This window comes from Silene latifolia, chromosome Y, assembly GCF_048544455.1.
Source record: "Silene latifolia isolate original U9 population chromosome Y, ASM4854445v1, whole genome shotgun sequence".
Taxonomy (NCBI): Eukaryota; Viridiplantae; Streptophyta; class Magnoliopsida; order Caryophyllales; family Caryophyllaceae; genus Silene; species Silene latifolia.
This window is the reverse complement of record NC_133538.1, coordinates 409,777,059-409,849,147: the sequence shown is the minus strand read 5'-3', so window position 1 is coordinate 409,849,147 and position 72,089 is coordinate 409,777,059. Positions and strand designations below refer to the sequence as shown.

General features: G+C 36.6%; 1 long non-coding RNA gene, 1 other non-coding gene and 1 pseudogene across 2 annotated transcripts; all 3 read left to right on the top strand.

Annotated features, from left to right (window-relative positions):
• The first annotated feature begins 11,211 nt into the window (after window positions 1-11,211).
• On the top strand, window positions 11,212-12,291 carry LOC141632310 (putative purine permease 11; annotated as a pseudogene).
• Window positions 12,292-26,115: 13,824 nt separating this feature from the next.
• Window positions 26,116-26,222, top strand: LOC141635958 (small nucleolar RNA R71). The gene has a single exon (XR_012540606.1). It is a non-coding gene; the product is annotated as a small nucleolar RNA R71 (small nucleolar RNA).
• Window positions 26,223-30,923: 4,701 nt separating this feature from the next.
• Window positions 30,924-36,706, top strand: LOC141633079 (uncharacterized). Its single transcript, XR_012537887.1, has 9 exons — window positions 30,924-31,055; window positions 31,140-31,192; window positions 31,800-32,026; window positions 32,281-32,353; window positions 33,751-33,844; window positions 33,962-34,063; window positions 34,312-34,411; window positions 35,353-36,306; window positions 36,491-36,706. It is a non-coding gene; the product is annotated as an uncharacterized LOC141633079 (long non-coding RNA).
• Window positions 36,707-72,089: the final 35,383 nt, after the last annotated feature.

Sequence of the window (72,089 nt, the reverse complement as noted above, 5' to 3'; positions counted from 1 at the left end):
CACTTTCCTCCTATCCTTCAGTCGCCTCTTTCCCTTCCCTTCACCTCAAAACCTCCATGGAAGCCTTGTGAAGATCCTTGTGCCTTAGGAGAGCGTCACTTGTGTCGGGTAGCGGTCTCTTGCTGAGTTTTCTGCCTATAGGTATGTCATAATCATCATCCGTGTCCTTGTTCTCTGCAATTAGGGTTTGCTTGGTAGTAATAGATGATTGTGTTGTGCTTATAGGCTTTGCTTGATTGCTGGATATGCCATGTGTTTGCATGGATTGGTTGCAGTTGCTTAAAGGTAGGTTCGCCTACTCAGTTTCTGTAGATGGTCTAGTATGTCGGTCGTTGTGGTTATATTGTGATTGCTTAGTATCTTAATTGTATTGCGACGGCTGTGGTTGTGATTGTGGTTGTTGTCTCTGGTTCTCGAGATGCGTTCTCGACTGAGTTGAGTCACTTGCGGGAGTGGCTTCACGCCCTAGTTTCGCCCTTCGTGGAACCCGCCACGGAAGGGGATGTGCACATTAAAGGACAGGGTTGTCGCTCGATACGATGAGCGGGGATTTGGTGGGAACGGCTGCGGTCCCCAGCGGCAGGATCTGGTCCAAAGTGGACGATCGATGATAGAGTTGAGTTGGTTATCGTGACTGTGTTTGAGATTGATAGCATTGTGTCGAGTTAATGTTAGTAGTTGTTGTTATTGTGTCTTATCTCGGTACTGACCTTGTGTGGTTGTTTGTTTGTTATGTGTCTGCCGTGATCCCTTATGGTGAGCAGTTGGTCTTAGCAGGTATTGATATTGTTGATAGCTGAAGTCCGGGTAGGGATGAGTCTTCACGAGACATGATGGTCATAACGAGTAGTCTTTAAGTTGTATCTTTTATACCGTTTGTTGGTTTAAATCACTTGTAATATAACTTAATAGTTCTTTTATCGACATTTGATTATTACTAACCTCGGGCAACCGAGATGGTAACGCCCTTATATGCTAAGGAAGGCCTAGTTAAGGCTCCTCTGAATATGGGGGTGTTACAAAGTGGTATCAGAGCGACGATTTTGGAACCTGTAACAAATGAACATAATGAACGTAGGGAGTCTAATAAAATGAACCTGGTGTATGTATAATGGGAGCCCCAGCTGATGCTAGGTTTTGGGTGAGTAGGCGCCCTCATTTCAAAACCTTGGCCCCATGACACTTAAGCCAGTCGCCTGGTATGGGAATGTGGAGTCCGTGTGTCTATGTGTAATATGTATGTTAATTGTGCCGGAGCTAATTCCGGTTAAGACCTTGTTAGAGTTAATAGGGGTGTGATAGTGGTATTTGGGCCGCGTATAGTAATCGTTGGTGAAATTAGTGGAGTTTTTAGAATGATTAGTGAGTTTATACGATGGTTATGAGATATGTGACGGAAGTTTATGTAATAGAGATGCGTGAAAATGTGGAATTGAATGTTGTGACATGAAGAGTGAACATGTAGGTGTTTGCTATAAGTTAATGATGACGGGAGTCTTATACGAGTTTATAAATCCTATAGTAATTACTATGATGATAGTTATAGTATAGTTGAGTTATAATTCGAGACATAACATATAGTAATGCGTTTAGGCCTTATTTGTTGGTTGAAATTTTTCCGCTGCGTAGTATTTGATTCGTGCAAAATGAATTGCTTATGATAGAATGTAAGACATGATTGAGTAATTTGTTTAAAAAGTATGTATTTATGTGATAAGTGAAAAAAAAAAGAATTGATGTTAATTATATGCTTCAAATTGAAGTGAACACGAGTTTAGTAGTAACAAGTAACGTAAGTTTAAGTGTAATATGATGGTGTGATTATATTTATAGAAGATTAGGTAGCAGGTAAACCGAGTTGGGTAACTTGTATAGCGTAATGTGACGTACACCTTATTCGTTGAAGAGTTACGTTTTGTGTGAGTAGTGGTTGTAATCCGTGATGGAGTGTGATAATTCGTGCCGAATTCCGACCTTAGTTTGGAATCGACACGCAATGTTGTTTTGCAGGAATTTTCAAGTTACTTAGTATTTCTGACCGAGTACTTAACCATATTTGACCGAGTGCGAGTGCTTACTAGACCGAGTAGACCTCACTCGATCTAGTTAGGAAGTTAAGATGTCGGGATGTGGGAAAATTCCTGCAGATACTCGACGAATTAGCTCCTACTCGATCGAGTAGGGTGGTAGTCAATCGAGTACCCTAGGCACTCGATCGAGTAGGTTACTGTACAGTGAATCCTACGGGTTTCATAAAACCCCTATTCTTTCTATTTCTCCCCATTCATCCTCTATATTTCGAACCCTAGAGCCTTGTTTCCTCTCTAAATCTCTCATACTCTTTGGTTAGTGGTGATTCTTGGGGTTGATTTCCTTGCTTAATTTCGTCTCTTTACTTTGCTACTCAATCAAGGTATGCTATTCTTCCTAATGTACATGGTTTATTGATTTGAATGTGTTAGAGAAGTGCAACAATCTGAAATTTCGATTATTATGATCAATTTGGTGCTTTTAATTGTTGAAATATGATTCACATGCCTTCTTTCCATGTTTGTTGGCGATTAATTGTTGTAAATTAGACTCGAAATTGCAAAGATTGAACCCGAAATTTCTAGGGTTTCCAAAATTGAAATCGATTTTTGGTTGTTTTACAATGGTTAGATGGTAGAATTGAGCCCTATGTGTTGTTTATATCATGTTGAAGGATGGATTTGATGATTTCCACCTTAAAAAGTTGCCTTAAAACTCCGTCTTAAAAGTGCCTCAAATGGGAATTCGCGATTTATAATTGGAATTTGGTGTTGTGAATGACATTATAAGTATAAGTTGAACTTCAATATGATAATAGAAACGATAATAGATGAAAATATGCCAAAATTATCACAACTGTAAAGACCGTCTGAAAATTCTAAGTGAATTGTTGTTCATAATATTGAAGGGTGATAATGATATGTTCCAAGTTATTCTTTTCCATGAACTAGTAAGAATGCCTCACATGTGATTAGAAGTGTGTTTGGAATAACCTTAGAATCATGCTAGGATATTCGAATTTGTTGAGCATATGTAATCACCATGATAATTTCTTTCACAACTATGGCCTATGAGTAGTAGTAATCTGAGCTTGTATGTCAAATTTTGGAAACTGTTGGTGAATGTGTGTACATAGCTTAATATTCAAGGTTAATGGCATGACTTATGCGCTTTACATGTTGAAATTTGTTAAGTGAATTGGTGTACCTAACTGAATAAGTTAAGTTCAAGTTACATGAAGTATATGCTTTACGTGTTTGTGCAAGTTGCTTAAGTCATATCTTCAAAAGCAGATCCGAGATCGAACATAGGAACCCGCCAAAGTAAATGGGGGAGGGGTAATCCACCTGAGATGGGGGAAGGGACTGGACCTGTGGTACCCGCAGTTCCATAGTACCCTTCTATTGTTTTTGTTGATTTCAAGCAAAGAGAGCGTTTTGTAGCTTTACAAAAACGCAAAATGAGACCTACAAGGTGTATAGACACTACTTTGTTGGAGGAGTTGGAGATCGAGACGGATGTCCGTCATATATTTGAGACTTTGGGTCTTCTTGGGTTGTATAGGCTGAGGAAACACACTTATCCTTTTCTCACCTTGGAGTTTATGAGCTCCTTTATCTATGACCCCGTTGGCCAGACCGTTGAGTTTCGGTTGATGAACACTAGTTTCTTGCTTTCTATGGACCAATTTGCTTCTCACCTTGGGTTGGCCAAGCCTCCCAAGGACTCCATCACCGACATCCCTGCTGAGTGCGGTGTATGCCGCCTAATGCCTTGTCTGACCGGGAAACCAGCTCCTACCTCGAGTAACATGCTAATTAATGACGTTCAGCATGTCACATTGAGGATCTTTCTCCGTTCTCTCTCGAACCTTCTTTATGACAGAAAGGATATCAGTAAGCTGAACAACCATGAGGTGTTACTTCTGATGTCTTACTTGAACCCGGAGCGGACCCGGAAAGTGGTCTTTAATGCTCCTTCTATGGTTTGTGCTGCCCTTGCCTTCATGGCTACTGCCTCTTCCAGATACTTGAGTTGTGGCGCCATCGCCACTCGATTAGCTGAAAAGCTAACCTCTTTCGAGGCTTCTTCGGAGTACGTGCCTCTAGTTACCCCGGTGCCTACCATGGACCGTGACTACTATCTCGACCTGAAATGGTTGAGGATTTTGGCTGACGGTAGCCTAGCTTGGAGGGTGTGGGGCATGATTTGGATGAAGATTCCGGCTCCTGAGCACCTCCCACCCACGGAGCCCTTGGAGCCGACGGTAGTGACGGTGGACTCCGATGATGAGGAGGAGGAGGAGGATCATGATAGACCCCGCCATCTGCAGACCTACCTCATCGACGACACCATTCTCGAGGTGATGCCGGAGCCGACAAAGGGCGAGAATGCGTCGGTCGTGGTGGTGGAGAGACCTAGGTTGGGGAGAGGACCCCGTCGAGTGAGGGAGAGGACCTCAGAGACTAGGCCACGGCCGGTGGCACCACAAAGAAGAAGCGGCCTTTTCCGTGCTACCCTTACCTCGACACCCGGAGACGCGATCCAGTTACCTAGCGGAGAGAGTGTCATCTACCTTGATACTCCGGAACATGCACGAGATGGCGTACGCTCAGGGGATAGGGATCGAGGGACCGCATCCGGTGTGGTGGAGTGGAGTTGGGGACTACACAGGGGTTTTCCATTCCTACGAGGTGGATCAGTCGACGTGGGGGACACCTCAGTCCTTTGCCTACGGTGGCTTGACTCCATGGTACGTGGGCCCGGGAGCAGGAGGGGACGCGGGGATTGGGTCATCGGGAGCAGGTGCTTCTGGCGGTGGTGGTGATGATGAGGTGATGGAGGAGCAGCAGCAGCAGCAGCAGGAGGAGTGATACTCCTTGTTTTATCTTTGTTGATGGTAGTTGGTGTTAGTGGTTAGTAGTGTTGTTAGACTTTAGTAGTTGTTTTGTTGCGACTTTGAATTTGGGATTTGTATCGTTGGCCATAAGGCCGGATTTGATATTTTAACTTGTTGCAGGATGTTAGAAGTCGGGGAGTCGTCCCGACTCGATTTATATGACAAATATGTGCATGTATGTTGCCTTATGACAGGTTGTATAGAGGAACTTGGCCTGTAGGTACTCGACAGAGTACCCGTACTCTATCAGTAGCTGCAGGAAGGTGGGATAAAAAGCATTCGACTGAGGCTACTCGATCGAGTAGCCAAGGCACTCGATCGAGTAGCATGGCACTCGATCGAGTACCGCTACATACTCGATCGAGTAGCACTGTTACAGGAGGTTTTCAAAAAATTAAAAATGTTCAATTGTTTTATAAATGTAAGTTTGATGTTTAATGTGGTTATTAGTGCGTAGTAATACCTTTGAACCGTTAGTTTCATGTGTTGGAAGTCGTGTTTGAAGTTTTATAAGCGTATTTGTCACAATTAGTGAAGCGGTAATAGTTTCTTGTTACTTTAATGTTGCATACGACCTATTACGAGCTATTTATTGGAGTTATAACTTCTTGTACACTTGTGCATACCATATTAACATGCGTTGTCGACGGTGACTATATATTTTGGAGGTTTGTGTATGAATTCTAATTTAACGAGTATATAGTTAGTGAGTAATGTCCATAACAAATAACATGGTTTTCTTTAATGTTATGATGCAAATAATAGGTAATATGTGTTGTAATTTTGGTGGTGAACTTCGGGGACGAAGTTCCTTTTTAGAGGGGAAGAGTAATGTCGCGAAAATTATCGCGAAATAAAAGGCTGATTTCGAAATTATGTTTTGTTTGCCTATAAGGTTTTGTTGTTTAATTGCAAAATTTTCTAGTACCTCGGTTACTTTACTTGTATGAAGTGTAATTAGTTACCTCGGTTTGTGGAGTAATTCATGCGTTGAAGTGAAAATGATAGAATGAATTATAAAGGACCGTCATAAAGAGTCTTATCTCGGCGCGATGCGTCGTAATAGAATGAATTGAGTAACACGGTGGTGTTAATTGTGCAGTATGAGGTTGATATGAGATACGTTTCGGGTTGATAAATTGTTGTCACATGAGGAACGATGGTTGTTTGTGTTGGCTCATATGGAAAAGTCGATGTTTGATACATAATCATTAGTAAGAATTGATGCATACATGTAGAGTGACAATTAACGGTGATAATGCTTGCATGATAGTGGTAAGAGTCGATAGGTATAAAGTGTAGACGGTGATGATGATGACATGGGGGGGGATGGTATTTCCAAGGAGTAATGGTTTGAGCGGGAAGATGGGTGAGGTCGTGTTGTTTCCGTGTCTTGAGCGGGAGATAGGTGAGTTGAACTTCGGGGATGAAGTTCTTTTTAAGGGGGGAAGACTGTAATACCCGCCCTTTTTAGAGACCCTTTGACCAGCGTTGACTGACCTTGGGAGCGGGATTAGTCTTAGAATTGCGTGCCAAAACCATCTTGGGTTGCGTGTCATGAGTGGTACTCGATAGAGTACAGGCTACTTGATCGAGTAGCTTGGTTACTCGATCGAGTAGGGGGTCACTCGATCGAGTATGTTGGGTACTCGATCGAGTACCGAGTTTTCAGCGATGGTTTTATATCGCGTTTTGTTAAATCCGCAAATCACTTCCGCCACTTTCCTCCTATACTTCAGTCGCCTCTTCCCCTTCCCTTCACCTCAAAATCTCCATGGAAGCCTTGTGAAGTTCCTTGTGCCTTAGGAGAGCGTCACTTGTGTCGGGTAGCGGTCTCTTGCTGAGTTTTCTCCCTATAGGTATGTCATAATCATCATCCGTGTCCTTGTTCTTTGCAATTAGGGTTTGCTTGGTAGTAATAGATGATTGTGTTGTGCTTATAGGCTTTGCTTGATTGCTGGATATGCCATGTGTTTGCATGGATTGGTTGCAGTTGCTTAAAGGTAGGTTCGCCTACTCAGTTTCTGTAGATGGTCTAGTATGTCGGTTGTTGTGGTTATATTGTGATTGCTTAGTATCGTAATTGTATTGTGACAGCTGTGGTTGTGATTGTGGTTGTTGTCTCTGGTTCTCGAGATGCGTTCTCGGCTGAGTGGAGTCACTTGCGGGAGTGGCTTCACGCCCTAGTTTCGCCCTTCGTGGAACCCGCCACGGAAGGGGATGTGCACATTAAAGGACAGGGTTGTCGCTCGATACGATGAGCGGGGATTTGGTGGGAACGGCTGCGGTCCCCCACTGGCAGGACTGGTCCAGTGGACAGTCAGTGATAGAGTTGAGTTGGTTATCGTGACTGTGTTTGAGATTGATAGCATTGTGTCGAGTTAATGTTAGTAGTTCTTTGTTATTGTGTCTTATCTGCATCGACCTTGTGTGGTTGTTTGTTTGTTATGTGTCCGCCGTGATCCCTTATGGTGAGCGAGTTGGTCTTAGCGGTATTGATATTGTTGATAGTCAAGTCCAAGGCGGGGATGAGTCTTCACGAGACATGATGGTCATAACGAGTAGTCTTTGAGTTGTATCTTTTATACTGTTTGTTGGTTTAAATCACTTGTAATATAACTTAATAGTTCTTTTATCGACATTTGATTATTACTAACCTCGGGCAACCGAGATGGTAACGCCCTTATATGCTAAGGAAGACCTAGTTAAGGCTCCTCTGAATATGGGGGTGTTACAGACGGTGACTAAACTGGTGCCGGTGGAGATTGCCGAAATTGTCAACTGATGTTGGATCTCAAGTGGAGTATTAATGGGAGAGACTTGAGTGTATTAGTGTTTTGCGTGTTTGGTTTCTTTTTGTATTTGTATATATTTATTTTTTTGTTGGTGTTCGTCGCCGGCGACGATGGCAGATGGTAGTTAGGGATAACAGGTGATGATAGGTGACGGGGGGATTTAATGGAGCAGGGAAGAAGAAATAAAAGGATAAGGATTAAGGGTAGTGAGTTGGTTTTGGATTTTTGATGATCACACGTGAGACAGTGAGTTATTTATTAGATGAGAGTTTGTTCTCACCGTTTGCACCGAGTAATCGTTTTCAGGATCATAAATCTATATATATATATATATATATATATATATATATATATATATATATATATATATATATATATATATATATATATATATATATATAGATAGAGAGAGAGAGAGAGAGAGAGAGAGGAGTTCTAATGAGTCCAACATGTGTCATTGAGTCCATAAGTCCCTCTAAGGGCCATTGAATGGACTCAATGGATGGTTGAGATAAATTTGATTAAGGGCTATTAAAAAGAAAAGGTAAAAAATGTGGATGGTTGGATTGAGATGGGTGGTTGAGATTGAAAATTACTAAAAAAAATTACCATTAATCAAATTTCTATACACTAATTAATTTTTCTTTCTCTCTCTAGCCCCTAATTAATCAGTTTTGAGTTTCAGATTTCAGAAGTGTAAATGTAATGTTGTATGAGTTTTACAAGTGTAAATGTGATGTTTTACGAGTGTAAATGTAACATTTTAAGAGTGTAAATTTGAGTTTTTGTGACGGAAATTTTGAATTTATATAATTTTAACATTTTACAAGTGTAAATGTGATGTTTTACGAGTGTAAAAGTAACATTTTTAGAGTGTAAATTTGATTTTTTGTGACGGAAATTTTGAATTTATATAATTTTAACATTTTACAAGTGTAAATGTGAAGTTTTACGAGTGTAAATGTAACATTTTAGAATGTGTAAATTTGATTTTTTGTGACGGAAATTTTGAATTTATATAATTTTAATATTTTACAAGTGTAAATGTGAAGTTTTACGAGTGTAAATGTAACATTTTAAGAGTGTAAATTTGATTTTTTGTGACGGAAATTTTGAATTTATATAATTTTAACATTTTACAAGTGTAAATGTGAAGTTTTACGAGTGTAAATGTAACATTTTAAGAGTGTAAATTTGATTTTTTGTGACGAAAATTTGAATTTATATAATTTTAACATTTTACAAGTGTAAATGTGAAGTTTTACGAGTGTAAATGTAACATTTTAAGAGTGTAAATTTGATTTTTTTGTGACGGAAATTTTGAATTTATATAATTTTAACATTTTACAAGTGTAAAAGTGAAGTTTTACGAGTGTAAATGTAACATTTTTAGAGTGTAAATTTGATTTTTTGTGACGGAAATTTTGAATTTATATAATTTTAACAATTTACAAGTGTAAATTTGATGTTTTACGAGTGTAAATGTGGTGTTTTATGAGTGTAAATGTAGTATTTTAAGTGTAAATTTGAAGGTTTTAGAGTGTAACTTTAGTCCTTTGAGTGTGCCTTTGGTCCTTTATAAGTGTAACTTTTGTCCTTTAAGAGTAAGACTTTAGTCCAACTACCAAAAAACACCACCGCCGTCGTCCTCCACCACCAACTCATATCCACACAAAATAAGAGTGCAAATCTATATAATTTTAACGAGTGTAAATGTACAGATATACAAGTGTAAATGTAAAGAAATGTGAGTGTAAATGTAAACAAATACAAGTGTAAATGTAAAGAATGTGAGTGTAAATGTAAACAAATACAAGTGTAAATGTAAAGAAATACGAGTGTAAATGTAAAGAAATACGAGTGTAAATGTAAAGAAATAAGATTGTAAATCTAATAAATATGAGTGTAAATTTAAAGAAAGACCAGATCTGAAAAATGAAAAAGGGACCCAACAAAAGCAGATCTGAAAAAAATATATAACAAGACGATTTTTTATAAGACGAGATTTGAAAATTTATAAAACAAACACCCACCTTTTTATGTTATTAAAACACCACATTCTCAAAAAAAAAAAAAAACAAAAAAAGTAACCAAGTCACGACATCACGACAACAAACACAAACCATTATAAACACAAACAAACCCATCAACCTACCACCAACCTTTAAATAAAAAAAAAAGAAAGAAAAATAATACGACTACACTGCAAATAGAAGAACAAAAAACATAAAAAAGCAAAGAAAACATTTTGCACACGTTTTTTGAAGAACAAATCAGTTTTATAAGAAGTAAATACTCAGATTTAGAAATATGAGGTGACGGTGACGGTCGTGTGTGAGTGGTGTTGATGTGTGCTCAGATCTGGAAGAGGAGGTAGGTGGTTGTGGGTGACGGTTGTGGGTGACGGAAATAGAGGAAGAGGCGCGGGCCTGGGTTCAAGATCTTGGCCATGGTGGTGTGGGGTGTGGCGGATCTGGGGGCGTGAGGGAGAGTGAGGAAGAGAGGAGGTGGTGTCGGATGGTATTGGGCCGCTGAGATCCGACTTTCTGGGTTTTTTTTTTATTGTGGTTGTAGGTGGTTGTGGCAGAGGTGGTTGATTTGTGGTGGTGGTGTGCGTGGTGGTGGTGGTGGAGTGAGGAGGGAGGTGAGGGTGTGGTGGTGGCAGAGGGGGCGTGGCGGGACAGGAGGGCGGTGAGGTTGGCTGGGTGGTGTGTCGGGTGGTGGCGGATTTGGGGGCGTGAGGAGAGTGAGGTGGTGTCGGGTGGTATTAGCCACTGAGATGGTGGTGTGTGAGTGGTGTGTCATGGTTGTGTGAGTGGTGTGTCGTGGTGGTGGTAGCGGGTGTGTGGGTGGTGGGTGATGTGTCGTGGTGGTGGCGGGCGTGTGAGTGAATGAGGGGGAATTTTTTTTTTGATTTTTTTGAATTATTTGGTTTTTTATTTTTGTTGGATTTTTTAGAGGAATTGAATGTTTTTGATTTTTAGAGAGATGAGAGGAATGATAATTGTGTGAGATGAGAGAGAAGTGAGTGAAAAATAAATGTTATATAGTAAAATTAGTGGTTGATTAGTGGAGGTAGTGAGGGAAAGTGATTAATTAGCTTCAATCCCCTCCATTTAGCATTAATTCCTCCCTTTTCCCCTTCAATCTCAACCCTCTATCCTATCTTTTCAATGGCTCTTAAGAGGACTTAGGGACTCAATGCTTTTTGGTGGACTCACTTAATCCTTCTTCTATATATATATATATATATATATATATAGGGTCGAGATCCGGTGAGAACCATCCATATAATGAGAACCATGAGAACCACTCACAACCCTTAGATCTTAGATAAATGAATGCCTGAGATCCTACCAATGTCATTTAACAAATTTTCGTCCACCCTGTGTCATTTAACCAAATTACGTTCTCTCTCCAGCTACTCTCTATATTCCCACCATCAAACCTGCTTCCTAGAATAGAAGAACAAACTTCAAAAATCTGATGCTTTCTTCTTTAATTGAGACGCAAATCGAACTATACTTCACCGTACATCAAAATTCACTGAGGTTTGTTTAATTTCTCTTAATTCCCCTTAATTTCGAATTTTTGCGTTTTGAATTTGTTAATTCGTCAACAAATTAGGGTTAACGAATTGTTGATTCGAGTTTGTACACATAAAATTGGGGTTTTAAATTGAAATTGGTGAACCAATCTTGGAGAAATATAGCGCGCAATCTGAAACATAGATACTCCCTACTTTACAAACTAAATCGTTGGTAGTGGTGGCTTTTGGTGGGGATAAATGTTGTTTTCCTAGTTGCTAGACAAGCAACTTCTTTGTAATTTTAGGAAGATTTTATTATGATCAGGGTGGATCTAGCACATTTATGTCCACCTTTGTTCAGACAGTGGGTTTTCCTAACCTTTTTGTTCCGCTTCTGCTACTTCCACCCTCCCCTGGTTTTCTAACCCCTTCAGACACATTATCTGGGAAGTACATTTGCTTAATCTACACTGCTCTAGGAAATAGGAATACTTCTCGTTGTTGATAACTATTTGTACTCAATGGGGCTCTTGTATCTTTAAGCCTCTGCATATTCTCTCATTTGCGCTGCCCAATTGGTTTTCAATGCCATCTTTGCTTTCTTTATCAATTCACACAAGTTTACTCCATTGATTCTTATTGATGTGGTTGTTCTTTCAATTTCTGCTACTATACTCGGGGTATTCGAGGATTCTGATGCACCTGAAGGAGTAACTAAGTCACAGTACGTTGTAGGATTTATGTGCACTCTTGGGGCATCGGCTATATATTTGTTGTTGCTTTCAGTAATCCAGCTTACATTTGAAAAGGCACTCAAGAAAGAAACATTTGGTGTAGTCCTAGAGATGCAAATCTACTCTTCAATAGTTGCTAATGTAGCTTCTGTCGCGGGGCTCCTTGTGAGTGGACAGTTGAGTAGTTTGTTGGGAGAAATGGATAATTTTCATGCCGGGAAAGTTTCATATGTGATGACTCTAACTGCAGTGTATCTTTGGCGGTGGCCTCCGTTCTTATTCCATCGTTCTTTGCAATTCTAACTTGGCTCTCATGTCTGCTTCATATGTAAAAAAAGAATCCAAAAATATTTTGCTCATTTGTCACTTTCTTGATGTCGTTGCTTTTCAAGTAAAATACATGAGATCTTCTTTCTTCTACGTTTTACTTATTTCGAAAGCCAATTAGCTCAAACGGCAGAGCATTGTGCAATGCACAAGATGTGGGTTCAATTCCCACATTGGCTAGGAAATACCGGTGTTTCTTTTATATTCTTTTACATTGTGATTGCCAAGGACTGGTAGTTTCTATGTATAAGCCTAAAATGCCTTGAAAAGGCCGATAAATACATTAAATCTCCTTCACAGTCATTTCCCTTATTTCATGCACATAGAACCTTATTTCATACACAAAGAACTTTATTTCATGCACATATTATGAAAATTAATGTCCTTAACCAACAGTAATTAGTAACATAATATAACGAACTAGTGCAACTGAAGAACTTTTATGTACATAGAACCTTATTTCATGCATATAGAACCTTATTTCATGCACATAGAACCTTATTTCATGCACATAGAACCTTATTTTATTGCACATAGAACCTTATTTCATGCCCATTTAACACTTATTTCATGCACATAGAACTTTATTTCATGCACATAGACTCTTATTTCATGCCCATATAAAATTAATGTCCTTAACAAACAGTGATTAGTATCATAATGAGAACTTTTCATGCACATAGAACATTATTTCATGCACATAGAACCTTATTTCATGCACATATAACATTTATTTCATGCATGTACACGGATGTAGAAGACTGAGATCCGAAAATTGATTACAGTTTCAAGATTATCATAGATCATAGATGAAGCGAAACTTAGACTTTGAAAGTCGAAACATCACATACTAATACATCTTTCTCGATTATATGAGCTGCATCAAGAGTACCAAATTATGTGCACAAACTATCAAGGCATACCCAAGAATTACAGGAGCTTACTGTACTATTTAAAATTACCAAGAAGCATACAAGCTACGGAGTATGTCTTGCTGCAAGCTTATTAGGATATTAGGCCCATTAGGGCCACCGGCTATCGTCAAGTCTAATTGGGCGTTCTAACAATGGCTGCTCACTCATTTCCAGCGCCTTTTGAGCTTCTTCAGCAGTTGCAAATTCTACATGGCCGTAACCCTTGAGGTCGCCCTCGGGAGTGTAGCTAAACCTAACATCTACAACTTCACCAACTGGTTTGAAGAAATCACGCACGTGTGACTCTTGAATGGAGTAAGAAAGATTCCCCATAAATAGCGTTTTCGACCCAGTAGTTGCTGGAGTTGCTGGAGTTTTTGGCGTTTTCTTGAAAGCTGGAGTTGATTTCTCAGCATCAACCATTTCTACATCAGTGTCCTTTTCATGGGAGCCTTGAGCGACTTCTTTTCATCTTCTTCATCACTCTCGTCCTCATCAGATGAGTCGTCAGAACTGCTGCTTTTCTTTGAATCATTTGCCTTTTTAACAGGCTGAGCCTTAGCAGGCTCATCAGAGTCGTCATCAGAGCTCTCCTCAGAGGAGCTGCTGTCAGCCTTCACTTGTTTTGCAACCGGCTTTACCGCAGGGGTACCATTTGCTTTTTTAGCTGTTGGCTCATCCTCGTCACTATCAGAGCTATCTTCTTCCTCAGAAGAACTGTCACTTGATGATTCAGCTTTGTTTTTAGTGGCAGCAACAGGTGCAGTTTTGACGACTGTCTTCACATCTTCGTCTGAGCTCTCATCATCAGAAGAATCGCTAGATTCAGCAGGTTTCTTTTCGACCATCTTAACATCCTTAACAACCTTTGCAGCTTTCTTTTTATTGGCAGCAACAGGTGCAGTTTTGACGACTGTCTTCACATCTTCGTCTGAGCTCTCATCATCAGAAGAATCGCTAGATTCAGCAGGTTTCTTTTCGACCATCTTAACATCCTTAACCCTTCAAACTTTAGGGTTTTGCAAATCTTCGACCCTAATGGCCTAATATCCTAATAAAGCTACCTTGTTCTATTTGCATGTTTTCAGGAAATGCAACAGCATTGTCTAAATCGTACTACCTACACTAATCAACTTCCATGTTGTACAATTCACGTTCAGTTGGCCCATCCTCGAATTGAAACACCCTACAGGAACGGAGTTCGTACAGAACTAGGTCGCCAAAGTGATTTATACTTGAATCCAACAACCTTCTATGAAAACGATCCTGTCCCAACTAATGTTGCTTGCTTAATCGTAATTGTAGTCTATTGCTTGCTTTTTGACAAGTTCCAATCATGTGATTTGCTATTTAATAGGCTATATGGGACTCGAACCCATACCTTTGTGCAAAAATTGCACATCGCTCTACCATTAAGCTAATAGCCTTTAAGTTACGCTAAACAAAGATTATATAAGGGGCATACAACACATCAATTTCTCCAAAGAGTCAAAAAAAGGCACCTAATAGATTTAGTAAAGTACCATATTAGCATATCACTTATAAAATGTAACCTCCTCACTGTAATTGCAAGGTAATTATAAAATTGAACAACACGTGAATATAAAACACAACACTTTTCTAAATTTATGCATATCGACAAGGCTATTGTCAAAGAGACAAAGACGAGTTTTAAATTCAAACCAGCGAGAATTTACAGAAAAGGATCACAAATGATGAAACTAGGGTTAACATTATGGAAACAAACTAGCATAAGGTTTGAGAATAATTAATTAGCTTACGAGATTGAAAAACACTTACATGAATTAGCAGAAAAGTATAACAAAGGATCACATATATTGTTTTTCCATAAATGTAGAAGGTTGTTTAATGCACATATATTCGTTTTTCATGCATTTACAAGGCTACTTCATACACTGATAAGGCTATTGCATCAAAACTCTTGCCATTCTTTTACATAAGCAACAAGCACTACTCAGTATTTCAAACCACATAGCTAAGAAATTGAACATGAATCCATTTATAAGCACAATATAGAGTAGCAGTTTGTTTTTCAATTATACAAAGTAGCATATTGGTCATCCACTATAAGCATTTCATTATCCTTAATTATCAAAATTCTTCAAAACTTTGATAATAAAAGAGTATCCTAATTAAAAATTCTTCAAAACTTTGATAATAGAAGAGTATACTAATTAAAGTAATCAATTTTCGTATTGTCTTCCAAGATATTTCCCGCAAAGCTAAGAATATTAATATCACCTAACACTGTTGTTTAAAACACGAAAGCTCAAAAACACAAATATCGTTTTCTATTGCCATTTACTTCTCTTAATTTCAATTTCAATTTCAACCTAAAATGCTTCAAACTAACTCATTCTTTTACCAAATTAACAATCAGGAACTAATTCAGTCAACCCAGAAACCCTAATTATAAGCAAGATTTTATCCCAATTAACTTTCAACTACTATACACACTAAAACAAATCAAAAGTAATAACAGAATTAAAACAAGTATAGAAAACATACAAGAATCATTAATTAGGAGTAGAACCAGAAAGACGATTGGGGCGTGGCGTTTAAGATCGCTTTTGAGATGAACAATTGGGGGTGAATTGGAGTATCAGAAATGCTAGGTTAACTTCATTGATCTTCACTGATTTCTTCTGCTTTTGTTGTTCTTGTTGTTGTTGTTGTTGAGGAGGAGGGTGGTGGTATGAAAGAAGAGTAAGTCGCCATTAATATCGTCTCAAGCTCTAGAAAGATTGTGATAATTGAAGAGAGAGGAAGAAAAAGAGGAGTGAGAATGATATTTTTACAAAATGACGGAATAAGAAAGGATTGGGGGTGGAAATTTTTGGGACTTAATTAGCTGATTTAATCTCAGCTCTACATTTGTTTTTAGATCTAACGATTATAAATGGTTCTCACGGTTCTCATTATATTAGGGGTTCTCATAAGATCCCAAATATATATATATATATATATATATATATATATATATATCCTTACACTTATAAAAGTTTGGAATGCCTTGTACTGTAGCTACGAATAGTGTTCTCTAAATATCAGCCCTTAATTTCCCCCTCACAATCCTATTCCTTCATTCTAACTTTACCCATTTAATTCCCCTCCTTTCATTCTACGCCAGTACATCTCTCCTTTTCCTATCTCTCTGCTCACTCTCTAACCTAACTTCACCCCTTTAGTTCCCCTCCTCTCATTCTACATCTCTCCTTTTCCCATCTTCCTGCTCACTCTCTAGCCTACTTCACCCCTTCACTTTCAATGGCAGCTTCATCTTCGATTAAGTCTAGTTCCATTTTTGGGGGAATTTTTCATGGTTTGGATCCGTTATTGTTAGGTTTGTTTATTTACTTTATTTTGCTTTTTTAATGTGTTCTTTTTTTCCTTCTGATCTTATCTTATAAGCGATTCTGAATATTCGTTCTCTAATTTGATTTTGGTTTTCGATTGTGCACTGTTTAATTGTTAGGGTTTTCGTTCGGAACAGTCGGAGTTGCTGGCTAACGCCTGTCTTATGGCGATACTCAAAGGTAACACTATTTCTACCTCTTATTACTGATAAACTTTCATGAATGTGGTGTTAATTCACACTATTTTATAATTTGTGATGGTGATGGGGTTTGCCTTTAGCATGTCCTTTTTGTGGTTGTCAATTTGGTCTATGTGCTTACCTCATATTTTCAGCTGTGAACTTCGTTTCCAGGTTTTGATTTCCTCTTTTAATCATGTGCCGAATTCGATTGCTTAATTAGGGTTTTGATATGTTTTTAGACTGCCTAATTAGGGTTTTGATGAGGCATTATAAGAGAGTTGTAGTTGATAAAATACAATGAGTCCATTTAAGGATCCAATAGGTCGATTTCGTAATCGTGTTTGTTTAGAATTTGGCTGATTGTTTTGACAAAGATTGACCCTTTACTAACTTGGTCAGTGATAAGACGAACATGCCTACATTATGCAGCTTATAATGGGCATTTTGAATGTGTAAAAGCCATTCTTTCAATTGCTAGGACATCTCATGTGGCTATATTTTAGTAGTTTTATTCATCTGTTTGTTTGTCTCACAAACTCGTATCAGACGATCTTAATTGCATGTGAGACCGACCCATTAATTATAGAATTTGAGGAGGACTGTATTAGTACTTGGGGTAGTGTCAACTATCTCAAATATAAGACCGTCTCGTCTCTTAAGTCACGCCCATCTGGTGACAAAATGAATGGTAAACTAATCTATGATGGATGTCAGGGGATTTGCTCAATTTGTGAATATCAGAGATTGGAAAGGCCTACCAGATTGTGTTTCTGTATTACTGGTCGGTCCGTTTCGTGTTCACAATTAAAGGTGTGGTCGTTGGGTCACGTCCGAATCAAAACACAATTTATAGCTTCACAAACAACTCTACAATTAGTAAAGAGGCAAGTAAAGGTCGGATCCCAAGGGACGGGTATTGAAATGAGATTTCTATTGAAACTAGTGGTGTCTTGGGGGTGTCACAAATTGGGTTGATGTAGAAGGTCACTAACTAAAATAGCAATGAAAATAAACTAGCAAGATGAATTAAAAGGGGTGTAAACAATTGATTAAAAAGCACTAGGGTGTCATGGGATCATAGGGGAATCATGGGAATTGATCATACAAACATGTTCTCAAATTATAAGCAAGCAATTATTGTTGTGATGGATTGAGTTGGGTTATATCTTACAATCCTAGGAAAGTTTGGGTCCCGGAGCCGAATCGATTAGATTGTACAACACCTACAAGTCGACTTAATCTTCCCTACTCAACAACATGCATGGTCTAATGAGACTCGAGTTGGGTTATGTCTTACAAGTCTCATTGAAAAGATAGAAGATGGTAGTAAATGCAAGGATTCATAGGCTTAGCATTTCATCAAATATAACATGTGCATGAGTTGAGATCAAAACAAGCAAGCAAATAAAACATGAAAGCATATTAATTTAAGCATGAATCATTCCCCATGTTGGTTTCCCCTAATCACCCATTAACCCTAGCTAATAGACTACTCACTCATTATCATGTTGATCATGCTAGCAAGGTTGTCAATCATACCAACAAAATGAAACATGATGAGTAAATGAAAGTAATTAACAATAATTAAAAGGGATTAAGAGAATTATACCTACTAATGATTCCCATAATAAAGCAAAGATAAAAGAAGTACTTGGATGCTTGATTAAGAGGTTGTCAATCTCCCAATAATAACCCAAATAATCTTCAATTACCCAAAATAAAGGATGAACAAAAGAGAGATTAAGGAAATAAAACTTGTATTAGGACTTGATTAATTGTTGATTACAAAACTAAAGAGAGATTTGATTGGTATTAACTACTCTAATTGTTGATAAGAAGAACATGCTCCTCTAATTTAGACTAATGGGGTATTTATAGTGGAAATTAGGGAGGATGCATTAGGGTTAACTAAGGGCTAAACTAGTAATTACACTTTTTAGATTGAGCAGGGAGGAGCCGGTATTTTCCGAAGGAAGGGCTTCTTTCTTCGTAGCTTGGAGAAGAGGAAATCGCGTTGTCTTTGGAATCCGGGCGGATTAAGGTCGGGACGGGCGGATTCTGGCGATGGAATCCGAGCGGATTCAAGAGAATCCGGGCGGATTGTGGAGGTGGGATCCGAGCGTCTTGGTGGAAAGCCGCACGGATTCTGCAGCTGGAGGACGGCCGGATTGGGGACAATCCGCACGGATTGTGCCTCGGCAAGGCTTCTTCTTCTTTTCTTCCCTTTTCTTCATAAATTCCTTGGGGATTTCCTTGGGGACTCAAGGATCCTTTCTCAACATTGCTCATCTACTATCATATGTACAAAGGCCTTCTAATCTTGTCTCTCCTTGATGCTTGGTCATTGAATTCGATCAATTTAGTCTTGTTTTGCCATGAAAATGCAAAATTCTTACTCCTTTCCTACCAAGGGATCAAAATCTCAAAGAATATGCAAAACAAAGAACTAAAGATAATAAATGACCCAAATATGCACTAAAAAGCATGGGAACAAGGCTAATTCGGGGGCTAAATATGCGCTAATTATGGTCACATCAAATATCCCCAAACCGAACCTTTGCTCGTCCCGAGTAAAGAGGTGACAAAGACTAGGATCATTATTTAAACTAACCTAATAACATAGCCGATATGAGACAATTAGCGGGTCTCACTCCGCCCCTTCAACTCACAACAAGACAACCATGAGGTAGGATGTCTTCTTGCAAGGCAAGGTGGGTCTTGCCAAAATGGCGACACATCCAAACATTAAGCACACAAAATCACATAATGGATGCATCTACAAAAGGAATAGCCACTTCCTCATCAAGTGGCGGAGGCACTAAAGAGGAACAAATTTAAGAGCATGTAATCCTTCACAAATACTAGTTCAACAAATTACTAAGGCTAAGAGGATGGCACTAAATCACCTCCAAATGGTCTTAAACTAGACTACTTACGTCCTCAATTTCCAAATGCTTTCGTCAAGAGCGATCGGATGGTGGTGGAATGATGATCCCTATGATGCTAGTAGCATATGACATGACAAGTCTCGAATTCTCTACAAAGGTAAAGGTCATGGATCGTCCCAAGCTCGACCAAGTGGCTTGACAAAAGGCTTTTTGGGAATGAAATGCTCAAATCTTTATTCACAATGGGAGGATATGACTAGTATTCAAAATTGTCCTCATTTCACTTTCACATTTCAAAAATTTAAGATGGGGTTTGTCCCTTCCGGGCTAGTATCCTTTGCTTTCGCCAATCGCTTATTAGGCAACCGGTTAACCTCTAGACAATAGCTTTTCGGGGTGATAGTCACTCTGTCTCTGGGCGGCCGAATTCACAACCGTGTGGGGGCCCAATTCAATGGATCCAGCACCAAAGCACATCAAAGTGGTACGCCTCCATCAAAACAACTTAAATCTCTCAACATTCAACAATTCATAACATTTGAGGTTTCCTTGGCATTAAATTACTTCCACATGACAAAATTCTTTGAAATGAGCACTTCAAGCTTATTGATAGAAAATATTTTTGGGTTACCTTACCACAAGGTCAATCAAGGTCACTTAGACAAGTTAACCAAGTCCACATCGCATCACGGGGTTGGATAGGTGACTCACATGCAAACCCTTGACTAGGCCTTGGGTCATGGGTCAAAAGACACTAGTATGACACTATCTAGGGTGTTTTACAACCATTCTAGTAGGCAAAGTCTTAAGTTGAACAAGTATTTGTAATGGCTTAGTTGCTCTTGTCAAAGTTCCTAATTAAGAATTTTTCAAAACATTTCTAACATGCAACTACATGCCATGATGCAACTAATATAAACATCCTAATGCAAGTGATTCTATCAACTAATATGACATATAAACTAAATGCAAGTCCTAAATTCACATTGTTATACCGCATCAATCAAAATAAAGCCACATAGTCATTAACATAAAGAGGAAAAAGGAGATTGGAAAGATCATACCATGCGGTCTTCATTATCCTCATGTCTCGGATGTGGCGTAGTCAATCAATGTGAACAAGGATAGAACAAACACAATATATACAAAACAATATATACACAAGAATACAAAGGGAAATAAACATGTTTTTGGGTTTTTCAATTTTCAAATTTTTATGATTTTCGAAATTTTTCAATTTTTTTGGATTTTTTGAATAAGAGTTAAATGTTAGAATTCTCATCCCCACACTAGTATGGGCATTGTCCTCAATGGCCAAAGTGATGGAAATTATGCAAAGATGATGCATGATTTCTATACTAAATGCAATCTATACTAAGCTACACTACATGATGCATGGTTTTTGTTATGACGGAGAGGATAATTTAGATTACCTCCCGTTGTGTATGCATTAACTTCCCCAAACCGAGTTAGACACTATTGCTAATGTCCAAGGATGGGTGTAGTTCATGCACACACTATGCAATGTATGAAACTAATTTGTCATTTTGGATTTTGAAAATGGGAACAATAAAATGAGAACACCTCAATGGTACCGAGATGTGAGTCCTCTATGGTGCTAGGACTACTCCAACAATGATCAAAATTATAATTAAAACAAAGAGAGAAATAGACAAACCATGAGAGGGTAGGAGCCTCCAAAGCTTGCTAATCTTCCATCATATCATCACCATTATCACTTTCCTCATTAGAAGTGGTCTCAATGCCACTTCCCTCTTCATTTGCCTCTTCATCTTGCTCATCATCCTTTTCTCCTTCTTCACTTGCTTCCTCATCAATGTTATCATCAACTTCTTCATTACCAACAACCTCATTGTCACCCGAAACGACCCTAGGTGTACCCGGAAATAGGACTTCTCTATCCGCCCAACTAGGCAAAGGACATGATGGGTCAAGTAGTCCTTGCCTAGCTAAGTGTAGGAGGGGTGGATATTGAGCCAAGTAAGCATTTTTCCGGTCCTCAAAGGCTTTCTTGTGCATTGCTTGCATGAGGAGAGTCAAATAATCATTTCTAGCTTCAACTCCTTCCGGCTTGAACTCTTGATACTCAAAGGGGTAGGGTGGTATGATAATGGAAGAGGAGGGCATTTCAAGTTCACCCTTTTGTTGTTGAATAATATGCTCGGCCTCTTTAGAAAGGGGAAGTAGATAATTGGTCCGGTGGACGCTTAGACGACAAATCTTTGAAGGCAAGGTGAACGATCTAGCTTCACTAGTGAGCCATCCATACTTGGTATCAAGAGGGTTATGAGCAACCCACTTGTACTTGTGTATCATAGTATGCAAATCAACAAGATGACCACCCTCCTTTGCTTTATACTTGTTATCCTTATTGAAGTTAGGATCAAAGTACTTAGCTAGGATAGTGACTAGGCCGCCATTGACAATAACGGTAGTGCCCTTCTTCCCACAATCAATGTTGAGCCATCTATCTACCAAAAGCCTTAAAGAGTTGAAAGGCTTGGTGTGCACTCTTCCAATGTTCAAAGCCGATTCAAGAAGAATAAAATCAAGTTTGGTGAAATGGTTGGTATCTTTTCTTGCAATAATGGTGTTGCCTATGACCTTGTGCCATACTCTTATGCCCGGATGGTGGACTAAAAGAGCACGACTCGCATGAAAGTCCTCAAATTTCCTCCCGGAAATTGCCTCCCAAAGAGGGTCGGGGTCATACTTTCCATAGTTCTTAAAATAACTCGGTTCATCACTAAGACCCAAAATTGCACTCAATTCCCTAAAGAAAATGCTTCTACTAGCATTAGCTAGACGAAACTCGAGATTCTCCCTACTCTCAACTTTGGTGACTTTCAAAGAACTCAAAAACTCCAAGGTAAGGGAGGGGTATGTCAATTCTTTTGATTCAAACAATTTCTCTAACCTCATGGCTTTGAAAAAGGCTCTAGTTTGCTCAAGGACACCCAACTTTCCCAAGGTGTCCTCACAAATAAATTTGGTGGATTGAATTGATTTCCTAGCAAACTTGGCAAAAGTATCTCTATGGGTTTTGGAAATAAAAGTTACCTCCGGATATTGCAAAAGTTGATCGATTTCCGGAGTAGAAGATGTTGTTGCTCCCATAGAAGGTTGTTGTTGTTGTTGCACTTCCAAGTTTGGTGTTGCTACCACCATAGCCAATGCTTTCTTTGCTTGAAGAGCCTTTTGCCTTTGCGAAAGTGTCTTTGGTGCCTTTGTTGCCTTTGTTGCTCCCTTAGTCCTTGCCATTGATGAACTAACCAAGAAAAGAATGAAAAATCTTCAATTTGTAGTGCACCCAAATCGATTTAAAGGTGAAAGGCTTTGCCTTTAGGAATTCAAAAATCGACTCAAAGGTTGAAGATTTTGCTCTTGGTTTTGATTTTTATTGAAAAAGGAGTGATTGATTTGTTGTTAGAAGGATGATTTGATTTGATTTTGGTGAATGTTGTTGAGGGATTTTGTTTTTATGATGGAGAGGATGAGGGTTTTGATGTTTTGAAGTAGTGTTATGAATGAATGAATGAAGGTGGGAGGGATTTTATAAAGACCGAAAAATTCAAACTGCAGGGGCAATCCGTGCGGATTCTGCCCAATACGGGTGGATTCTGCACTTTCTGGGTTTGATAAAACTCGCCTAAAGACGGGCGGATTCAGAAGAAGATGCTCGGATTTTCTTGAAACGGGACGGGCGGATTTGCCTGAAGACGGACGGATTTGAGTCCAGGAAATTTTCCTTGTTTTCCTCAGCAGAGAAGACGGGCGTCTTCTGTCCAAGACGGACGGATTATCAGAGACGGGCGTATTTCAGTTCAGGACGCCCGGATTCTCTTACAGTCAAAAATCTTTCAAAATTTCAGCTTATAGGGACGTGCGTCTTCATCCCAGTACGCTCGGATTGCATGAAGACGAGCGTCTTCTCCCCAATCCGTTCGGATTCTTCCCCTTGTACCCGGATTCAGTTCCATCCGTGTACAGTGCATGTCCCTTATCAACCTCCTATTCTTCTTCAAATCTTGTTTTCTTCATTGTGGGGGCACTACTAAGGCATGGATAGCCTAGGCAATTGCCATCCCCACACTAAGCGAAAGCACTACACATCAATTTGAGATTGTTAGTCCCTCCCTCACTTCTCTCAAACATGACAAATATCTTGATCAAAGCAAATAAAAATCCAAAGATGAGAAAAATGCAATACAAGAATTGAAATGCGAGTTAGGGAGTTAGAAATATTTACAAATGGTGGTTTAGGGAGGACTCCACCAAACTCTCATTCTTGATGAGATGTCAAGGGGGCATGTCCAAGGTGTTGTTGATGTTGCTCAACACCTTGAAAAAGTAATCGAAAGCTTGTTCATTATTATGGTAGAGGTCTTCAATAGACCTTGGCCCTTGTTGTCGGTCTTGATCGATGGCATTACCAATGTAGGGATTAAAAATCCCTTCAAATTCGCCGTCCCAAAGACCACAAACTTCATTAAGTTGATCATTGAAAATCTCTTGATTTGATGAAAACAACTCTCCCAAAGTTTTCTCTTGGCCAATGAGGCCATCCTCTTCTTCTTTGGTTGATTTTGACGAGCTTTGCAAGCTCTCCTTGTCACAATTCACTTGCTCTTTGAATGGAGCATCTTCAATTTTTTCCTTCCATTGGAGTTCCGATTTCTTCCTTTCATCCTTTCGGCTATAATGATCAATCATAAAACATGGTTCATGCAAATGAGGAGCTCTCATAGTCTTGTCAAGATTAAAGGTTATGCTTTCATCTCCCACTTCTAGAGTGAGCTCACCATGTTTCACATCAATCACCGCCCCCGCGGTGTGTAGGAAAGGTCTTCCTAGAATGATTGGAATGTTGGAATCTTCCTCCATATCAACAATGACAAAGTCCACCGGGATGAAAAACTTCCCAATTCGTACGGGGACATCTTCCCATATCCCTAATGGTGTCTTTGTCGATCTATCGGCCATTTGGAGTGTGATGTTGGTGCATTTAAGCTCTCCCATCCCCAACCTTTTACTCACCGAGTACGGCATGACACTCACACTAGCCCCTAGATCACATAAGGCTTTGTTGATCGTTGTGTCGCCAATGGTACACGGTATTGAGAAGCTTCCCGGATCCTTTAGCTTTGGAGGTGAACTCCCTTGAAGTATTGCACTACTCACCTTAGTGAAGGCGATAGTCTCAAGCTTCCGGGTCGACTTCTTCTTTGTGAGGATATCTTTCATGTACTTCGCATAGGCCGGCACGTGATTGATTAATTCCGTGAAAGGAATTGAGACTTCCAAAATCTTCACAATTTCCATGAACTTTCCAAGTTGATCATCAAATTTGGGCTTGGCTTGACGACTTGGAAAAGGAAGTCTAATCACAATGGGCTCCTTCTCCTTGACCTTGTCTTCATTTTTCTTTGAACTTTCTTCTTTTGATAATTCTCCATCTTTGGAGCTTTGCACAATTTCTTCCTTTTCACTAGCTTCCACAACTTCATCCTCAACTTGCTTCCTTGGTGCTTCATACCTTGTACCACTTCTCAAGTGAATGGCACTAACCGTTTCATGTCTAGGGGGATTACTTTGAGGTGGTAATTGCCCCTTTTGTCTTTGTGAGCTTGAAGATGCTAGTTGAGTCAATTATGTTTCCAACATCTTGGTGTGAGCAAGGATGTTGTTGATGGTGGTTTCCTTTGCTTGGCTATCCTTTTGCATTTGAGTGAAAAATTCTTGTTGATTCTTTTGCATTTGGAGGACCGCTTTTTGGACATCAAAACCTTGGTCATTTTGGTGATTGTATGGATTTTGATTTTGGTAACCTTGGTTTTGATTGTAGAAGGGTCTTTGATTTTGGTTTCTCATGGGTGGTGGAGTGTATGTTGTTTGAGGGTTTTGAACATTTTGGCTTTTGTATGAGAGATTTGGATGGAATTTGGTGTTTTCATTGTAATAGTTGGAATAAGGGGTACCACTCTTGTATGCTTGGAAAGCATTCACTTGTTCATTTGTTCCCCTACATTCACCTTGGTCATGTCCCAAAGTTCCACAATTCTCACATATCCCACTTGGGATTGATGAGGATGCCGTCATGGCATTAACATGATGCTTTGGTGATTTTGAGACTTCTTCAAGTCTAGCCATAGCTTTTTCAAACTTCAAATTGATTGTGTCGATATGAGCACTAAGTTGAGCACCCAATTGAGTAACGGAGTCCACTTCATGATTTCCTCCTCTAGTGGCCTTACGAGGTCTACTATATTGTGAGTTATGGACCGCCATTTCCTCAATCTTGTTCCATGTTTGATTGTCATCAACTTCGGTGAACATTCCATTTGATCCCATGTTGAGAATGTTCCTTGAATCCTCATATAGACCATTCCAAAATTGTTGTACCAAAAACCATTCGCTAAGTCCATGGTGAGGACATGAGCGACAAATTCCCTTGAACCGCTCCCAAGCTTCATACAAAGATTCTTCATCCCTTTGTTTAAAACCCGTAATTTGAGCTCTTAGCATGTTAGTCTTCTCCGGTGGGTAGAATTTTTTGTAGAAAGCTAGAGCCAACTTCTTCCAAGAATCTATTCCGAGGGTTGCCTTGTCAAGGCCCTTCAACCATTGCTTCGCGGTGCCGATTAGAGAAAAAGGAAATAAGACCCATCTAATTTGGTCTTGAGTCACACCCGTTTGAGAGATTGCATCACAATAGTCGCAAAAGGTTTCCATATGAGAATGAGGGTCTTCACTAGGCATCCCCCAAAATTGGCTCCTTTCAACTAATTGGATGAAGGCGGATTTGGCAATAAAATTTCCGGTTAGATGTTGCGGTGTAGGAGTACCATTTGGTAGGTTCTCCTCGGTGGGTACGGAGTGTGACGAGAATTTAGGCATTGTAGGTTGATTTTGTGGGGTATTGTGTAATGGGTTCTCCTCTCCTTCTATTGCGAAAGGGTTGACGAACTCAATAGCTGGTTGAACAACTTCACTAATACCTCTTAAATTCCTCCTAACAAGTCTCCTATTGTTCGTCAAGGTTCTTTCGATTTCACGGTCAAAAGGTAACAAATCACCTTGTGACCTTCTAGACATGCAAAATATCAAACAACTCGAAAACAATTAGAACAAACCTTGAGGAGTTTTACTTCCCAAGGCGAAGAAAGACACAACTAATAACAATAAAAAGGAAATCTAAATCAAACAAACACCGTCCAAGCAACGGCGCCATTTTTGGTCGGTCCGTTTCGTGTTCACAATTAAAGGTGTGGTCGTTGGGTCACGTCCGAATCAAAACACAATTTATAGCTTCACAAACAACTCTACAATTAGTAAAGAGGCAAGTAAAGGTCGGATCCCAAGGGACGGGTATTGAAATGAGATTTCTATTGAAACTAGTGGTGTCTTGGGGTGTCACAAATTGGGTTGATGTAGAAGGTCACTAACTAAAATAGCAATGAAAATAAACTAGCAAGATGAATTAAAAGGGGTGTAAACAATTGATTAAAAAGCACTAGGGTGTCATGGGATCATAGGGGAATCATGGAAATTGATCATACAAACATGTTCTCAAATTATAAGCAAGCGATTATTGTTGTGATGGATTGAGTTGGGTTATATCTTACAATCCTAGGAAAGTTTGGGTCCCGGAGCCGAATCGATTAGATTGTACAACACCTACAAGTCGACTTAATCTTCCCTACTCAACAACATGCATGGTCTAATGAGACTCGAGTTGGGTTATGTCTTACAAGTCTCATTGAAAAGATAGAAGATGGTAGTAAATGCAAGGATTCATAGGCTTAGCATTTCATCAAATATAACATGTGCATGAGTTGAGATCAAAACAAGCAAGCAAATAAAACATGAAAGCATATTAATTTAAGCATGAATCATTCCCCATGTTGGTTTCCCCTAATCACCCATTAACCCTAGCTAATAGACTACTCACTCATTATCATGTTGATCATGCTAGCAAGGTTGTCAATCATACCAACAGAATGAAACATGATGAGTAAATGAAAGTAATTAACAATAATTAAAAGGGATTAAGAGAATTATACCTACTAATGATTCCAATAATAAAGCAAAGATAAAAGAAGTACTTGAATGCTTGATTAAGAGGTTGTCAATCTCCCAATAATAACCCAAATAATCTTCAATTACCCAAAATAAAGGATGAACAAAAGAGAGATTAAGGAAATAAAACTTGTATTAGGACTTGATTAATTGTTGATTACAAAACTAAAGAGAGATTTGATTGGCATTAACTACTCTAATTGTTGATAAGAAGAACATGCTTCTCTAATTTAGACTAATGGGGTATTTATAGTGGAAATTAGGGAGGATGCATTAGGGTTAACTAAGGGCTAAACTAGTAATTACACTTTTTAGATTGAGCAGGGAGGAGCCGGTATTTTCCGAAGGAAGGGCTTCTTTCTTCGTAGCTTGGAGAAGAGGAAATCGCGTTGTCTTTGGAATCCGGGCGGATTAAGGTCGGGACGGGCGGATTTCGCGATGGAATCCGAGCGGATTCAAGAGAATCCGGGCGGATTGTGGAGGTGGGATCCGAGCGTCTTGGTGGAAAGCCGCACGGATTTCGCGCACCGGAGGACGGCCGGATTGGGGACAATCCGCACGGATTGTGCCTCAGCAAGGCTTCTTCTTCTTTTCTTCCCTTTTCTTCATAAATTCCTTGGGGATTTCCTTGGGGACTCAAGGATCCTTTCTCAACATTGCTCATCTACTATCATATGTACAAAGGCCTTCTAATCTTGTCTCTCCTTGATGCTTGGTCATTGAATTCGATCAATTTAGTCTTGTTTTGCCATGAAAATGCAAGATTCTTACTCCTTTTCTACCAAGGGATCAAAATCTCAAAGAATATGCAAAACAAAGAACTAAAGATAAGAAATGACCCAAATATGCACTAAAAAGCATGGGAAAAAGGCTAATTCGGAGGCTAAATATGCGCTAATTATGGTCACATCAATTACTTGATTGTGGAGCTTTAGTGTGTGCCTCAACAGAAAGATATGGGTTAGTGTTTTTCGGATCACATTATCAGACTACTGTAAATTTCATGAGATTCATGCATTTGTGTTTTCTCAATTGACATCTTTATTTGCAGACATCATGCGAGTACACCTCTTCATTTGGCTGCCTGAGGAGGATGCCTTGATTGTATCCGTGAATTGCTGGCATGGGGTGCGGACAGACTGCAAAGAGATGGATCTGGGTATGATTTCTTATAGAATTGCTTGTTGGCTCTAATGTTGTGAATTTCGCAAGAATTATATGAGACGGTTTTACATGGGAGAATAACTCATAAATCATATAAGTAAATAAGGAGTTCAAAGTATTTGGGTTGGGCTCACTTGTAAGATAGTCTATACTAGACTCACCCTTTGTTATTTCATTTTGTTGTTTTCTTAGATTTGTATTTCAGACCCCAAAATACAAATTCCCTGCTTAGTTTCGTTGAAGATTTGATAAGATATGCTCCGTAACACAGCCAGCTTGCTCATGAATTGCATCACTTTTTCCATAACCAGGAAAATACCATATGTGGTGGTAGTAAAGTACAAGCATGGAAGTTGTGCTGCATTATTAAACCCCTCGACAACAATTACCTTTTCTTTGGTGAGTACTCATGTGAATATTTGTTGCCATCTTGATACTATATTTGTCTGAATTTGTAATGTTGCATTTTAGTCCGAGGATATTGATTATTTTATTAGATTCCTATGCATAGATGTGTCAGTTCGCTGTATTTCAAATTGAAAAGCGCATATTTATATCTAGATTTTCAACTTCTTCCTCTTTCTCATTTTATTTATTAATTAATTTTGTTCTTTATTTGTTTGTTCAGTTTATTTGCCTTTTTTTATCAACTTAGGTTTTTTCTTTTGTCCTTTTTAATTGTGTTTTTTTTTTAATATGGTGTTTTCTCATTTGTTTGCGATTTGGAAATTTAGGTTTTGGCTATTTTATATTGTGGTTTTTAGTTTGTTTTTGATTACCTGTGTTCTCTATTATCTCTTAGTCATTGCCTTGTTGTTCTATCACTCCATCTTTCTGCTGATATCGAATTTGTGAAGAGAAGTTTTGGATCATTCTTACTGTTTCTGGTTATGTTCTTATAATTGAATTTATTGTTAATGTGCTTTAGTTTTTTATTAACTGACTTTAATGTGATTGAACTTTGTGAAGCAGACTCTTTATGCCTCCTTTGTTTTAAGTGGTAGTGCAGGAATAATGGCCGCCACTTTCTAAAGACAGTATAAATCCCCACTTTTGTTAATGTGATTTTTTTTATTATTGATATATTTGAAGTTCTCATTGTTTTATTGTTATTTGTGGTTCTTATTAGTGTAATGACGATGATGATAAGTAATTGATGTGACAGCGATGATACTGCTGCGCGGGATGACTGACGGTAACAACCAGGTATTTTAACTTTCTGTTTGTTTCCCCTGGACTTTATAATAGGAATATTTATAATAGTTGGGCCTCAATCATCACCTTAAGGTTTCGGTTGAGATGGTTCATCTATCATGGTATCAGAGCCAGTGTGACCGAAGGTCACGGGTTCAAATCCTGGCAACCTCAAAACTCCTCAAAAACTCGAAGTGGAAACCCAGCACACGGTACGGGGAAGCCGGTGCACAACCAACCACTCTTCAAGCCCAATGGGCATTTGACTGAGGGAGCGAAATAAGAATATTTATAATAGTTGGGCCTCAACCATCACCTTAAGGTTTTGGTTGAGATGGTTCATCTATCATATTAGAGAATATATGATATATTAGGAAAGATATTATTATGGGATCATAATAATATCCTATAGAATATCGTATCAGTCTTTGAAGGCTTGTTGGGCAAAATTCACCACGGTAAAACTTATTGATTCCAACGCCATTGGAAAGTAGACTTCTTCAAGATTCTATCCGTATAAAGAACGTAATTTTTGTCTATGTAAAACTCCAGATATGAAGCAAACAAAATGACCCAATTTTGCGAATCAAGGGCATTTTCGTCGTAAATGTACAAAAATAGGGATTTGGGAGCAATTTAAAAATTTCAGCAATTTTTTGGGTGTAATTTTTAAATTTTTTTATAAAAGGGAGTAATTTTGAAAAAGTGTACTATAAAAGGGAGTAATTGATGATTTAGCCTATATTCTCTAATATATCACTTTAAGAACCTTATGTATGTGGAGCTTTTTTAACACTTTCGCCGAGTCCTCGTGTCAACTTGCAGCAGTGTCCCTGAGGTTCGTGCTTGCCTGGCAACAAGTTCGTTGCCTCTGCACCGGGTTCGTTGATGCACGCTAGGGATTTGCGGAGCATGGGTTTGGTATTACATTTTCCTCTCTTGCAATTGTTCCTTTTGTTTTACTTTTTTTGAGGGTTCTGACTGTGTTGGGTGCCCTTGATCTAGGGGTGCTTGATGTAGCTATTTGACCTTCTGGAGTGTTAGTTGTTTTATTTAAGGTATTTCTTTTAGTTTGTTGAGTTATTTCATTCTATTTCTCCTCCACTACTCCCTTACACTTCCTCTTTTGCAAAGAACATGGTCGTTTTAGATCCTGCCAAATATGAGAAACCTAATAAAGTTTCAAAGAAGACTTAACATTTGTCTGATATCTTGAATGGATCTCCAAGATCTTAAGTCTTCCCTGGGTGCTTTAGACCCCTTCCCTTCAAGATTTATGTGTTGTAATATTTTGAACAATGGATGCTTATATGTTTTTCATTTTCTTTCAATTCCTGAAAAATGTAGTGGAAATTGTTACTTTGGCTATAAGCTTAGATGCCTTGCATGTTTACCTTTGTTTTTTTTTTTCGCCCGAGTATTATATGTAATTACAATTCTGTGTATTACTCCTGGACTGGGGCATTTTAAAGTTTGGCAATTACTGGCATGTGTCTTCTCCTTACTCTGCTTTCAACGGCCTGTTATAAGCACATTAGAGATTGGCTAAACTTGGAGTACTCATTAATGTTGAACTATGTAAAGTGTATTTTTTTTCCCCGTTTTGATCCTCCGACTTCATAATTAATAAGAGCTGATTTTATATGTAACCTTTTCTTATAACAGTCGAAACTGGAAACATTTGATGGTCTCCCATGGTTGATCCAGCCTTCAATAGGGGCGACATAGTCGGTGAACTTTTATATCTCGGTGTTTCGAAAGAAAAGATGCTTCATGATGGAAGTCTAATGTTGTCTTTTACAAAACCAGTTCAAACCAGTATCTACTATCTATACACATTCTCGGGTTGTTCATAGAGGACAACTTCAAGTTTTTTCACTCCTCAATACAAGGTAGGTAGTTACACTTGTATAACCGCCATCACACTTAGCTTTTTATCTGCATTTAGTATTTAGAAAGGTGATCTCGTGTTGATATAAGATGAGACCAACATATGTAACTATGAACTCTACCCATACACCCGATAATCCACTTACTCCAAATAATGGTTATTACCTTATTATTATAAATATAGGTCATTATGATGATAATCCACTTACACCAAATGTTTGGTGCCTTGTTGATTATTGAGTACTTTAATTTACAGCTGCGAGGCTAGAGTTGGTCCGGGCGGCATTAATTGATGGGACCAATTTCAACATCAACACAGGATCACTAAGGTATGTCAAACTCTATCAATTTATGTTACTTTTAATTAGTGATGTTTATAGGGCTAATAGATTGAAGATTTATAGGGCTTGTGATTTGCTATAGTAATACTTGGAGCTAATAAATTGAAGCTTTATGTGGCTTGTGAATTAGTTACCTTTTATATTTCATGTGAAATTTAGCACAATATATGAGAGATCTGGGTTATTGAGTTGTGATGGAGCTCATGAATTGAAATTAGTTGGTCTGAAGTAGTTGGTCCTTAAATTTATGGCCCTTGCTAATTAGTTGCTCCTTATATTTCTTAATTAGTTGGTCCCATATTTGTTGTCCAATTGAGACAAGATCGAACAGTTGTGGCCTTGTTGGTCAGTAGGTGTTTTGATCGTTGTAAAATTCCCACCTTCACAGTCACATGCCTACATCGCCAGAATTGTGGCCTTCTATTTGAAGTTCTTTGTTCTCGTTTTCTCAACTGCTTGTTTGTGTGGATACGAGTCGTCTTTGGTGGCAGATTAATGAACTATGGGTGGGAAATGCACTATATGAAAAGTTCCTTCAGGATCTTTTAAGAATATTAGGAATAGCATTAGATTTGTTAATGGCCCAGTTTAGTTTCCAAGTAACTTTGCTCTTGCAGATCATTTTTTTTCACGATCTGGGAAAATGGGGGGTTGTGGTAAATTAGGGAAATTGGGGGAGGAATTGTTGTTGGCGCTTAGATAGAAGCGTCATGGCCGTCATCTAGGTATGTACACTTGCCTGACAATTATTAGCTGCAATGCCCTACTCGGGCACCTACTTACCCATGGTTATAGAAATAGAGATATTTTTTAGCTTTTGTTGTTGCCCATTACTTGCTCAACGAAGTGGCACACTTAAAATACGGGTTTGATCTAAAACGGGTTTAGAAACTGGTATTCTTTTAGGTGATGGAAGTTTAGTTTACGAGTGTTTGGTAGGATGAGATTGTTGGCGTGGTGACTTTGGCGTGGTGACTTTGATTCTATAGCATGGGGTTTGTACAGCCTTTACTATTGGCTTGGAGACGGGAGGCGGAAATATACATATATATATTTTGTTCTTATTTCATTCTGTATGCCATGGTCTCTCATTGACTCCTATGTCCCGGCTTATTCAACCCACCACCATTTAATAAAATCGTTAACTGCTTAGTGCTTTTGTTTCTTTACTGTTAATCAGACCTTAAAGTAATGGTTTGATTTGTCTCAAGCTGATAACCTCTCACTTTGCCATTGTCAAAACTGGCGATAAATTGACTTGGTCGATTGATTACCTGGGGTTGGTGCAAATAATGAAAATTATTAGACTTGAGTTGCTTATTTTTGCACTTTGATCAACTCCTTGATACCTATGAACTAAAAAAAGCTTGGTTGATGGTGATTAGGTTCGCCATGTGGTTCGGGGCTGATGTCTTGTATTACGATAGTTAATGGTGGTGAGAGTGATGGTGAGCAAAAGCAGAATATTGTACTGTTGTGGTATGTATACTAATCTGCTTTATTTGTGTTAATTTATTTTCATCTTAAATTTTCTTTTTGTTGAATAGCCTTCTCCATTTAATGATTATACCTGAGATTTTCCGTTGGTGGTTGCAGTTGTTGCTGAGTATGGTGGAAGTTGCCCCAAAAAGTTCAGGTTACAGATCGTGGCATTACAGATGTTTTCCCAAAATTGAAGTTTGGTCTTCACTATCTCAGGTCAGTGAAGTGTGAAGTTGTGATTTTGTTCGACAATTAAAGATTGTTGATAATTATTGTTCCTAATCATAGCATTTTAGATACTTATTATTTCCGAAGTTAAAGTACTCCACAATTTGTACGGAGTAAGTTTATCGTTTGATTTAGCGTCCTATGAAAGCTGCCCTGTTAGCTCTTTTGTTGTGTTGTTCGTGTTATTTTGCTCAAAGTGCTCACAACTTTGCCTATTAACTATTCGGAATTCCTAGGGGTGATATTAAAAGCTGTACTTTGCGGAACCTGCCTCTCCGTCATTTGGTTTACTCCTCTGTTGCCGGCGCTTTTTCCCAGCTTCTTTATTCTCCACCGGTAACTGATTCTCCGCTTTCCCCTTTTCCTTTAATCGTTCTGACCATTTTTTTGTTTTTCTTGATTTCTTGTTTTTAAAATGTACCTGTTTAGTTTTAGTTTAATTTACTACGCAAATATTTTTGTAAAGAAGCTGTGTTTTTTCCCTGCTTAAAGAGTTTTGGTGTATACCTTCGTCCTATAATGCTCAAATCCCTTTGATTCAGGGGCTTATAGTTGTTTTCTATTTGTTCAATATAAGCTTGATTCTTATTTCCTTCTCCCCCACTCCTTTCACTTTAGCAATTTCCATTTCCTCATACCCATTCCCCCTTTCAGTTCCAATAAAACTTCATCAATTCATTCGTCTTTCTCAAATTTTTGAATTTTATTTTTGTCTTCAGTTGTGCTTTTTACTGTTGATCAAGCTTTCTACTAAAGTTTGTCTGAGTTTATTTATTCCGTTGTACGTTAAGAGTAAACAAAAACAAATAACTGCTCTTGATTTTATTGTCTACTTTTGCCTAGACTGATTAGTCTATTACTCATCTTTTACCGCTCTTAACAAAAAACAATGGTGATCTATGTGTTTGTTTCCCGGGTTTTGGTCTCCACTTTTACTCATCTACCGCTTTTGATTGCTTAGTAAGGGTTCTGATATGTTTTTAGATTGCTTATTTAGGGTTTTGATAAAGCCTGCACAGGTCTGCTACCAATCCAGTGCTAATAAATACGTGTTTTTTTGGCTAATTAAGAAACAAAAACGGTATGAAGCAACAGGCATGTTGTACGCAAAGGCCATGCTCCTCACTTGGCAGAGCAAATGGCCATTTCTCAATAACCTGTTAATAGTATACAGGACGCTTGTACCCCTGAAGTATTTACTTCGTTCTTGACAACTTCTAAAGAGCTATTTTAACGAATTACGAAACTAACCATATAATCATATAACATTTCTACAGGAAAGAGAGGACTGTCTTCGCCACATTATATAGAAATTGCAAGAGACTACTTTCTATATTCAGGTCGCACCAGCCACGTCCCTTTCTCTAACCCAAGTGCTGCGTTGGGTACTCAGGGATGTATCCCTTTATCTAAATTTAAGAGCAAAATGATGGGCGGTCAAATTATGGATGACTTTTGATCCGTCAAATTTTGGATGACTTTTGATCCGTGAATAAGTATCAGCAAAGAAGGAACTCACGGATAACAAGCCCAAACAACCTCTAGCTTAGATCATATATGGTCAAGTACGTATGGCTATCTCTGCCAAGAGATGTGCACTTCCCAAACTTTTGTATAATGTTTTGAAGTAACCTATAACGTTATATGTATCTAGACAGTTTCTATGAATAGCCAACTCCAGTGGGAGATGAGCTCTTTCAAGCTTTCCAATCCCGTTTTGTAGAATTTCTACCAAGAATATGAGCTTTAACATCTAACTCCAGTGGCGTCTAAGGCCCAGGGCAGCCCAGGGCGGTCGAACCGGGCCTCCAAATTTTAGGCCCAAGTTAGTAATTCAGTCCTACAGAGCATTGAAGATAGACGGAGTCACAGAGTCACACTCCTAATTTTCCTCCATTAATTAATCTCTTTCCAATTATCTCATTCCCAATTATTTCCTTCCCGATTCCAATTATCTCCTTCCCGATTTCAACTCTCCTAATTCCCAAATAATTAATCAAACGTTATAATCAATTAAACGTTCATAAAATCTCTGAATTCTGGTTATATATAACTTGAATCTTCACAAAATTATGACACATTTACAATCAATTCTAATCTCCCTATTTCTCCTTCAATTGAATTAGCCACCGGATTAAAGATCTATCTATCACTATTTTTTACCGAAAGCAGCAGTTGTTCATCAACTTCAAGTTGAAAAGCTTACAAAGACAAAGTAATCTAAAGACAAGGTAGAAATTCTTCACTAATTTTAGTTTGTAATTCATGATTATTTTGTTTAATTTTTTTATTTCTTTACATGAGCCTGAATGTCTGATTCAGACCGTTTGAAAAAATTATTGATGACGGTCCGGATGACTGTCTGACCAAGATCTGCCACCTAACTTTTGGTTAATTCTTTGTATTTTATTGAAGGTTTTCGCCTTTTGGAATCAAATTGTCAAGAAAATCTCACAGGAAGCTACTTTTCAAGTGATTGATTTATGGTTGAAGAGTTTTGAATGGATAAATGATATAATCTATGTTTTCTTATGTATTTCATGTGTTAAGCATATGAAAAATAAACAGTTTGTTCACTTTTTAGGGCCTCATTTTATTTTACCGCACCGGGCCTACGATTCTGTTGAGACGCCCCTGTCTAACTCCCTTAGGAGTCACTTCTAATAGACTCTAATTACCCAAGTATTTCAAGAACATGATCTGAGCTGTTAATCTTATGACAACAAAAAGTAAGGCAGGTTAGATATTGAAGCGTTTCTAACTGTGGCGTACCCAAAGCATCGTACCTACTAAAACCTGTTGAGGACACACAAAACCGTAATTGCATAAAGGATTACATGTGTTTGTATAAAGGATTACATACATTATAGTTAGCTCAGAACTACCGAGCCACCCTGTTTACATAACCCTGAACACCACATATATTAAGCTCCTATATTGCTACGCCAATTCGATCTTTGACTACCTGTGTCGCCGGACTGTTTTCCAGATTGCGGTCCCGCGCCATATATATATATATATATATATATATATATATATATATATATATATATATATATATATATATATGTAATTAGGATCGCGTGAGTTCACCCTATCTATTTTGAAGTCAGTGAAAGTCACGATACAATATCACACGTTATACTACACAATATCACAAACTTAAAGTTTCACATGTTATACTAAACAATATCACAACTGAAATAAAAAGGTTTTTGAAAAAAAAATTCGAAAAAAAAATCGTGATATTGTTTTGTAATACAATATCACACGTTATACTAAACAATATCACAGCATATATTAAATTTTTTTTTTTTAAAAAAAAAAAGAAAAAAAAAAAAACTTTTTCGAAAAAAAAAATTTGAAAAAAAAATCGTGATATTATTTTATCACACGTTATACTAAACAATATCGCATCTTAAATAAATAAATAAAATAAAAAAAAAAAAAAAAAAAAAAAAAAAAATTTTTCGGAAAAAAAAATTCGAAATTTTTTTTTTTTAAAAAAAAAAATTTGAAAAAAAAAAATTGAAAAAAAAAATTTCGTGATATTGTTTTGTATAGTGCGTGATATTGTTTTATGGACTCATGGACTCAAATATTTAGGTAGACTCACCGGATCTTCCCTCTATATATATATATATATATATATATATATATATATATATATATATATATATAGATTCGGGATCCTATGAGAACCATCAATATAATGAGAACTATGAGAACCACTAACAACCCTTGGATCAAACTAAAATCTGACGGTGAGATGAACAGTGATTTAAACATATTCTAATTCTAACTTTGAAAATCGCCGCACCCCTGAACCCTCAAGTCTCTTTCATTTTTGCAAATTTCTTTTCTCTCTCATATTTTTTTCCCTCTCTCTGTCTTCGACCTTCAAATCCTCCGACGCATTCTAGCTTCTTCTTTTGTCCACGTTCGATCGTCACAAACATTTTGATCAAACTCTTAAACAATCAAAATGTATGGTTATAGTATGTCACTTGTTAGTTTAGTTCTTGATTTGTTATACATCAATTTTCAATTGCAGATTTCTTAAAAATATAATCGAATGCATCTATTGTTAATTGCAGTTTCAATTGCCAATATTCTACTATTCTAGGTTTATCTTAATTAGTTATGTGTATGTTAACATTAACTTATTGTGTTTCTACTCAAGTTTTTCTTACTCCTATTTAATTTTCAGCTGGAACACGATTCAGAGTGATGGCGCAATTGAGTAAGGGGAAAGCGACAAAAATATGCGTACAGTATGAGGTATTTCAATTTTTCTATCATTTCACTTCGATTTTTTTGTATTTCGTCTCGTATAATAAAAAAATACATATTTGTCGCAATCGTAGCCATTATTTGTCATTCCGGTTGCTTTATCCCATAAGGCTTGAGCTTAGCCATTGTTAAGTCCTCTTAGCCATTGTTAAGTTCCTATGAAGCATTGATTCATCATCTCTTTTGTTATTTCTCCAAATTAAATAAGCCATATGCTGCCAAATTGTATGTTTATTCAGTTTTGATTAGCTATAAGTTTTTTCTTGTTGTCACTTATTAGAGATTCATATGATTCCTGTGACTCCTTCAAATAGAAGTTGTGTGGCCTTTCGAGGGTGGAATTATGGTTAATTTGAGGTGTGATTGTGCTAGGATGGCCATAAAACCACCTACTAAATCTTTTGTTTTTGTTTCACTTGTTAGTCTAATGGTATAAGAATGTTACAATAACAATTTGACGATGTTACAATAATCGTGCTGAATGGTGGAATTGTTTGAGGATAACAGTTTAACTATTTGCCTTGAGGACGCCGATTGTGGTTAACTCCAGTGATCCAATGAAGTTTTCAGTTGAATCTTGGGGATTTTATTTAAAGATGAAAATCTACATTAAAATTCCCCTACTATATAACAGTGTAGTTGAATTTGTTCTAGGTATGATATTATTGTGCTACATTATACGATACGATAAACAGCTATCTGTGTTACGATAACGATGTAGCTGTGTTTAAGTGATGGTCCAACCATGTTACATTTAAAGTGTAGTCATGTTACGATACTGGTCTAATAGTATAGTTAATTAACTATGTTTAATTATGTTACTCTATTTGTACAAGTGTGTTATTCTAATTGTTTAATTGTGTTGTTCTAATAGTATAGTTAATTAACTTGTTTCTCTTGAACAATTGTAATAAATGGAATAGTAGCCATAATTATGTTACTCTAATGGTACAAGAGTGTTATTATAATGGTTTACTAATGTTATTCCAAAGGTAGACTTAATTGATTAAATTTCTCTACAACAAATTTGTGATAATAGAACAGTGGTGTAGTTGTAGTGGTGTAGTTGTGTTATTGTAGTGTTATAACTGTATTATTCTAATTATATAGTGGTGTAGTTTTGACAAGTCTCTTGACTCTTCTTCTACTTATTTCATTTAACCGCTTAACTCAAATTTGATTTTGTCATTCTGAACTTCTATGTAGTAGTTGATAAAAATTTCCATCAGTAATTGTTTGAGTTGTGTCTTGAGTTATTTGGAAAAAGTTGTGAAGTAATTGTTGGATAGGGGAATGATATTATTTTGAATGAGTTTAAAATAGATTGTTGTTCTATTATTGTTCAAGCTAGGATTTTATTTGGAGTTGCTAATCTTCATTTTTTGCTGAATTGTGGAGTAGTTCATCAATATTAATTTGGTTGTCCACACTAACCACACTTATGCTTAGCAATATCTAAAATAAGATTATATGTGTATGAAATAAGGTTATATATGCATGAAATAATCTTATATGTGCATTAAAAATTTATTCAGTTGCATCAGTTTGGCTATATTATGTTTACTTGATCCTGTTGGTTAAATAAGATTATATGTGCATTAAATAAGGGTATATGTGCATAAAATAAGGTTATATGTGCATTAAAAAGTTCTTCATTAGCATCAGGTGATTATATTATGACTACTAATTATTGTTAGTTAAAGACATTAATTTTAAGTTAAACCTTTTCCCGTCCTAAAAGAATGACGAGATTTTTGGGTGCAATAGTCTTATCAGTGCAGAAGTAGCCTTGTAGATGCATGAAAAAGCAATATATGTGCATTAAACAACCATGTACATGCATGAAATAAGTGTCATATGAGCATGAAATAAGGTTATATGTGCATTAAAAAAATCTCCAGTTGCATCAGTTGGTTATTTTATGATACTAATCAATGCATGAAGTAGCCTTTTAGATGCATGAAAAAGCAATATGCGTGCATTAAACAACCTTGAATAATGTTCGTTAATAAATGAGTGGTTTAAGAGCTGCATAGGTTAAGTCAATGCGTGTAAAATGCGTCTTGTGAATTTTGATGCATGCTTAGTTAAACTTTAGAACTGATTTGTCGGTAGCTCATCACAATGAAATCCACATCTTGCTAATTTAGGATATTGAGCAAATCTACTCGATTAATTCTATTACTTGCCAAGAATTTGGACTTTAATGCTAGCTTGGTTTTTAAATTTGAAGCATGTGCATAATCACCCTTTATTTTTGCATTTCTGTATCTTAGGGATGAGAGCATTCCTTTTCTTTAGTATGTTGTATAAGAGGAATGCTTAATGCACTGGTGGTGCTGGGGTGGTTATTGAAGTATGAAACAATCAAGACCGTCAATATAATGTGTGTATGAATCCTTCTGCTTCTCTTTGTTAATGTTGTTAATTCTATGAGTGAAACCTCTTTATGACGATAATGATAATGAAGTTTTGAATGTTATATCTTGTGATTTCAGCAAGGAGCATTAATGCTAGAGCAGTACTGGCTGTTACAGCAGAGACAACGAGATTTTGAATTTCAAGAGTCTACTAATGACCGTTGACATCGATATGTCTGCTCGACTTCCTTGCAGTTTATTTCTTATTGTATATATGTTATTTTACGCACATATGAATGTTTTTACTGTATGTATATGGGTCTTTAGTGTAAATGTGCTAGTAAGTAATTTCTATATATGAGCTTTTAATAGTAGTATATGATGGTCTAATGTCTTTTTCAAGCTGACAATGGCACTTGCATAGTAAATCTACTGGGTGGTTTGTGTTTTAACTCTTTGATGCAATTGGTGTTATGATATGTCCGTTATTTTATACTCGTATTTTAAAGGCTATTAGCTTAATGGAAGAGCAATGTGCAAATTTTGCACAAAGGTATGGGTTCGAATCCCATATAGCCTATTAAATCGTAAATCCAATGATAGGAACGTGTCATGATGCAAGTAATACAGTACAAATATTTAGGAGGTCATAATCGTATTCGGGCAATGGCGCAAACCATGATTGGACCCAATCGAGCAACAACAATGGCAATAAGTCAGTGTAATAGCTTTGAAATGATCAGAAGTTCAATTCAAGCATTTCAAAGATTGGCATATATATACCAAAGATATTATTATACATGCCATACTTGAAATGAGATTACTAATTACACTATTTTTATTTGTTAGAGTAAAAGAAATATTTGGTATTTCATAGCCAATATGGGAGTCGAACCCACATCTTGTGCATTGCACAATGCTCTCCCATTTGAGCTAATTGACTTTGAAAATAAGTAAAACGTAAATATTCATAATGTAGGATCATGGACGGTCTGGACGTGGACTCATCGAAGTTGTGTAAGAACGTAAATATTCTAAGTAAAACGTAAATATTCTATGTAAATCTCTCGTTATCTGAAAACAAAAGAAAAAATAAGTTCTGAACTGTCAAATTTGCACAAATTGATCTGAGACTGGTATAAATTACAGGGAAACATCATACCAAATTATCATTTCCCAAATGCTTACTAGAGAGATGAGGGTATGGTAGGCCTCAGAGGCAAAGTAGGTGTATGAACTTCCTCTATCAAAGACCACGAAAATATTTTCAATTTCTGTTGTTTTCCGACCATATATGACCTCTGCAAATCAAGGAGAATAGTGTTTCATGAGAGAAAAAAAATATATGAGTACTTGTCAGACTCGATGGAAGAACCATCAGTGAGGTACATGAAATGATCAACAATCGAAATAAAAACCCAATCCAAATGTGATGCAGTAAGTTTTGTTCTTAGGAGTGCTAACGTGACCTAGGTGTCCAATTAAGATGAGAAGAATTGTATATTTTGTCGCCAAAGAACATGTAGCCTCCACCCTGAGCACTGAAACAATGACCAAAAACGTTTCGTGTCACACCCTGGTCACTGAGTTGTGAAACAATGCTGATTTTTCCTTTACCAAGGTCGAGTATCCTATCCAAGGGATGATGAGAAGGTCCAGTAAAACGTAAATATTCCCTTAGTAGGATCAATCATGGTAAAAGCCCTAGTCTTCCTTTGTGACAACGGTCTGGACATGGACGCATCGAAGTTGTGTAAGAACAATGAAAAATGCAATTTTGCACTTGGCAATTGAGACCATAAAGTTAAAAGATGTCGAAGTTAACACCCATCATGGAACCAAACTACCAAAGTAAGACTTCTACTTCACAGCACTAGAGTTCAAACAAAACCAATTGACGTGCCAGTACATCGGATATACGTGTTCCTAGAGCACGAAAGTATATTAACTATAACCCACCTATAATTTACAAAGTTCATGAAAGTAAAGACCACCAATCCTTCAAATTTTGTAATTAGTTTCACAAAGACAATTAACTAGTAATACACAACATTGAAACAAAGGACAAAGACCAAGGTCCCACCTTAATGACCACAGTGTTGCGTATAATGTGAGAAGTTAAATCAATCTGCAATAATACATGTTGAATAATTTTCACCAATCTTCACTAAATCACACTTCACAAACCAAGCAGAAATTTTGAAAACTTTATACACATTCTCATAATGTACATAATCCAAACTCATCATTTCATACCAAAAAAACAAGCACTAGTAAGCTAATTCTCAATTTAAATAATTTGCAGCTAAACATAAAATTATACTCCCTCCACCCCGTTTATTAATTTACCGTTGATTAAAACACCTCTCAAAAAGAATAAAATCTGAAAATTAGGCGTTATTCCATCTTTGTTTGTTACTATTAGTCCTCGTTGTGTCTTATTATGATTCTGAGCTAAATTTTTAGCAAGTTCTGCATATTAATTTAGGTTAAAAAATAATCAGTTTAAGAATTTTGGCATAAGTTCTTGAGCTTCAATATGTGAAAAGTTGATGAATTAACAAATTCGAAACAATTAAGGTAATTTATGAATTTCTCACAACCCTAATTTCAATTGAAAACCCCAATTACATGTATATAAACTCGAATCAACAATTCGTCAACCCTAATTTGTTCACGAATTAACAAATTCGAAACTCATAAAGACAAAATTAAGGGAAATTAAAAGAGAAATTAACAAACCTCATTGAACTTTATGTACACTGAAATATGATTCGATTCCCGACTCAATTAATGAAGGAAAAAGTAGAATATTGAAGCTTGTTCTTCAATTTGAGGAAGCATTTTTATGCTGGGAAAAGAGGGAGAAATTGGAGAGAAGATGTAATTTGGATGTGAGTTTGATTTTAATTGTGGCTGAGTTAATGTCAGTCGTCCGTGTGATTAGACATCTAATGGCTGTGTTCTCACAGTTCTCATTATACTAGTGGTTCTCACCGGATCCCGACCCTATATATATATATATATATATATAGGCGGGATCTCGTGAGTTTGGTTCTTATGGTGAGTTGTGAGTTTTGTGCTCACAAATTTGGACCATTAGATTAAACGAAGATCAATGATCTAGATTTTATCTCACCTACGTTATCTAAAACCAACTTCGCTCCCGAAATAGACACCGACTCTTTCCCTCTCTCTAACTTTCAATCTCGTACTTCTCAACAAGAAAACCCCAAATTTGCAAAACACAAACGTTAAATATTCTGCAAATTAATCAATACAGAACAATCATGGATCAAGTTAAGTCTTTGAAATCTCCCTAAATCGATTCTATTACCGTTTTCGAAGTTAAAAAATGATGCCTTAATCGATCATCCAATTATAAATTAGGTTTGCAACCTTTACTGGTTTTTCTTCGTCCCTTCAATCTCGCTCCTGTATTTATTTATGCCCTTCAGTTTACTCCATTGAGCCTCGCTTTTGACCATGACTTGGCTCGATAGTCGGTGTTGAGGTTGTGATTGACGATGTGAGACAAGGGTCAGTAGTAGTCGAATTGGTGGCAGCTGGAGTCGTAACTGATGTATGGCAATTCTGGGCTGCTGGAAATGAGATTGACACGATGGATTTCGCCTGATTTCAGTCGGAATTTGACGGCGGTTAGCGAACGCACAGGTGATGGTGGTTGTTTGAGATGAAATTGGTGAAGTGGACTCGGAATTGCAGGTTGGTGGCTGATTGGTGAGCTCGTCGGAGACGTTCGCCGCTGTTGTGCGACGATGACGATTGGTGGCGATGAACACTAAACTGCATCTAAACTATCATAGCTTTCTAGTTAACGGCTCAAGGTGTTAGTTATGTTTATAAGTGTGTTATAGTGTGGGACTGCAGAGCAATAGAAACATGTAAAATAAACAAACATGCCTTCTGATCCAGCAGTAGCAGGCCTTGGTAACGCACTTTTCTCTGGTTGCCTGTCTGGGGTCTATCCTTTGAAATAACTTTGGCATTCACTTTGTAATTCGTGATAGAGGTGGTTACATTCATTCTCACCCGTGAATTTGTGATTTCTCCAATCCAAACATTTGTTTGCCTTTTTATGATTGGGAAAAATGGAGTATTAAAGAGAAGGATATAAAGGGTGCATTGTCAGTATGATGGAGGAACTTGTTATATACTGTATTTAGATTTAGTTAGTGTTTGGTTGAATTGGGCGGTAGATTTTTGCGGCGGTGGGAGTAGATTACGCGTCATGCTCGGATGCATAACAGACATCTGAGGTTCTCATACTGGATGACTATAACAAGGAAATACTGCATCAAAGTGGGCTACCTAATACATACAAGTAAGATGATGAATGAATTGAATTTTGTAGGAATTACGTACGTACTAATTAGGATGTACATACTGTGCTTAGTAGTTAATGACATAGACTAGATTCTACTGTACATGCTTTGAAGCTCTGTAATCTATGATATTCAAACATGATTTTCTTCTTTTGATTTTTATGATGCAATTATGAGAGGAACTAGCAGTTGATGAATGACTTCTTCGCTTTCTACATACATTTTTCGCTCACAACCTTCAACCCCAACAATAAGTCTAGGCATTTCAGATCCTTTTTTAAAAATTTAAATTAAAATTGAAATTTGTGATAACAAATATAACTACAAAACATAAAAGTAACAACTGATAAAAAACCATCATAATTATGACTAACAAATAAAAAAAGGGCGCAAAGAGTTTACAGTCGAAGCCTTCTTGAGCTCGGGATCAGCTTTATTTGGTAAGCTCGGCTTTAAATGGTCATATTTTGTCGTCGAGCCTTTATGAGTATTAGAACTGTGAACTGAATTTGGTGTAGCAAAAGTAGTAATAAGGGGGCCCTCCCTCGTTGTCGATGCATTCATCTCTCTATTAACTAACTCTTCTATTCAATATTGTGTCTAACTTTGTTCTTTTCCTTTCAAATTGTATATCTCAAAGTGTCGAAAATGGTAAACAAATGTCTATGATGGTTTGGCAGTCAACTGAGATAATATATACTGTAATTAATGGTGTAATATAGTAAATTTAACATCAGAGGTGGTAAAGGCTTCAGATGTTGAACACAGGGACACACTACTCACAATAACACCAGAATAATATTACAATAACACCAGAATAACAATACCACCAGAATAACAGCACAATAACACGTAATAAAAAGAGTAAAAAAATCAAAGTAGTAAAAAAATCAAAGTGACACCGGAATAACATCACAATAACAGCAGAATAACAGTAGAATAACAGCACAATAACACGTGGTAAAAAAAAAAGAAAAAAAAATTAAAGTCGTAAAAAAAAATCAAAGTGGCACCGGAATAATGTCACAATAACACCAGAATAACATCACAACAACATGAGGTAAAAAAAAGAGTAAAAAAATTAAAGTAGTAAAAAAAATCAAAGTGACACCGGATTAACATCACAATAACACCAGAATAACAGCACAATAACATGCGGTAAAAAAAGAGAGTAAAAAAATCAAAGTAGTAAAAAAAAATCAAAGTAGTAAAAAAATCAAAGTGACACCGAAATAACATCACAATAACAGCAGAATAACAGTAGAATAACAGCACAATAACGCGTAGTAAAAAAAAATCAAAGTCGTAAAAAAAATCAAAGTGACAGCAGAATAACATCACAATAACAGCGGAATAACAGTAGAATAACAACACAATAACACGTGGTAAAAAAAGAAAAAAAAAATCAAAGTCGTAAAAAAAATCAAAGTGACAGCAAAATAACATCACAATAACAGCGGAATAACAATAACAACACAATAATAGCACAATAACATGTGGTAAAAAAAAAGAAAAAAAAATAAAAGTCGTAAAAAAAAGCACAAGAACAGCATAATAACACGAGGTAAAAAAAAAAAGAGTAAAAAAAATTTCAAGTAAAAAAAAATTTGGTACAAAAAGAAAAAGAAAAAAAGGTAACATAATGAAAAAATTAGAGAAAAACATAAGAGAAAAAAAAAATCAAAGTTGTAAAAAAAAACATAATAACACGACGTAAAAAAAAAGAGATAAAAAAAATTAAAGTAAAAAAAAAAAAGAGTAGCACTAGAAAAAAAAAAGAAAATAAACTAAATAACAATGCTTTTATATGACAACTAAGATTAATCTTGGCCACTCATCTCTAATTTAATCTAATGGCTGAGATTCCTCCAACTCACAACTCACCATAAGAACCAAAATTACCAAATCCAATCTCTCTCTCTCTCTCTCTCTCTCTCTATATATATATATATATATATATATATATATATATATATATATATAGAAATAGGATCATATGAGTTTGGTTTTTTTGGTGAGTTACCCCTCTAAATCTGAACCACTAATCTAATCTAAGATGGATGGCTGAGATTAGATCTTACTCAACCTACAAATACCCACTTTTCCCTCAATCTCCCCCATTATTAGAAAAGACCACTCTCTCTCCTCCTTCCGCCTCTAAAAAACCAGAACCAAAAAAAAAAAGAATCGATGCAAGTTATGAAATTCAATCTTCATCAATTTGATTCAAGTTTTAGGCTACAAACATCATACTCGTCCAAATTCGTCATCAATTATGGAGATTTCATCGTCACTTTCGCTTCATCTTCGTATTTCTCTTCAATTTCACTATAGGTAAGTACTAATTTTGTTTTTCTAGATCTAATTTGTGCGTTTTCATTATCGTTCTTGTCTAATATTCATTTCATTTTCGCTGATTTTTTATATATTCGTTTGTTCTTATGTCTTTTGTTATTAAATTACTTGTTTTCTCATTTTTTTTGCCAATAAATAAGGTTTGAGTTTGAGATGAGAATTCTAAATGATTTTGTGCATTTTTATGTTGATTGTAAGGTGTTTGAGTAGGTTTTTTTTATTCAATTCTGTTTCTATAGCTTTGATAATTTCTCGGATTTTGTGGTTAGTCTGGTAATAACAGTTATTGTATTACTTTAACCGAGTTATTGTATTATTCAAACTCAGTTATTGTATTTTGTAGTTACTTGTTTTGCTATTTTAGAATATGTTATGGTAATAATAGTTATTGTATTGCTTTAACCGAGTTATTGCATTATTCAAACGTAGTTATTGTATTGTTTTAACTTAGTTGTTTCAAATTAGTGTTGTTATAAGATGACGTCTTCTTATATAATCTGTTTAAGTTGGTTTTAATAATATTACATCTCAATTATTGTATTGTTTTAACTTAGTTATTTCAATTTGGAGTTATTATTGTGGTCTTATATAATATGCTTATAGTCGGTTATAATAATATGCTTTATTTCTCTAAAATATCCAGTTATTTTATAGTCGTTTTATGGTTATTTCAATACTTATAGGTGGTTATTGTATATCAGTTGCATAGTTATTTATAACTTACCCCCTTTTTGTTTTTATTTCTTTCAGTGAGTTTTTGTTGTCTGCTGGTTCAACCCTCATCAATCGGCAAGACATGGTTCTCGTTAGGAAGAAATACTGGTGGAAGAAACGTGGAAACAACAACAAGACATGGTTCTCGTTGGAAGAATTATTTTAGACATTGTATCGGAGATAAATATATGTAATATTTGAGAAGTTACTATTGTTAGATGTACTATTTGAAATGCATAGATGTAATTATGAGATGCTTAGATATAATTTGTTGGAGATGTTTAAGTGTAATGTGTTGGAAACAAAATAGTTATATAATGAAAGTAAGTGTTTTTTTCAACCTTGTTATATATATTATTATTTCAGATTTCAGATTTTGCTATTGCATTAACCAATCTCAATTATTGATTGAATGAAAATGATTAGTTATGCAATTAAACAAGATAAACAAACACAAGATAAAAATTTGAATATATTTGATTTTCATATCAATACAATAACACGATTTACTCATTACAATAATTGAGTTTCTACATTACAATAACTACAAATACTAAGTTTTACATTATAATAACTGAGTTTCTACATTATAATAACTGTAAATACCATGACATTATTTTCAGTAAACAACTAAGTTAACTCTAAAATAACTACATTTCTTCATTAAAATGACCAAGTATATACGTCAATTTTTCCATTGAACGTCAATTATCCGCATCTATCGTGATTCCACCTGAAAATCACCAAAAAGCAAACTATAACTTATCAGAACACCCAAGAAGCAACTATAAAATAGAATACATGATTTTTGATAATACAATAACTGGGTTAAAGTAATACAATAATCGAGATGTATTGCTACGACACTTAACGAGTGAACATGAAATTTGAACATATTTGAGTTTCATCTCAATACAATAACACAATTTATTCATTACAATAACTGAGTTTCTACATTACAATAATTACAAATACCAGAGATTCTCCATTACAATAACCGAGTTTATATATTACAATAATCGAGTTTCTACATTACAATAACTGAGTTTCTGCATTTGAATAACAATTAAATAACCACGTTTCTTCATTACAATAACTGAGTTTCTAAATTTAACTAGACATTTTAACAAACAGTTGGTGTGCTAATCTAGATTACCAATCTCAATTATTAATTGAATAAAAATAACTAGTTATTAAATTAAACAACATGAAAACAAACACAAGATAGAAATTTGATTATATTTGAGTTTCATCTCAATACAATAACACGATTTACTCATTACAATAGCCGAGTTTCTGCATTACAATAATTACAAATATCAAAGTTTTACATTGCAATAACTGAGTTTCTACATTACAATAATTGAGTTTGTACATTTGAATAACTACAAATATCAAAGTTTCTACATTACAATAACTGAATTTCTCTATATTAGAATAACTAAGTTAATCAATTAAACAAGATGAAAGCTAACAAAAAATGACCAAGTATATACATCAATTTTTCCATTAAACGTCAATTATCCGCGTATATCGTGACTCAACCTGCAAATCACCAAAAAGCAGAATATTACTTTCCATAACATCCAAGAAATAACTACGAGATACAATATCTGAGTTTTAATAATGGAATAACTGGGTTTAAGTAATACAATAATCGAGATGTAATGTTACAACAACTAACGAGTGAACAAGAAATTTGAATATATTTGAGTTTCATCTCAATACAATAACACAATTTATTCATTACAATAACTGAGTTTCTACATTACAATAACTACAAATACCAGTGTTTCTACACCACAATAAGTGAGTTTGTACATTACAATAACTGAGATTGTACATTACAATAATCGACTTTGTACATTAAAATAACCGCGTTTGTGCATTTAAATAACCACGTTTTTTCATTACAATAATTGAGTTTCTAAATTCAATTAGACATTTTAACAAACAGTTGGTATGCTAATCTAGGTTACCAACAAATTTTCAGCATTATGATAATAAATCATCAATCAAATGTCAACGGTATGATAAACAAGCATACTAACGGTGTAGAAAATGAAATAACTCGCAAAATAACATATATTGACTTATATAATCTACTCCTACCTTCGTTTTGTCGATTCGAGCTAGGGTTTCTGCAAATTTTGGGCAAAAATTGACGTTTGATGCATGTGTAAATCAAATAGAACGAAAATAATGAACTAATTTGTGTTTTCGACTTGAGTTACTCCAGTTTCTGTGATGATTTGATTGAATAATGTTATTAAATTGAAGAAATTAGGAAAAAGAGAGAAAGAATAAAGAAAATAGGATAGTGAAAAAAGAATATGAAGAAAATAAGAAACAAGAGGGGAAGAATGAAGAAGCAGGGAAAACCTAGCATGAGGGGAAGAGAGAGAAAAAAATGAGTGTGTGTATTTTTTTTGGGTCCAATCTCAGTCCTTGATCTTGTTAGATCCAATGGTATATAAATGCGGGGGTAACTCACCAAAAGTGGCAAACTCACCGGATCTTGCCTATATATATATATATATATATATATATATATATATATATATATATATATATATATATATATATATATATATATATATATATATATATATATATATAAGTGGGATCCAGGTGAGTCCACCTAAATATTTGAGTCACGAGTCCATAAAACAATATCACGCACTATACAAAACAATATCACGAAATTTTTTTTTTTCAAAATAAAAAGTTTTTTTCAAAAATTATTTTTTTTCGAATTTTTTTTTTTCGAAAATTTTTTTTCAAAAATTTTTTTTTTTCGAATTTTTTTTTCCAAAAATTTTTTTAACAATTTTTTTTTTCGTGTAAGCTGTGATATTGTTTAGCATAACTTGTGATATTGTATTACAAAACAATATCACGAATTTTTTTTTTTCAAAATTTTTTTTTTCGAAATTTTTTTTTAACAATTTTTTTTTGTGAAAGCTGTGATATTGTTTAGTATAACGTGTGATATTGTTTAGCATAACGTGTGATATTGTATTACAAAACAATATCACGATTTTTTTTTCAATTTTTTTTTTCAAAAAGGTTTTTTTTCCAGCTGTGATATTGTTTAGTATAACGTGTGATACTGTAAGCTGTGATATTATTTAATATAACGTGTGATATTATATCATGAATTCACGGACTCAAAAAGATAGGGTGGACTCATCTGATCCTAATTATATATATATATATATATATATATGAATAATAAAAAAGATAGGTTGTTAAGGAATGGCAAACTCTAAATAGTGGAAATAATTACATAAAAGTAGTGGGTTCGGCTACATTTCTTGACGGCCACTTCAGTGTAATATTGGGTTTTGGTGGTTTGTGCTTGTAGTTGTGCTATCTTAACCGTTAAAGGAACCAATAATGTTTCACATTTTCAATTACTCAATCCATAACAAATTACAATTAGGAAGATCATGAAAAACATAGTTCAACTAATTTGGACTATCTCTTGTTCCACTCCATGAGCAGGGTTGTTTATTGGGCCGGGCTGAGACAGGCTGGGAAGTTGCAGTCCATACACAGCTCAAACAAGCGATCGGGCTGGGCCGAGCCAATGCCGTTTCAACTTCTTCCAACCCGAGCCCGACCCACATAGTAGCGAGTTAGCGAGGGCCAGCTAGGCCACCTTTGTTTTTTTCCTAGTGATGGGACCAGGCCGGGCCAAGGAAAATTCGACAATAGTGAGGCCTGAAGGGAGGAGCGGGTCGTGCCCGGTCCACATCTAACAAAATTTGGCCCACAGTAACGGGTTGGGCCGAGGTGGTCCGCACCGATGAACAGCCTTATCCATGAATATAGTATCTTGGAGTGTCCGAGACATGATCTGAACTTATTAGGCGAAAATTTTTAACGGGGAAAAACGAATCCCCTTTATTACTAAGAGAATAAATAATTCTCTTAGTTTTTACGCCTATGCAATATTTCTCATAATAGGGCTCTCTTTTGGATTATAAATTACATATGAATAATGGGCTGCAAACCAATTTCTCTTAATTGCCATTAATCTGTAAAAGTTAGGCCTTAGATCTTATTATATGATCTTATTATTATATCTGTTAGTCTACCTATGAGGCGGGACATGTTCTGAACTTATTAGGAGAAAATTTTCAACGGGGAAAAAACGAATCCCCTTACTACTAAGAGAATAAATGATTCTCTTAGTTTTTGCGCCTAAGCAATATATCTCATAATAGGCCTCTCTTTTGGATTATAAATTACGTATGAATAATGGGTTACAAACCAATTTCTATTAATTGCCATTAATCTGTAAAAGTTAGGCCTTAGATCTTATTATATGATCTTATTATTATATCTGTTAGTCTACCGATGAAACATGGTTGCACTACAACAAATCGCTACTCCGTAATTAATAACATTTCGTATATGTCATTTTGTAATACTCCTCTTATTCCAGTGAATATTTTACATTTGCTTTATTTTGTGAAGGGAAAATAAAGTAAGTGTAAACTATTGACTGAAACGGGGAAAAATTTATTTAATCTAAATTTTATAAATATGAAACTTCATATATTCTCCGCTAAATGTTTTTATGTAATTTTAAGTAACATTGTTTATAAAAGATATTCAAAGAGAGCTTTAACTTCTAATACTATAAACTCACGAATATATATATATTTAACTTAGAGTCTCTTATCAAATAGTGTGTAAATATTTAAATTCGCTATAAATTTTATCTTATTTGTTTACTAAGTTCTCTAACATCCTGATAAAAAAAACGTGCACTTATACACGGGATTTATTCTAGTAATGATATAAAACTATAAGATAAACCCTTTTTTTTTTAAATTACAACTAAAAGCTCTCAAATTCAAGTGAGCGCTCCGGTCCTTGCTAACCCCTAGCTCCGGCCCTAAGTTTAGAGTAGGCATTTAGCCACAGAGGAATTGTATTAAACCACTGGATTTTGACGTGTATAATGCCTTAAATCTCATCTTTATTAATTCAGAAGCATTTAACGCAATTCTGTGCGTCCACGTCATCAATGTACAGCTTTTTTTTTCCTTCGGAAATTGAGTTGTTAGTGGGACCCGCTGGTATACAAATGCATTTATTTGAAAAAACGTCCTGTGATTAAAGACACTCGATAATTAACTCGATAAAAGTCGATAATTAATTGCATTCTAATTTAACTTCGTAAGTTTTTATTTAATGAAATTAATTACATTAAGGAAATGAATTACATAATTAATTATAAAAGTCTATAATTACATTCACATATATCGTCTCTTTAAATGGAGTGTATTAAGGCAATTAATTACAGTACTTATATACTTATAATCTTACAAATGGACCGTATGCTATAACATATCATTTGAGTATGAAAACAATTTTTAAATTTTGAACTGAACTAAGAATATAAATACAAATGTACTGTACGCTGCAACTTTCTCTGGAAAAATAGTTAAGAAAATTAATTTACTTATTAGGGGAAAAAATACATCAATTTGTATTTTGCTTAAAAAAACAAGAGAATTTTTAAATTCATTGAAATAATTAAAATAATTATATTATTATATTTCAAAAATACTTTAGTTTTATATTTCAACAATAATTATGGTGTAAAAAAACTTTATTTATATATTTCAACAATTAAACTATACAACAATAATTATATTATTATATTTCACAATTGATTAAAATATTATGTTTTAAAAATATAACTCAATAAATAAACAATTTTTAAAATATAATTTTTTTTTAAAAATAGATAATCCTCTCAGATCTATACAGAATGTCGTTCATTACCGAAAAAAACTTGGAGCAAAAATTACGGCAACTTTACTATCAGCCGCGCACACCGAAGTCGGACGGTGACAATGATAGGCTACCGAGTAATTTCTACTTCCACAAGCAAGTTTTCAAGGCTACATTAATATCGTCATGATTAATACGCTTCACCTGTGCAATCTGCAAATAAGTCTATCAAAAAAATTCCAAAATAAAAAAAAATCAGAAAATATCAACGACTGGTGACGTAATCCGAAAAGCAGTTATGCAGGCTCTATGTAAATATCAGTTCTGACAAACTAAAAAGTCTTTACAAAAATAGGACCGTTTCTTTCATCCTAAATGACAGTTGTTGCAGTTACTTGAATAAAAAATGTGGTTGTAAATGCAGTTTTAAAAGTAGTGAGAGATGGTGCACTTAACTGAACTAAGTAGTTACTTTTAAAGCACCGCGTAAGAGGAAATTCCACAATAGTCTTTCATAGTTACACTGATTTTTCTGTCAAATAAATCTCAGAAAATTTTATTATCATTAACTACAAATCATTAAAACAAATATACAATACTTGCGCACATAGGTGAAATTGGAAAGCATTTGAGGTTGAAGTAGAGAGACAACCAAGAAATAAGGGCATTTCCTATACTACACCTTAATTGACTATATAACAAGTTCATACATTAGTAAATTTTGTATCATGCAGTTGAGAAGTAATAAAAGAGTGGTGGAATAAACATGAAAAACGGAAATTCATCAAGAACAAAAAAAGGGAGAAGACAGCAGGCAAGACACACAGAAAACAGTATGTTTCTTAACTTAACTTCATTGTTGTTTCATCTACTATATGCGCTTCCTTAAATCCAATTGCTGATTCTATAGCCTGCAAGTTACCATAACAAATAGGTTACTATAAAGATTTTGAGGAAGATTATAAAAAATAAATTAAATAAAAAAAAAGTTACAATGAGGAACGTAACTTAACTTAGAATATAGAAGCAATTGCATAATGTTTCTGCAATTAGTCACAATAAGAAATGTTAGTACACTATCTTTGCGGAAGGGGAAATACACAAGTGAAAGGTATATTATAAAATGTAAATCACGAAGGATACTTAACTTTTAATATATGAACATGTCCATAAACGATCTGCATATAATTGAAAAACAATTGTTAGTCTAATTCCTTATTTTTACCTTAGTGCTAACAATTTAGAGTTGAATAAGTTGATAAATTTAAAATTTTAGTTGTTAAATTTTGATTGATTTCAAGTGAAATACAAGTGTGATAGTGTCTATACAGGCCCAGGTTGGGTTGGCGTAGGTGGACCAAGGTTGGGCTGGGTCACGTTAGTACAAGTTAGGTTGGGTCAATCCAAGTTGAATTGGGTCAGGTTGAACTGACATGGGTTGGGTCAGGTTAAGACAGGTTGGGTTGGGTCAGGTCAACCCAGGTTGGGTTGGGTTGGGTTGGGTCAGGTGAGGTTGGGTTAGGTAAACCTATTTGGGGTTGGGTCAGGTTAGGTGTGATACATGTTGAGTTGGGTCATGACAATCCATTTGGGGTTGATTCAGTTTGGGTCAGGTCATAAGCAAATTAGGTTGTTCAGGTCAACCCCAATTTAGGATGGGTTAGGTTAGATTGGAATTGATTGGGCCATGTCAAACGTAATTATTTTGGGTCAGGTCAAATAAGACTTGGGTTAGGTCAAACTAAAATGGTTTTCAGGTTTATCGTAAACAGTTTTTAATTCGGGTCGGTTAACATTTTCCAGAATTATCTATTAATTAAGTTAGTAAAAAATTAAACATGCAATTTAAATAGCAAAAAATCCATCATTAACTTTGACCAATAATTAAATAAAAATGGTTAAAGAAAGACTTTAAACTTAAGATAAGATTGAATGATTGATTTATGCAGGAAAAATCACCAATTCATCAGATTCAATCATTGGTAACACTAAAATATGTCACAAATTAAGATTAATGTCACAGTGTGTTATTTTAATCAATTGATCTAGGGTGTTTTAAATAAAAACACCATTAAATATAAGAATTTCCGACATGATTTTAAATGTAAATCCAAATATCATAAAAATTAATATTTTTTGATGTTAAAACCATAGATCTATGCATTTCAACCCGAAAAAATTCAACTTTTTAATTCACAATTATAAATACATGGTTTTACCAACTACAAATAGAATTTCACTTAATAAATTTCCACATGCAAGTGACAAAACTCAGATTTTTTTTATATTGTTTTAAAGTAACAAGTGTAGATCTAACTTTTTATGAACAAAAAATTGGTACTGATACGTGCATTTTATATAGTCTTTTTAAGTCTTTATACACGTATTTCTATGCGATTCTCGTAGTTTTATATTACGAAATGCCCCGAATAGTCTACTTTGGTTTGTTTGGCTTTAATTGCAGGAACGGACCCGAAAGTAGCGGAATCATGCCTTTCATTGCCCTTTTAGCTTGAATTTATGGAGATGGAAGAATTGGAGCGGAATTACTACTGGCTCGGGAAGCGTGAAGTGATCTCGGAAGCTAAACCAACGAAACAAGAGCTGGTTCAGTAGTGATTGACTCGATCGAAGCCTTTTGTTGGCCATTCTGTTCGATCGAATACATATGGATGGTGAGAAGACCTCGATCGAGGCTCTGCTGTTCTCGATCGAGAGGTGGCCTTCCTGTGGTTCTCGATCGAGTAGATGTTTTTCTCGATCGAGAGGTTTGGTTAGAGGATTGCTTGATCGAGAAGTTTGTAAGTGCTCGATCGATTATTTCGTTATTTAACGTGAGATTTTCTCGCGTAGACTTAATATCTTCATTACGTTTTAGGTTAATAAAATATATTTCCTATATAAAGGGAAGACAAAACTAGGTTTAATGATCTTTGATTCTGCATACTTTAATCTTAATTACTGAGTAGACATTTTCCCTTGCGACGTTGCTTAGCTCTTTACATTCCGGATTCGAACTTTTGTAATCTTTCTTACACTCTTCATTTAATTTAATTCTCTTTTGTACTCTTAATTTCTTGTTCTTAACTTCTGTTTTAATTAGTATTATTATTGGTTTATGTTATTTCTCCTTAATCATCACTATATTATGTCTTCTATTTTATCTATCGTTGTTATTTTCATTATGAATATACATAGCTAAATCCCTTATTGTTAGGATTAAGGAAGCCATGATAGTAAAGCAATAATGTTATAACTAGATTAGATGGTTTTGATTGTGAGAACTGATTCATAGCAATTTAATTGTAATTGTTTAGTTGAGTGCACGCTTCTAAACTAGTTAACCCGTTTAAGTTCAGACCTAGATCGGAAGATTGGAATGAATAGACCTGTTATGAACAATAGACTACACTAAGGAGGGCGGAAGCTAAGTTAGTAGTATTTTAGGGCGGATAGCGGGCCGGAAGGACCTTTCCTTTACCCTTCTCACATTAGACTGACTGACCTTACCTTTAGCAGAATTGTATGATATCATGGTGAACCGACATTCTGGCATTTCTCTCTTTGTTTGATTAATCCTTATTTCGTCTTTTCCTTTTTATTGTTCTCTCTCTCTGCTTTATTTTCAGTTCATTAGTTTAGCAAAACAAATCAAACACCCCAATTTGTTACCGTGACAGACTAGAATAACAAGTAGATATAATAGCCTCCCTGTGGAGTACGATACCCAACTTACCTCTACTATATTAGTTAGAGCCGGTTGTTTTATTTTTGATAGGGTTGCGACAGCCGTGTCAAATTTCGGCGCCGTTGCCGGGGAGGCAATTAGCCTATTTGCTTGTTTATTTTAGTTCGTTTTAGTCTCAAGGGATTTTTAATTCCTTGATGCAGTTCTCTTTCTTTTTCTTTCTTAGTTTTGTTTATGCCCAGGTCCAACAGGTCGGAATTAGTACCAGCTGATCCTAAACCGGAGCGGACTTTTCGCCATAGATAGAACTTGCAGAGAAAGAATCGTCGAGAGGAAGTTTTGAGTACTCTTGAGCCTGTTCTAGAAAACTTTACTTTTGCAGAAGATCAGTCTTTAGAGGAAGACATTTCTATTTCTGCAACCAAATCTGCGAAGATGCCTAATATTGCTAGTCATTCTGAGCCTACAGCTGAGTCCATTCCTAAGGGTTTCAAGCTTTCGACTGATGATGAGGGGAATACCTTTGGTATTCGGCCCTCCTATATTAATTTGGTGGAAAGAAACCTATACAGAGGAGCAGATGGTGAGGATCCGAGGAAGCACATGGAGATCTTCACGGATTATTGTTCTACGATTCCCGCTACTAAGGGAGTAACACAAGACAAGATAAAGGAAGTCCTATTTCCTTTTTCTCTTACTGATGGAGCCCAAGAGTGGTTAACTGATTTGGATAGGACTGCAGCTGGGATCAATGATTGGGAGATCTTGGCTCTTGCTTTTTACAAAAGATACTTCCCTCCGCAAAGAACTAACGCATTGAGAGGGCAGATTACGAGTTTCAAGTAGACTCCGACCGAGAATTTATACGAAGCATGGGGTCGATTTAAAAAGTTGGTTCGGTCTGTCCCACATCACAGGTTTAACCAGTGGTTTTTGTGCAACCAGTTCTACAATGGGTTGTATGATGACCACCGTGCTATTTTAGGTGCTGCAGCCAATGGTCAATTTCAGAGAACATTGATGATGATAAGGGCTGGGGTATTATCGAAGAGATGGCAACCCATTGTGCTCAATATGGTAATCCTAGAAGCGGTACTAGAACGGTCTCTACAGATAATAGTGCACTTGTGGCTCAACTGGAAGCCATGAATGCAAGATTTGATAAGTTCGAGTTGCAAGCCGCGGGAAATCAACAGACGGTTCACTTGTTGACTAAACAAGAGATCGTCTCATGTGAGAGATGTGGTAGTGATGATGATCATACTGCAGTGAAGTGTTCAGCAGAAAAGGAGCAAGTCTATGCCTTTCAACAATTCAGGCAAGGAGGCTCCTACTATAACAATCAAGCTGGAGTTCATCCCAATTTGAGGTGGACTAGCCAAAATGTGTTGAATCCTACACCTCCACCACAACAGCAACAAATATATGTACCACCGCATGGTAATCAACAACAAGGCTTTCAAAAGCCTCCTTCTTTCCCACCGCCGCAACAAGGTGCCTCTTCTAGTGGAATAAGTGAAATAGCTGAGTTGAAGTCCATGGTGCAATCATTGACTATTCAACTGCATAAAAGTGACCAAGCAAAAGATGCTTCCATTAAGTCACTCTTGAATCCCAGATGGCTCAACTGGCTACTAATCAAGCTTCAAGACAACCGGGTCATTTACCGTCACAACCTTACAAGAAACCACATGAGACGGTGAATCTGATCAATTTGAGGTGTGGTCTTTCTTACGAGGGACCCAAAATGCCTACTGAAAATGCTGGATTTACAGACCCGGAAGCTGAAGTTGCTGTACATGAACAGTCGTCTTTTGACGAAAAAGTGCTGAATTCACGAGATATCCTCGATCGAGTAATTTCTGGTGGTTGATCGAGGGATTATGATGGAAAGGTTCTCGATCGAGGGAATGAAAGTGCTCGATCGAGCACTGAGGAAAAAGGAGATCTCGATCGAGTGACTGGAAGTGCTCGATCGAGCACTATTGCTGAGAAAAGTACTCGATCGAGAGGTATTGTTGCTCGATCGAGTGAATCTGATGCTGAATGTGATAGTTAGTTGTCAAAGAAAAATAAGGCCTAGCTATTCCAATTACGGTCCCATTCCAGGAAGATTGCAGAGCAAGAAGATTTAGCAACAATTCGGTAAGTTTGCCGAAGTTTTGAAAAGTCTTCATGTTTCTGTACCATTTGCTGAGTTACTAACCCAGGTACCCTCCTATATGAAATTTATGAAAGACATTTTAGCGCATAGGAGGCATATTAATGACCATGAGACAATGGCTTTAATTGAAGCAGGCACTGACCTTATTCAAAATAAGACCCCACCTAAGTTGTCTGACCCGGGTAGTTTCTATATACCATATCATATAGGGACCCATTTAATTGATAATGCTTTGTGTGATTTGGGAGCTAGCGTGAGTGTTTCACCGTTGTCTCTTGCTAAGAGGCTTGGTTTAACAAAATTTCATTGTACTAACATGACCGCACAGATGGCCGACCGTACTGTATCACGGCCTTTAGGTGTCTTAGAGGACGTACATGTTAAGATCGGGAAGTTCTTTATTCCCATTGATTTCATAGTCTTAGATATCCCTGAAGACTCGTATACTCCTATTATTTTAGGGCGACCATTTCTATATACAGCTCGCGCAGTAATAGATGTTGGGGGAAGACTTTAACTTTTCAGGTAGGTGATGAGGAGTTGACCTTCTATCAGTCTAGTGTTCGCAAGGCTCCTATGCAAGTCCAGCCGTGCAATGCTATTCCCTCTAATGACCCTGATACGGATTCTCCAACTGCTAATGTTGAATCATGTGCTGCTGTATTAACACCCCTGCCCCAGATTAGGAGCAATATGGAGGACCATTCTGTCATTTTTGTTGTTACAGGTCTGGGGAGAATGGACACTTGAGATCCCGGTGATAAGAGTACATTGGAATTTGAGCTCGTTGTTAAAGACGGTGACAAAGGCGCGGAAGGTGCGGAAAAAGAAGAGAAAGACAGGCCTGACAAAGTAAAGCAGAGAGTAAAGGCATATGTCGATGCAGACTACTCTCTTTCGATCAATTGAAGTTTATGGAGGCATAAAAGGACGGTCCGTGATGCTGAAGGGACCTCCTCCAGTCAGAAGCCCTCTTTTGGGCTGTTCAAGTGTTTTGGAAGATGAGCCGTAGTGCTATTCGGCTTGTAAAAACAATTTGTATTTTGGATTTGTTAGACTTCTTTATTGCCTTTAGACAATAGTAATAGCTTAGTTAGTTTTAACTTGCTTAGGACGAATTTTGACCACATATCGTTATTTTGGTTTTTTTGCGGGAAGTATTTTTGCATAAATTGCAGGTTTTAGGAAGATGATGACCATTGGGAAGCGTGCCAAGAGAGAAGCCCTCGATCGAACACTTAATGTGCTCGATCGAGAAAATTGCCTAGGTACAAGCTCTCGATCGAGTAATTCCAGTCACTCGATCGAATGGTCATTTTTCAGGGGTTCCCGATCGAGTGGTCCAGTCCTCGATCGATCAAAATTGAAGAGGAAAAGTTCTCGATCGAACAACCAAGAGTTATCGATCGAGCAGAATACAACACACAGGGAAAAGTTTTCGATCGAGCTCTTTGAAAGCCTTCGATTGAGCAAATGGAGGAGTAATATCATCGATATAGTAGTTTCAAACCACTCGATCGAGTGACTCAAGCAATTAAAGCACACGAGGGAGTCTTTTCTGCTTCACTTTCCTTCATTTGTTTTTTCAATTTCCCCCCTTTTCCCTCGAAAACCATTAATCCCCTACCCTAATTCATCAAATTCTTCCCCATATATCACCAAATTTATTACCCAAATAGTTTTTAATCATCAATTAAACCGTTTCCCCCTTATTTATAAGTTATTTTTCGATTTAATTTGAAGAATTGTAAGCTAGGGTTTGCGAAAATCGAAATCATTCGATTTTTGAGCTTTCTTTCGGTTTTTAATTGATCTTTTGTTGGGTAATCGTCATAGGTAAGTTACATTTCCCTTTTCTTTGATGTTTAATTGCGTTTTATGCTTTAATTTCGAAATTAGGGTTTCGAAAAGTCGAATTGGGGAAAATCCGAATTTGGTTTATTGTATTTTGATTAGGAACTTGTCTTTTGATTGTAGGATGGATATTAGTATGTCAACCGTTTCTACTTCTACTTCCACTACTACTCCATCCGTTTTTAAGGGCGGTGGTCCCTGCTGTTACCACCGCCACTGTCACCACCACCGCAGCAACTATGCTGCCGCCATTGTCACTGCAGTGGTGTCGACCCCTGCTGCGTCGACACCCACACCAGTGACCATTACCCTTGTCCCTGCTACTGTTGTTTCTACTGTGGTCACTGCTGCAGCTGCTTCGGGTTCACGCTCTGGGATAACTACGGGGTTTCGTGCCGCTGCTCTACGGGTTGCTTCCCGACGCGAGATTGACACTTCCACAGAGACTTTACCTGATTTTTCGCAGGTACGATTCATTTCCCCGTCCCACCGAACTCGATTTTTAAATTTAATGGAATGTGACATGACATCGACCTGTTTCTTGTGTCGAGCATCCTTAGAGAAATTGGGAATTTTTGAGCCCGTTGTTGAGCTGCTTAACGGGACGGGAATGTCGGGTTTTGCCACAAAGAAAGTGCTCACATATCGACAATCGACCTTAGAATTTTTCAGTTCTTTCACCTTTTGCCCTGCGGCCTATGCGACCGACCACGGGAGTAAGTGCATTACTTTCAGACTGTTTAACACCACTTTCACCAGGACTTTAGCTGAGTTTGGGGGGTGGTTGGGCTTAGTTAGTGACGGTCTTCTGGAGCCTGCTAGGAAGCTCCTGGCTCAGCTTTGGCCTACACTTTCACACACTCCCTTTAGTCAGCAACGTGTTGCTCACGTCCACTTACCCCCAGCCTGTTACTTTCTCCGTCTGCTAGGAGAGACCATTTTTGGTCGTCACGAGCCCAACAATGTTAACAATGTCGAGCAGTCCATTTTAGCGGGTTACCTGAACATTGACAGCGATAACCCCTTTGTTTTTAACATTTCCTACTTGACTGCTCAACATTTTAACACAGGCGGGCAGAAAGTGACGGGCACGATAGCTTGTGGTGGGTTAGTGACTCGCATCGCCCGCAGCCTCTTCCCCGACTTTCCCCGTGGTCTTCGTTTTTTAGATAAGGATTATGTCATCGACATTCCCGTCATGCTTTTTATGCATTGGCTGGTAGCTGAAAAGAGGACATGGAAGATAGGAAATTCCACGTCCGTGACTTTACCTTCACCCTCTCTACTCTGTCTTTTACCGTTGACTACTGTGACGAGTAGACTTCCACCTTCTTACCTTCTTGACCTCACCCATACCGCTTCTAGGAAGCGGAAGAGGACTTCCCCTGCTGTTAGGGAAGTCGGAGAGGGGTCTACACAGACACAGGCTGGGCATACGTCCGCGTCCACGCCCACGCCCACGCCTATCCCTACCCCTACCCCTACACCCTTTGTCCCTCAGCTGGCTTTACCGACAAATTTTGTTGCTCCTCCTACTTTTGAGGCGCCTGAGGTCAGGGACCAAGGACGTCGCGATTATTTACTTTTGGACATGTGCAGTAGAGTGGCTCGTATGGAGCGAGATCAAGCACTTGCCTTATTCCCTCTTTACGAGTACCACATGATGAGAGGACGTCCTATCCCAGTTGACTGACCACACCCTTCCTTCTACCAGTACCCGGCAGAGGGGTACCCACAGCCTGCGAGCGAAGAGGACACTGCTGGGAGGGAGGAGAGGTTTAGAGCTGAGCTTGCTGCTGGAGGTCGTCATAGGAGAGGAGAGGAGGAGGATGAACCCACCTACGAGGTGGTTGACGAGGAGGCTGATGAGTAGCTGCTGGAATACTCACTTCCTCAGTTTGCTGTCTGGTTTGGGGAAGTTCGTTTTGTAAGTATTTTTGCTTTTTCTTTCTTTTCATCTCCTTTTAGTTTAATTATTTTGTTTGCATTTGGTTGTATTTTCCCATCCCCTATTATTCTGCTGGTGTATGCTGGAGGACAATGAGGGGCATTGTCCGTTTTGGTTTGGGGAGGGTAATGCATCCTTTGAGTCTCCATTTGCATCTGTTTTGCATTCACGTTTATTGCATTTCTGTTTGCATTGTCTTTTATTTTCAAAAAAATGAAAAATCCAAAAAATTCAAAATTCAAAAAATTCAAAAAATATTCACATTTATTTTTGCATATAGGTTGAGTCGGAACGGTAGATTTCAATGATGAAATTGCACTAATTTTGGTCCTTTTTACTTAAGCCTTGCGAAAAACTGATATTTTTTTAGCTTTGTCTTTCTGCATATCTACGAGTTAATGTTAAAATTTAGCTGAACTGACCTGAAATTTTGGCAACCTACTTATAATTTCTAAGATTTAGAGCCTTAAAACTGGTGTCGTTTATGACCAGTTCATGTAGGATTGTGAGTAGTTACTTCTTGCATAGCATGTATCATTAATTTGCACATATATGAAATTCAATTGCTTTTTGCCTACGTACATTCGGGTTAGTGGTTGGTGTCACGAGCAGGGAGGTACTTACATTCCCTTTTTCTTCCATTTTTACCCATTAAACTCCACATTTAGCCAAATTTGCCTTGTGACCCTTAACTACATCCAAATTTAGCCTGCCTTGTCAAGCTAGTTTATATTAATTTTTGCGGTATTTGTTTATTGAGCCGAGTTTGGTTTGTATTTGATGATTTGGAGTTGGTGATATATGGAGAAAGGAGGATGATGAAATGATGAAAAACAAGGAATTCGAAAAAAAAAAATGAAAAAAAAGAAAGAAAAGAAAAAAACCGAGAAAGAAGAAAAGAAAAAAGAAAGAGAAAAATTGAAAAAGATTGAAAAAAGTCGGTTTTACTCCTATGCTTTTATCTTTATCTTATGAGGATTATTTATCTGGTTAGTGAGTTGCACTACAAGAAAAACTAAAACAGGCGACCGAAATTTGGTGACTGATATTGGTAGTCGCCAAATTGGCGACTGATTTACAAATTAGCGACTGAAATCAGTCGCTAATTTGGCGACTGGTTTTTTTTAAAAAGGGAATCTAATTTGGCGACCGACCTTCAGATTTGGCGACTGAAGTTCGGTCGCCAAATTGCTTTATAGAAAACCGGCTCCCCTCTCTCCTGCTTTACTCTTTCGAAACAAAAAATAGCAAAAAGAAGAAGAAAAGCGACAGGCGACAGCGACGGCGAGGAGACGACTAACAACCACACAACCACACCACCACTTCCACCGCCGTGGCCACCGTTCTCACTGCCTCCATCACTTTATTTAATTAGGTTAGTTTTTTTTGGTTTAATTTCAGTTTCATTAGTTTAATTTGTTACATTAATTTGTAGTTAGGTGGATTAATTTGTGGTTAGTTTGTTAGATTTATTTGTAGTTAGTATGTTAGATTAATTTGTAGTTAGATTTAGTTTAATTTGTGTTTGAATTAAAAGGGAATGATTAAGGGGGTTTGTGTTTAGGTTTAGGGTTATGGGTGGTGGTTTGGTCGGCCGTGGGTGGCGGTGGGCCGTGGGTGGGGTGGGTCATGGGTTGTGTTTGGTGAAACCGTCTCATTATTATTAGTATTAAGCTAAGTGGAACCGTCTTAATATTATTATTATTGTTATTACTAATTAAACCGTCTTATTATTATTAATATTAAGTTAAGTGAAACCGTCTTTTGCATTAATGGAATTAGTTAAGTGGAACCGTCTTTTGGATTAAGAGAAATTAGCTATTAGCTAAGTGAAACCTTCTTTAGGACTTGATTTTGATAAATTTAGTTTGATAATTCATGTTATTGATGAATTGAGGTTGAATAACCCTGTTTTTTTTGTTTTTCTGTTCTCCTTCCAGGGTTGTCACCGAGCTGCTGAGCACCACCGTCCGCGATAGCTGTTGCTTCTTGTTTTCTATTCATTTTTGCTTTTACTTGATTAGGTAACCTCCTCTTACCAGTTACCTTTTAAATTTACTAATTTTAGTTCAAATTATGCTACGGACTCTAGGATAGAAACCTTTATTATGTTGTTGAATTGTGCTATTGATTGACTTAATTAATTTAGTACCAAGTGTTGTTGTTTATTTTAAACTTTAAATTAATGTTAGTTTGATTTGATGTTGACTTAGTACCCGTTCAAGAATTACTCATTAGGAGTAATTCTTGAATAGTCTCCATTTTGGGACTGTCTTTGTACGTTTCAAGTCATTGAGGTAGTAAACACGTACTTGTGATTTATTAATGAGGAACGAGTTTGGTGGCGATCCCCTTAATGTTCTCCGAATATATGTATATGTCTACAATGATGTGTATTTGGAGAACTGAAGGGAATTGCTGCCGAATGTTTTCCTCATTAATAAATTACAAGTGTGTTTGCTAGTGACTTGAAACGTACAATGACGGGTTTAGGTTTCAGTGATAAGGACCCCATTCGAAGATGGATTACTTATTGACAATATTTATATATTGTTTTCATATGTTTATTGTATAATGTGGAGTATAATGTGAAGATTTTGTATGTAATATTATTGTTATTTTTATAAAAATGTTTAAATTATTGTGGGGTCTTCTTTAGATTAAAATGAAGAGATTGGAACGTTCATGGATGTATGAAGGAAGATTAGACAATTCCAATAAGAAAAGACGTCCTACCGCTAGATTTATAAAGGGTGTTGGCGAGTTTATTGAATTTGCTAAACAACAAGATGAATATGACTTGGTAGACAAAAAATTTAGGTGTCCTTGTGCCAAATTCAAAAACCTAAAATACCAGCTTGAAATTGTAGTAGAAGAACATCTTATTATAAACGGGTTTAAGCCAAATTATTACAATTGGATTTCACATGGAGAAACATATTCTCCAATTCATGAACAAGCTCACACCCAACAAATACAAATTGATGAGAACCGATATAGAGAGATGGTTGTTGATGCTATGGATTCCACTATTTTTAATAGTGATGACCATACAACCATTTGTGAAGAACAACCGCCACACCCACAAGCAAAAGCCTTTCTTGACATGTTAAAAGCCTCAGAAAAACCCTTGTATGAAGGAAGCAGAATGACATTGTTACAAGCCGCTTCTATGCTAGTTACCTTGAAATGTGAGTTTAATATGCCATTTCTTGCTGTTGATGGCATTGCCTCGTTCCTTGAGGAATCCTTCCACGATGATAATATTATGACCCAAAGTTTCTACACTACCAAAAAAGTAGTTAAAGGTCTTCAGTTACAGCATGAAAAGATTGATGCATGTCCTGAAGGATGTATGCTATTTTGGAAAGATGATGCTTTGCTTGACAAATGCAAAGATTGTGGGGCGGATAGATATGAGACAAGTGAAGGAGATACAGTTTTGGTGTTGAAAAAAGGCAAGGGTAGTAAGAGGGCCAAAAAGAGTAAGAAACCAATAGCATGTAACCAATTGTTTTACTTTCCTCTCGCTCTAAGACTTCAAAGAATCTATGCGACCAAAAACATTGCCGAACAAATGAGATGGCACAAAGAAAACCCACGTGCTCCGGGGAAGATGTGTCATCCTAGTGATGGGGAAGAATGGAAACGATTTGATCACATGTATCCTGAATTTTCCAAGGAACCCCGCAATGTACGACTTGGCTTGTGTACGGATGGATTTGATCCTTTCGGTAATTTTGGGCGGAAGTATTCTTGTTGGCCCGCTATGGTCACACCATACAACTTACCACCTTGGTTATGTATGAAAAGATCATTTATCTTCTTGTCACTTATTGTTCCCGGACCAAAAAGCCCGAAACGTAATTTGGATGTTTATTTACAACCATGGGTGGAGGAGTTGAAATATTTGTGGGAAGTTGGGGTGGAAACATATGATGTGTCTAAAAAACAAAATTTTCAACTTAAAGTTTTCCTTTTGTGGACAATAAATGATTTTCCCGCCTATGATATGCTATCTGGGTGGTCTACACAAGGGCAAAAAGCATGTCCTTGTTGCATGGGGGAAAATAAAGCATTTTGGCTTCCCAATAGCAAGAAAATAAGCTGGTTTGATTGTCATAGATGCTTCTTACGAGAGGGAAATCCACACAGGAGGAATAAGAAAGCTTTCAGAAAAGGTAAAGAGGTGCTTGATGCCCCTCCGAAACGAATGCCTGGGGATGAGATATGGAAGACGGTATGTGATTTACCATCCCCAGTTGATGGTACCGAAGAAGAATTTAAAGAATTGAAAAGGCAGAAAAACGGTTGGTTTAAAAGAAGCATTCTTTGGGACCTTCCTTATTGGAAGGCAATGTTGATAAGACAAAATTTGGATGTAATGCACATAGAAAATATTTTCTTTGAGCAACTAATTGACATGATCATGGATGTAAAAGGTGAAAATTTGATAGCATTACTTCTAGAAAATATTTGCAGACATTTTGTCATCGTCCCAAATTACACATTCGCGGCGACGAGTCTAAGCCAACATCCATTTTCACTCTCGACAAAGCTAAGAGAAAGGTATTGTGTGAGTGGTTACAAAATTTGAAGTTTCCTGATGGGTATGCATCAGATTTTAGTCGATGTGTTGATCTTAAGAAGCTGAAGTTGCAAGGGTTGAAAAGTCATGATTGTCATGTATTCATGGAGCGATTATTACCCGTTGCTTTGAAACACCTCGTGCTGACAAACGTTTGGAATGCAGTTGTTGAGATTAGTCAATTCTTCCGAGATTTATGTGCCTCTTCAATATGTGTTGATGACATGATTCGTCTGGAAGAGCAAATACCACAGATATTGTGTAAGCTTGAAATGATCTTTCCTCCTGCATTTTTTAACTCCATTGAGCATCTACCGGTTCATTTTCCATATGAAGCCAAAGTTGGGGGAACCGTCCAATATAGGTGGATGTATCCATTTGAAAGGTAATTAAGATAATCTAGCTACTTTTAAATTAAAATTAATAATAATAACTAATCTGTTTATTATATGTTAACTTTATTATTAATTAACTATTAATAAAACTCATTATTAACTTTTATAGGTTTCTTAATCATTTGAAGAAAAAAAATTGGTAATAAAGCTAGGGTGGAAGGTTCTATATGCAATGCTTATTTAACGGAAGAGATTGCAAACTTTTGTACTCTTTACTTTGAAAAACATATAGAAACCAAAGCAAAAAACTTGAATGTTGAGAAACCGAATGAAATAGACGGAAGTTTACCCGAATTTTTTCAAACTCAAGATGATGAAGGGTGTTCATCAAAGTGGCAAACAAGATATTTGGATGATAAGGAGTATAATCGTGCCCACCTTTACGTTCTATCTAATTGTGACCTCTTGGAGTCATACGAAACACAGTTTGTTAATGATTTCATTGAGAGGAATCCTAATATAAGTAAGGATGATGTTTGGGACAAACATGAGGACCAATTTCCAACATGGTTTCAGAAACATGTAATTGAGTTGAATGACAGGGCTGTCGTGTACCTATCAAAAATAAACTAACTAAACTAACTTTATAGCTAGGGAAGTCAGGTCGATCTCCTCAGGGAGGCAAGATATCTGTAAAAGTCCGTCTATTTGGTCACAAATGGGGGGTTGTTTAAATTGGTTTTCTAAACTAAAAAGGTTTAAAGGAAAGAGAAGCAGAGAAAGAGCAATAAAGGCAGAGAAATAAAATTAAACTATCAAATAGAGAAGGGACATGTCAGCATTTCGGTTCACTGCGGTAGTCCAGTGACTCAACTATAAACAACTTAGACAAATCAATGCGAGACGGATATGGAAAGGTCCTTCCGGTACTTTCTATCCTAAACTTCCACTAACTTAACTTCCGTCCTCGTCAGGGTAGTCTACTGTTCATAGCAGGCCTATTTAGTCCAATCTTCCGATCCAGGATTAAATTTAGCCAGATTAAAAGGGTGACTCAGAAGCGTGCACTCAACTAAGTCGGTAAAATACAGTTAAATTGCTATGGTGACAGAATCTCACAATTAATTCATCTAAAATATTCACCACATTGTCACATTTCTACCGTAGATCCCCTAATCGCAGCATGAAACAAGTTTAGCTACTCATATCGCTATTAATATTATCAAAGCTAACAACAAATAATGAACTAACAATAAACATAATGAAATAATAAATAAATTGCATAAAAGAGAATTAGGGCAGAAAGTAAATAAAGCAGAACAAAGAATTAAAGCAAATGAAATAAATATTATTATTAAGAAAGGAGAAAGTGATTACAATCGTGAGAATCTGGCGTAAAGAACACACAAATCCGAGCGAAATAACCCCGAAAATAAAGTTACAGTAGAGAAGAGAAAAGCAACGTAATGTTTACTATGAAACCTAAAATGATAGATGATAAGATTAAAGATAGCTAATGACCTAGTAAAGTTGCGTTTAAATAGAAAATAAACTAAGTCCAAAAGCGAAAACAAGCTTACGGGCTAATTAAAGCCCACGCCAGACCAAACCACTCGATCGAGTAGAATAAATCCACTCGATCGAGCAAAACTCTAGAAAATCTACTCGATCGAGTAGAATAGTTACTCGACCGAGTAACCTCTCTTTTCAGCACTTCTTGATCGAGTATAAAAGTGCTCGATCGATCAACCAATGACGTAGAAACCACTCTATCGAGTAATAAAACCACTCGATCGAATGTTCTTCCTTCAAATCAACTTAGACTCGTGCCCGACTGCCTCGTAAACCGTGCCTTCACGCATCCCAATGCATAAACTCAATCCAGAAAATCCCGTCTCCTCAAAATGCATGCAAAAAGGACGAAAAATGGTACGATTCCACTACTTTCGCGTTCATTTCTACAAAACGGACAAAAAGAACCAAAGTAGCCAATTCGGGACATAATAATATATAAATAGTATAAAAATGCATGGAAATACGTCCTAAAATAAGCTAAAAAGACTATACATTATGCACGTATCAAATCTCCTCAAACCGAACCTTTACTCGTCCTCGAGTAAACTAAAATGTAACTAATGGAACGGAAATGAAAACACAGAGCTATCTTAACTTGTCTACTCGAACCAATTTAATGCAATAAAAATTAACAGTTATAGCTCAGCAGTCAATACGCAAACGAGTTATAAGCTGTTCAGAAATATAGCCAACCTATCGACCTTGCAAGACCAACAAAATCAGACTCTCTCGTGGTCACTCTTCTCTCATGAAGCAAAGGGTGAATATTATATGTAAAAGAGAGAGAGAAGGACAGTCACTCACCTAACTGCGACCTACATAGTGTGCATGCAACAAAAATGAAAGACAATTCAAGTACTAATGCACACAGTCCAACCAATAATGTCCGTCACAGCCGAGGGCTTACAAATAATATGGGAAAAGTGAGGTTCAGGTGAGAAAAGGCAAAACAAGTTATGGTAATGTAGGGGTAAAAGTGTCAAGCTAGTTCCTAACAGGACCATATAAAACCATTCGAATCTCAACTGACTGAAAAATAAAACACAAGTGCACTTCATTTGGCACACATCTCACTAATCTCATACACAAACTTTCCTTTTTAACACCGTCTAAATGAAACAAATGATATAAATCAATTATTTTTCTCACTTTTTTTTTTCTTTTTACGTGAAACATAACTTTTTTTTTTCATTTTTTTTCTTTTTCTATTCTTTTTTCTTTTCACGTTTTCTTCTTTTTTTTTTTCATTTTTTTTCTTTCTTTCTTTTTCTCCTTCCTTAATTTACACCAACTCCATACAAAAAGATACGGGCCAAACTGCAGACGGAAAATCATACCACAAAAGACATACTAAACTAGCTTGACTAGGCAGGCTTAGTTTGGGATGTAGCTGATGAGTAAAAAAGGCAAGTTTTGGCTTAAGTGGAGCTGAATGGGTGAAAAATATAAGGAAAAGGGAAAATTTGCAAGCACCTCCCTGCATGTGACACCAACCACAAACCTGAATGTGTACATTTGACAAGATATTGAATGTCATAAAAGTGCAAAAATGATGAACATGCTATGCAAGGAGTACTACTCTCAATTCCTAATGAACTGGTCATGAATGTCACCAGTTATAAGGCTCTAAATCTCAGAATTTATAGAGTAATTTATAGAGTAGGTTGCCAATTTATCAGGTCAAGTCCAAACAGTCAGCTATATTTGAACAGAAACTCGTAGACTATGCGTATGACAAAGCTAATAACTATTAAAAGAAGTGCAAGGCTCAAGTAAAAATGACAAGTTATAGTGCAATATCATCAAGGGAATCTACCGTTCGGACTCAACCTATATGCAAAAGTAAACGTGAAAATTTTTGAATTTTTGAAATTTTCTAAATTTTTTTGATTTTTTGTTTTTTATGAAATAAATAAACAATGCAAGCTGAAATAAATAAACGTGAATGCAAAACAAATGCAAATGCAGACTCAAAAGGATGCAATACCCTCCCCAAACCAAAACGGACAACGCCCTCGTTGTCCTCCAGCATACACCAGC